The following is a 72089-nucleotide window of genomic DNA, read 5'->3' on the forward strand; positions in this document are numbered from 1 at the left end:
GCAGCATGACACGTTTTGCTAGCGAGCTTTGTACGAAGCCACTAGGCCCGTGCGGATGCCGGTGCTCCCTCCCGTGACTTTCGTAAAGGCATGCTGAAAGCGTTCTGGCAGTTATGCAGTTTCGCCGGAGCCAGCCCGGCTTACTGGCCTCTGCACATCGTCTCGCTGCTGCCTGCTGCGACGGAGCTGCCTGTATCCTGTTCAGCGCATCCACCCGGAGTAGTAGTGACGATACCAGTCAACAGTCACATCTGGCTGCTGCTATCCTGGCCTGCAGCTTTCAGCCGCCCTCGCGGGCCTTGTGGACACGTAGTCCACTCCCCAAGATCCCTGGTGCTGCGCCGTTCTAGCACCTGGCTCGGTACCCTCTCTGGCATTGTCTGCATCTGCCTACCAGACAGCGGCGCCCCCTTTGTGGACAGCGGCGCCCCCTCTGTGCCTTAAGTGCAAGTTCATGAACACGCCTCAATAGCATGTACTTACAGGCGCGTGGGTCGATTTAAGGTTGAGGGGATGTGGGGAACGATCTCCCATTGTCCCCTGTAAATTCGACTTTCCCCCGCGGTAGTCACTCTGGCTATCGCGAAATGGCGTCAGCATTGGTGGCTACTATTAACTACCGAGAGGTGGCGCCAGCAGGAGGCGCTGCAGGTGCTGGGGAGGCCTGGGAGTCTGGTCGTCTGCTCCGTCCCGGAGATTGCGAACCGAGGAGGTGAAGTGAGGGCAGCGGCGATACTTCTCAACGCCAAGCTGAAGAAATGGTGCAGGAAAAATGGGAGCCGCTTCCTCGGTCTGTACAGAATGGACGGAGCACAGCGGTTCCGCGAAGACGGAGCTACTTACGGGGCCGAAAACGCCCAACAAGTCAGCCGGTTAATCTGCGGAATAGTGTCACGAAATAGGCGCACATTTTTATTAAGCCGGCACGGCGCGAGGCCCGCGCGGCGTCCCATGGAAAGCTCGAGAAAAACCTCCTTCCCCGCGCGAGAGAGCGCGTAGCTTTGTACGCGTCGCCGCCGTCCTCTTTCCCATCACCCGGCGATCACGCAGACTCATCAAGCTGGAATATGCCAGAAACCTCCAGAATTTTCTATGGGACCTAGCCAATGACGACGCGCGGCTCGACGGGAGGAGAAGGGAGCGCTCTAACCAGCGAAACTAAGTGTGTGTGCGCGCTAGCTTTGGCGCGTGTTAACAGACAGACGCGGCGCGCCCTATTTAAAGAGACCGCGCCGCTTGTGTAGTCAGTCAGTCAGTCAGTCAGTCAGTGGTTGCGGTGTGTTCGCAAGTGTGACAACTGGACTCCCGGGGATCACCCGCTGCTGGCAAGCCCACGGACCTGCAAGGGAGCGGCGCTCGTCTTGTATGGCGGCCACATCGTGACTCTTGAGGCGTCGGACTGCAACAGTGCCCGGTGAACAATTTGGTGTTCGTTTATGTACTCTCTCGTGTTTAATCTGTGTGGTAAAGCCTCTATGTTATTGCATACCTCTGTAATTGCATGCTTAGCGTTTTTTATTCTGTGAACCTCTCGTCTTGCATTTCAAGTGATCTTGTGTATTCCTTTGTATCGTCTCTTGCTGTGCATAAATTGTGTTTTGTTTGTTACTTCTGACTCCGATCCTTACTCTGGTTTGAACCTGCGACAGCTGGGCACCAAACGGCCACCCCCTTCTGTCACTACAAGGTAGTAGAATTCCGGCTGAGCTTGCCACGCAGGTCGAGGGCATCTCCTTTGCGACCGGAGCAGCTACCCCCACTCACTCTAAGGGTGTCTGGGAGTGTGCGCACCGTTAAGGGCGCATCGTTAATAATACCCCCTAATTATTAACGGGTCACAATTATTCTGGCGTCCGCGACAGGACGTTTGGTGCACTCAAGCTCAGACGGAGAATGAGTTGGAAGAGTTTACGAAGAGGTCATAAACAGTGTAGTAGCAGAGCGCTAGCGAGAGGTGCCGCGCTGAAGCGGCTGTGTAAGATCAATTGAGAGTGCTATGTATTAGCAGTAGGCAGTTCAGATTGAAGAGGAATCTCAAGGAGATTATTGCGTTGGGCCTAGAGAAAGGTCTTAAAGGAGCTGAACTGCGAAATAAGGTGGACCGAAAAGAAAGGGAGGTTCTAGAACAGGCTAAGAAGGAAAGAGAGAGGAGCAGAAAGAGAGAGAGAATGGCAGAGGAAACGAGCAGAAAGAGAGAAAGAACGGCTCAGGAAGCAGGCAGAAAAAGAAAAAGAATTCTTAAAAGATAGAAATATTCTTCTGAAGAAGCTGGCTGAGGTTCGGCGTTTGAAAGGCATCACCGAACCTCTGGAGGTTACCTTTCCTTGCACTAGGAGGTATACCGAAATGAGTGATTCATTGACAGTCACAGGTGCTGTAGAAACTAGCTCCAGCAGCCAGTGTGAGGTTGTGGAACAGCATGTTCCTGCAACAAAAATTTCAGAAGAAGACTTTACTGGAACTAAAATTTCTCAGGAAAATGATATTGTGCCCTCCGAGACGACAGGTTGCACAGAAACTGCAAAGGCAGTTGTCAAACCAGAAGGCTCATGCATGGGCTCTTCGCCTCAAGAGGAAAGGCAAGATTCTAGCTCCACGTTAGATGGCACCATGCCGGAGTGCATGACTAACCGGGAGGAAGAGCTGTCGAATAACAGCCAGCACGAAAACATAGATGGAGCTGATGCAGAGGACAGCATTCTTGCCGATACTCAAGAACCAGTTTCGAGGGACGGTTCGACTGACGAGGGGGCTCTACTCATTGAGGAGGACGAAATATTTCTCTCCGTTGGGAATGACAGCGCAGATAAAAAACGGAAACCGCCAGAAAGAGATGACTGCACTGCGAGAAAAGAGTTTACCAAAACTTTTAAGGAACAGGATGTAACCAGAAGTGAGGAGAATGAGTCTCTAGTTGAAAATGAGTCCTGCTTTAAGAAAGTACGAATGAAGGTCGTAAAGAAAAGAAAGAAAATTAAAAGGATTGAGGAAGAACAATGTTCTAAAAAAATGCTCCTTCCACACAACAATGTTCTGATTATTCCAACGCGCCTCTGTCAGCTGTGCGGGCGAAAGTAAGAAAGAAAAGAAAACTCAATACTGCTGATGTAAGCAAAGTCGAGCTGGAAGGATCCCAAAGAAACAAAGAAAAACAAGGAAAAAGTTCCTGAAGGATTGGAAACGTAAGCGCAAAACGACCTGCGCTGACCGAGATCGACAACCCCAAGGCGTTATGAGAGATCAATGTCAGACCTCCAGTCGGAAATCACACCTAGGTGTGAGCAGCAGAAGAATTGGGTACCGCGCCCGTAAGAGAAACTCAGAAGAGAGTAGAAAAGGGAGCAGGACGCGCGAACGAAATAAAAGCCAGCGCTTTGTGAGTAAGAAAACTGGCATGTCTGAAAGATGGAGAGGAACTGATACGTTCCAAGGAGGAAGTGCAACACGAGTTTGGAAATATAGGCGAAAGCATGCCTTGGGTTTGTGCGCTTCATATTTGAATAACTGTGTTTCTGTGTGTTGTTGATTCCTATGTGTATCTGACAACAGTGTGTTATTAAGTTTGTGAACGTGGCATTGATGTGTGAACTGTAATTTGTGACAGCAGTTCGTGAAATTTGTGCAATTTGGGTGCGTGACGTGGAGATTTGCCCAATGTAGTTTGTGAGCGCATGCTGTGCGCGCGATGTTTGTAGTTGATGTGAATATTGTAGGACAATATTCTTTAAGGTAGCGGCAGCGTCGCGAAATCGGCGCACATTTTTATTAAGCCGGCACGGTGCGAGGCCCGCGCGGCGTCCCATGGAAAGCTCGAGAAAAACCTCCTTCCCCGCGCGAGAGAGCGCGTAGCTTTGTACGCGTCGCCGCTGCCCTCTTACCCATCACCCGGCGATCACGCAGACTCATCAAGCTGGAATATGCCAGAAAACTCCAGAATTTTCTATGGGACCTAACCAATGACCACGCGCGGCTCGACGGGAGGAGAAGGGAGCGCTCTAACCAGCGAAACTAAGTGTGTGCGCGCGCTAGCTTTGGCGCGTGTTAACAGACAGACGCGGCGCGCCCTATTTAAAGAGACCGCGCCGCCTGTGTAGTCAGTTAGTCAGTGGTTGCGGTGTGTTCGCAAGTGTCACAACTGGACTCCCGGAGATCACCCGCTGCTGGCAAGCCCACGGACCTGCAAGGGAGCGGCGCTCGTCTCGTATGGCGGCCACATATCGTGACTCTTGAGGCGTCGGACTACAACAGTGCCTGGTGAACAATTTGGTGTTTGTTTATGCAACTCTCTCGTGTTTAATCTGTGTTGTAAAGCCTCTGTGTTATTGAATCCCTCTGTAGTTGTATGCTTAGCGTTTGTTATTCTGTGAGCCTCTCGTCTGTGCAATTTTAGTGTTTGTGTATTCCTCTGTATCGTCTCTCGCTGTGTATAAAGTTTGTTTCGTTTGTTACTTCTGACTCCGAACCTTACTCTGGCTTGAACCGGCGACCGCTTGGCACCAGACGGCCACCCCCTTCTGTCACTACAAGGTGGTTGAATTCCGGCTGAGCTTGCCACGCAGGTCGAGGGCATCTCCTTTGCGACCGGAACAGATACCCCCACTCACTCTAACGGTGTTTGGGAGTGTGCGCACCGTTAAGGGCGCATCGTTAATAATACCCCCAAATTATTAACGGGTGACAAATAGCCACCCGTTTTTTAGGAATAGCCCCACCACCCAGGGAGGAACTAATGTGGCCAGCGCAGAGGCGACACCCAGATGCTCGCCCGTGCACGAAGATCACAAATCGGGCAGCACGCAGGAGGAAAGAAGAAAGTGTGCCCGACAGCAATACGAGCCAAGGCTGGTGGAAACGCTCAAGGCAACAGAAGGACCATTGGTCGCACCTACGACAGGACGACCTAGCATACATAATCGAGGTCTCTGTGCAGAAGGCGTTGGCCAAGGCCCGGCCAACGTACTGATTGGTCATGACTGCTCAACCCGAGTGGTGGTGGAGGGGGCCGACATTCAGCATAGCCCCCGCAGCACCGTCGGTCTGCGAGGACGGGGAGTGGACGGTGATAAAAATGGAGGTAAAGCACCCGCTCCCCGTGATAAGGCACCTGCCGGTTGTGAAGAGGACCCCGGGACACGCCGGACACACCGACGGCACCGGCCGAAGTGGCCCAGTTTCAGGTTGGGATATCTGAATCTCAATGGAGCCCGGAGTGCTCAGAAATGGGCTGAAGGGTACAGGGCGCTCGCGACTGATGACCTGTCGATTTTCGCATGTGTCGAGGCCCACCTTCGCGACATAGATGAGCCTCCCACCATCACGACTGGATGTGGGCGAGAAAGAATAGAACGGACAATATGCGCAAAGGTGGGGGAGTTGGTGTCCTCTGGAAGCAGTGTTTGAGCTGGCAGGCATGGGACTGTATAGGGTGCCTCGATGCGCGCCCGCTCTCCGCTTAGGGTGAGGACAACCGCGTCGTCTGCTAGCGCGACCACCATTTTCTTGCATCCGCTGGTCACGAGGCGCGCGTTTGCTGCATGACGCGCCTAGATAGAGGAAGCCCCTCCACCAGTGGTAGCTTGAATTGAACTTTGTCTTTAATGATCATTCCTTTTATATTCTAGATGAAACGTTAGAGTAAAAATTCGGTGATGTATTCGCTATTTCGAGACGATTAGTGAAAGTGTAGCGGTTATCTTTGTTTTGCGATACGTGATCACGGCTGCCAACTGTTCGCCGTCGTTGTCATACCAGCGCCGACAACTTTCTATCATAGCGCTTATGTGTGGATATAGCGGAAAGTGAATTCCGCGAATTGAACAGCTGCATATTCAAGCGAGAACGCATGGCATGCTTATATTCACTTACACTATTTTGCAATGGTGGCAAATTGTGTCATGCATACACTATGAAGTCAAAATAGAGACTCAAGCGCACGCAAGAACAATTATTTATTACCTTGATGCACAAATATGCTGCGTTCTGTCTCTAAGTGGCTTTCGCTTCTTTGGAGCAACTGGAAGCAGAAAGATGTACAAACCATGGATCAAATTGAGCACAAAGCAAAGGGAAAACAGGAATCATGTAATATGCAAAATCAAGGCAAAGAACAGAGCGAAAAGAAGGCATCACCAGTATCTAGGGAATATTTTTTTCCCGCAAATTAATCTAAGCTTAGAGGCCAAAAGGTGCACATAAATACTGGGCTTGTTCCTCGCTCTCTTTATTAACTACAATGTCGCCTTGGTTAATTTCATTTGTATTAATTAAAGAAAGTGACCGATTCTGCCTTTCGTGGTAATGGGTTAAGTGGGTGTTAGAGATGAAGGTTGTTGTGTTAGCCGATCGGCAGTAGAATTGAATAAGGGGAATGCTTCTGATAAGAGTGTGAGAAGCAGAATATAGGCTTTACAAAAGTTAGCGCCATCTAGTGAAAGAAACAGAAACTGTGCGCGGCGGCCATGTTTTGTTCAGTCCGCCCGCGCCTCCCATCGAGTACGCTGTCAACGTGCGCCTTCGTAGAACCCGTGCATGCACCGAAACGTGCATTGGAATGCTCACAAGCGATTTTTTCATTTTTTAACATCAGAGCAGTCGCTGCTAGCTCCAAGCTGTACTCGGAATGATGCCAGCATGTTGCGTGCCCTTGCGCAGCCAGCGCACCGTCGTAGACGCGCACGGAATCAAGGTATACGCGTGTATGCGACCGTTCGTTTGCAGTCCTAATCGGCTTTACAAGGGTCACTTGCATCATGTAAAGCATTACTGCACGTCCCTCTGACTGGGAGCTAGCTCACAGAATGTGCTATCACCTAAGACAGAAAGGTTGTTTTGCGCGCTATGGAGCCTTGTGAACTTGAAGGATAAGCTTATGCTGCGATGGAGGACACGGGAGAAGGAGCAATGCATGTACAACGAACGCTATTGTGCAAATATGTTGTTTGAAACATTTTGTACGTAGGTTGCATTTACCATTGTGTATTAGATTTAAGACATGGGCATGATTACCGAAACTACGTTTTACAGTCGTACGAAATGGTAGTGCTTGGTGCAGAGAGCAATACGGTTGTCTAGTGCGCCCGAGGTGCGTGTTTCACGCTACAAAAGCAAGCGGCTGCCAAACCCGCGGCGTCTAGTAAAGTAGGAAAAGATTGCATCCCACTAGTGTGTTGTAACATGCTCACGTGCAGCCCGTTTCGACCGGTCCATGTCCAGAGCGCGCAGCTCAGCTCAGCATTTATACCTGCCAGCGCGGCTGATAAAATAACGAAGCGTGCGCTTCACTTTTGTGTGCTTTTTCGAGTCCCCCGATGGTTCTCTAATTCACAGCTACCTGAACTAGACTGGAATTTTTAAGTAGGTCAATTTCTTGTTTATTCCCTCTGTCAGAAAGTAAACATTTCGAGCAGTAATCTCATATGAAAGCGCTGACATTGGAAGCTTCGAAGAACTCGGAGGAGGAGGAACTCGGCTGAAACAAACAGAAATTTGAAAAGTCAACTCACATTACTGCGAAGTGTGTGCAACTGGCTGTGTTCATAAAATCAGATTTATATTATATCATATCGTTATAGAAAAATTAGGGGGTCACTTAAGCTCCGCCGTTAAAGGTATAACGCGATAGTGTCTCTCTCTCATACACGCACACGCATGATGCTTTCTTCACGTGTTATATTTTAGCTGTTTTATTTATTTATTTTATTTACCAAATATTGCAGGCCCTAAATGGGCCCTAGCAGGAGGGGCGAAAAAATACAATGCAGTGAAATATGAATTCATCAAAAGTAACACACTACACGCAAGTGTAGTATGTTATATGTTGGTATGTATGTTATATTTCTGTTATGTATGTTGTTTTATTTCTATCATTTCTTTATTTATTTTTATTTTATTTGACGTTGTATATTTTTATACACCAATACGCATGCGTCAGCAACAGTCGGCTTTCCATTCTGAGCAATTTAATTTTTGAACACATCTTCAATTATTTCAATTAATCAATTACACATTCTAAATTTTCTTCGTTAGCATCACAAAGCACTAGTTTTTCATTCTGACACATTTAAACCCTTACTTTCCACTTTCTTCCTTTTTTTTCGTTTCTTTATTTCATCAATTGATCAATTACAAAGATTTTATTAACTCGTCATCGCCTATCGCACACCAATCATTATTCACTCACTGGAAGCACAAATTACTATGGCACTTTTTTTTTTTACGCAGCCCCCGATTATTTCCGAGACTAATGGCAACTACTGCGTCGACGGCATGGGAAGGAAAGTGCTAAGCGCCAGTCCACCTTACGTCAAATTACGCACGATCCTTTTATCATAAAATAAAATGCATCCTCGCTCATTTCACCAACCAAGTATCTTCCAGTGGGATGAGCGACGGTGATTGTGCAAACCAAGCAAACAAACTCGCGATGATCTCTCATAGGCGTTTAAGTAAACAGCAAAGACGCAGACACAAAAAAAAGTCCGCATTACAGAACTCTGGATACTGTACCTGGATAGGGGTGACGCGGCGGATTGCCGAGCAGCCCTTGCACGACTCGTAGAGCAATTTGTAACTGCGCTCGGCAGCGCGTCCGGTAGGCCCCGCCACGCCTCGGCTGTCAAACTACGCTCCTAGGCGTCGCTAACAGAAACCGTCAGGGACCGAAGAGAGGTCCAAGCACAGCACACTAGGTTAAAACGTGAAAAGCGCGAACAGAACGGCGAGCGCTGACGGACGGACATGAAGCGAACGGATGGAGCGAACAAAATATGGTGGCCAGCGCGGGGTCAGCGTGCCGTCACATAACCTGTTAAAGGCGAAATAAGTGACCCATGCCGGGCCTGTGGCTCAAATGCCATTGAAATGTTTCCGGGCGACCCCCACATTTTTGGTAACGAATGTATGTAATTAAGCAGTGAATCAAATGGGAAATACCTTCCCCTGAATGGGAAATTCGTTGGTACAGCATTTTGCTTCAGTTTCTTTCATCAGTCTGCCTTATTTTGTCCAAAACAGGATTCATCAAAGTGAGCCTGTACGAAAAATGTTTGTTGCTATTATAAATGCATTATTCCCTGAAAAATAAGATTAAATTACGATAAATAAAAAAAATTACTAAAACGCACACTGACATGCATATAGGTGGACCTCCGCACACAAGCACAAAATAAAGATGTACTTCACATTAATTTTTTTTTTTTTCATTTCAATGCGCTACTTCCGTGACATAGGATAGGCGATAATAAATGTCTTGAATAGCATAGTTTTCGCGAAGAACAAAAGTACAAAATAACTCAACGCGACGCAACGTAGAGAAACAAAGCCTAATGCATCGCATATGCTATATTCTGCGCTTCGAGGGTCGCATAATTTTCACGCTGCCAGATGCGCCTTTCAAAATTAAGCAGGCTGCGAGGCTTTTTGTGAAGTAGGCGCGATGAACTCCTGTTCAAGCTTCGTGGCTGAGAAAGATCGTTATATTTTTACCAGCCTGAGCCTTAATTTGTAATGCTTAGTGTATTAATGAATGTGTAAATGTGTTGGAGGATCCATACCGCTCTCCAGCTCTAAGAGATTACGTCTGTTTACACCGATCAAATATGAGAAGGCTACAAAAGCATGATATGGCGCCTCAGAAAGGTACACAAAATGGTATATCTGGTAATCAGAAACAGTCGCATAGACAAGCTTACATAAGCCCGAAAATGAATTTAGCACTGCAGAGAAGTCTGGTACTTACGCTGCATATACAAGGGTAGTTCGTCGGCTGCCAGTTGTCCCGCTTCATTTTCACAGTCCACAAAAGAGGACGTTTTTGGGCTCGGAAAAGACAACATTCTCCGGTCATTTTTAGCACTGTTAGAGCACTGGGGAACGCAGCACCCAGCAATTCTGCAGAGACTGTGAAGGATGGCGCTTTCCGTGTCTAGTGTGGGCGTCCGCGGGACGGCGGGAGCGAAATGCAAGAAAATGGCGGCGGTGCCCGATAACTGGTTTTGGCGGCGACGACCCCTTCTAAGAATGGCGCCAGCCTCAGCGGAGAGCGCGTGCGCATCGAGGCACCCTAGTACTGTAGTGCCTGTAACGACCACTTGTGGATGTCAGGAGACTTATTGGGTATGCCTACTGCAATATGTGTGGTTTACCTTTCAGTTTACCAGAACTGTGATGCAAATGTGAAGCTCGTGGAATGCATCTGGCAAGATGTGCGCACTTGGGCAGAAGGAAAGCAGCTGTTAGTAATAGGCGACTTCAATGGGCACCTAAATGACTTAGATGGGTATACGGACGGGAACGGCAAGCCCCTCATACAACTGGCTGAGGATCTGCAGCTTGAGCTCGCAAACCTACACCCACGATGCGAAGGTCAGTTCACATGGTGCGCTCGCGGCAGTGCCACGACCATTGACTATGCTTTACTTTCCCCGGGCCTCATCTCCGCGTTGAAAAAGGTCACAATCGACGAGGAAGGAGCCAGCAATGTGGGGAGCGACCACAACCGCCTGCTGCTTGACTTCAGTCGATCCTGCAGTTGGCGAAGCTCAGTCAGGCAGCGACAGGTCAAGGTCAGAACCTACCTTCCAAGTCGATATAGTGACACAGTGATGGAGGAGTTTGAACAGAGTTCACTCAGGCGCCAAGCTCAGACATATGACGACTTCATGGGGGCAGCTTTTCAGTCGTGGAGAAGTACATGGTGCGTGACAGACCGAGTGCACGTGCCCCAATAAACCCGTGGTGGGATGATGAGGTGGAGGTCGCTTGGAAAGAGTACCGGGAAGCCAATCGCGTACATCGGAAAGCACTGAAAGAAGCTGACAGTCAGGTCCCAGACGGCCATAGACGTCCGACGGTCGACCGACGGCCGTCCGTTTTCGGACCTTCGGACATCCGACGGAAGTCCGGTTATGTTCGATATACGTACAGCGGACGTCCGTCGGACTATCGTTCGTGGATCCGGATCGCGTCCCACGGACGTCCGACGGGCAGCCGGAGGCGGACATTCGGACGTTTCCCGGAACATGCTTGCAGGGCCCGCTATTCGTGTAAAAACTTGCCAATAACATTCGTGTAAAGCTCAGCAAGCATGTGCCATGGAAATTTCAGTCACATACTAGTGCTCAATGCCTTTGTCGTGAGAGTAAAGCAGACAATAGAATATTACTTTCACACACAAAGCACTGAACAGTAGTGTGCAATTAAAACTTCCATCAAAGAGGCACATATGCTAGCTGAGCTTTACACAAATGCACCATTCCTGAAAACATGCTAAGTGCATAGGCATACCAGCATGCGAGGTTGAAAAAAAGCATTTTTTTGCCTTTATTGCAAAAACTGCATGCATAAATAGTCTACACTAAAAAAATATCTATGTTAAGGAATCGCATGGTAAAATGCAGGCCAACTGGAGTATTAAGAATCTACTTGAATAATTTTTTTTAATTATCCTGGGCCGTGACAGCTCTTCCCTTGGGGAGGTGGTGGAGGAAAAGGTATTTATTGAAACCTAATATTTCGGAATTAGCGAGGAGATGATCGAGTTCTCTGTGGGCGGTGTCGTGACGCTGGGGCTACGTCGACCCGGCCTTCACTTGGTAGCGTGCAGAGACTCGGGGTTGAAGTAGGATTGAATCTTCGAAGTTGGTGAAATATGTGCAAGCAGGATTAATGGCACTTTGAGAAACTTATTTACAAGATTATTTACACGAAAAAGAAGGGTACATCAGCAAAATGGCAAGCGTTAAGAGTTCATAGCGAGAAGCGACTGGATGAGCCGTTTACCCAGGGCCCAGAGCGACATTTCGTGCTCTGCAGCGTCCTTAAAACCCCCTATGTCCAGCCCCTCTCTGAAGATGCTGACCAACCAAATCCAGGGCACGCCCCTCAGATATCGGCATCCAATCGAACACATCACTGCACTGATGGTCTGAAGCACTGACTGGCCCGGCATTGTTTCGTTGAGCCTGGTCACTTGTTGGCGAGAAAAGCTTGGGAACGGCGAGGAGGTACATTTCTATTCTTCAGCCAAGAATCGATAGGCAGCTGGTTCCGGCAAGTGGATTTACTTCTCAAAAACCCAAGTACACGTGCGCGCCGCATAGGGCTCCCAGCATTGTCCCTTCTCGACAATTGCAAATCTTTCCTGCATTCCCGGGAAATCACTTAATGGCCGTATGAGTCATGCTCCTTTCTTGTCCTGCACGTCAACGGACATGTCACTCTGTCGTCTCCTTTGGATAGGAGGCATTCATCACTGGAGGATAGCACTTCTCGACTGGAAGGGTGAACAAAAGAAAGAAAGCACTTCCTGCTATTTCCCACAGGGGGACGTTTCTTTGTGTTTTTCCAGACGTTCTCTTGACAGGGTCAATTTGGCATTTGCAGGTTGTCCACAAAGCAAAACAGGCTTACAAAACAGGATTCCTGGAAACAGGCTCACTTAGAGCCAATGGACCATCACCACATATCCTCAGCACTTATTCATGCCCACAGGCGAACAATAGAGCGCGCAAATGCGGATGCACGGTCGTAACAGCCTCCTCCCCCGCCAGAAGAGTCACGGAGGGCAGCAGTCGCCGCTGCTGCATGAAGAGACGACTTAATGGCCTGCACGTGAACGCTTGAAGCTCGCTGTTGCTTGTCGCGTTGTCTTGATTGTTGTAGGCCAAATTGCTCGAGCTGTCTGAAACTCAACCACATGTCTAAACAAGCACTCGGCTCCCGTCTGAAGAGACCAGGTCAAAAGAAAACTGCCATTGTTGTTCGAGAAAAGCCCACTCTCAAGACGTTCAGGACCCACGTATTCCTAGAAAACCAAACGTGCTGCTTTACATAGTCACACATATACAAGCGCACGAAAAAAAAAACCTGATTATCAATTTGGATACATGGTGAGGAACATCTCGGACCGCTTAGAAAGAGCGGCTAAGCGCGTCCGCATTCCCATTTAACTTCCCCTTTTTGTATCTTATTTCAAAATTGTACTGCTGTAAAATCAAGCTCCACCTAAGAAGGCGACTGTTCTTCGATGTCGCAGTTTGCAGCCAAGCCAGGGGACAATGGTCCGTCTCTACGGTGAATTTGGCCCCTCCAAGATAGCACTGCAATTTTTGAATGGCCCATACAATGCAAGCGCACTCTTTCTCTGACGCGCAATAAGCCCTCTCTCTAGAACTCAGTTTTCTGCTCAGGTAGAGCACCGGGTGCTCATTACCGTCGTCATCTCTCTGGCAGAGAACAGCACCTAGCCCTCGATCACTGGCATCACACTGGACCGTGAATTCTCGGTCATAGTCTGGAGCTCGCAATACCGGACGGCTAATCAGCACAGCCTTCAGGTTTACGAAGGAGGCTTCCTTTTGTTCGTCCCAGACTACATTTGTCGGTTCTGTCTTGCGGAGAGCGTCGGTCAGAGGGCTAGCCAAAGCTGAATAGTTAGGGATGTAGTGATTGTAGTACCCAGTCAGACCTAGGAATGCTCGAATTTCCGTCTTCGTGCTCGGCCGCGGGTAGTCTGCTACCGCAGAAATCTTAATCTCGCTGGGTTTCCTGAAACCCTGACCTACATTGTGACCCAAGTAGTCCACGGTCGCCCTTGCCAGGCAACATTTCTCGGCCTTTACGGTTAGTCCAGCTTGACGCAAAAGGCTCAGTACAGCTCTTAGATGTACCATATGGTCCGCCCATGAGTCGGAAAAAACCGCAATGTCATCTAAATAAGGCGCCGCGAATGTTTCACACCCCTTTAAAACCCTATCCATGAGTCGGGAAAAACAAAATGGAGCATTTTTGAGCCCGAAACTCATCATTGTTGGCTGGTAGCTGCCCGTCGGAGTGACGAAAGCCGCGTATCTGCTGGCGCGTTCAGTGAGCGGTACTTGCCAGTATCCTCGAGTAAGGTCCAGCGTAGTCACATATGCCGCTCTACTGACCTGTTCTACTCTCTCCTCAATATTCGGAATAGGATACACTTGATCCCTGGTGAGAGAATTTAGCTTTCGGTAGTCTACCACAGGCCTAGGGTCTTTACCTGGAGCTTCTACTAAGATCATAGGCGAAGCATAATCGCTTTCCGAGGGTTTTATTACTCCCAATTCCAGCATGCGAGTTACTTCCCTATCCAGAATTTCTCTTTGCCTTGGAGAGAATCGGTAGCACCTTGATCGCACTGGCACGTCTGAAGTCAGCTCAATATCGTGCTCAGTCAAATCAGTCCTGCCTGGCCTGTCCACGAAACAGGCCTCAAACTCTGTTATTATTTCGCCCAGATCGGACAGCTGGGATTTCTTTAGTTCTCCTCTCTGCTCCGTCTTTTTGAGAAGCTCCTGAGCGTTGCTTCCTTTTCCGCTGAGGCAAATCAAGTTGTCCCCCATCTCCTCGGGAAGGTTTAAAGTTAGATTTACCACGGCTTCCCTCTGCACATAAGGCTTCATAAGATTTCAATGATAAATGCGCACTTCTTTACGCCTACCGGGAATTTTCACTGCGTAGTTAGTGTTAGAAAGCTTTGCAACGACTTCAGCCGGTCCTTCCCACTGTACTTCGAGCTTATTCTGCCTTGAACTTCTCAGCAACATCACCTGGTCCCCGATACAAAACGTCCTTTGACGGGCTGACTTATCATAGTACACCTTGGAACGAGCCTGGGCTGACTTCATGCTGGCCTCAACGAGTTCCTTAGTGTTATGTAAGCGATGCAAGAGGTTCAGAATGAATTCTACTACTGTTGGGTCTTCTCCGCGCCCCTCCCAGGCTTCGCGCACCATTCGCAAAGGTGAGCGCAGTGACCTTCCGTACACCAACTCGGCTGGGCTAAATCCAGTGGATTCGTGCGGCACTGACCGCAAAGCGAAAAGCGCTGCAGGCAGGCAGGTATCCCATTCGCGCTTGTTTTCATAGCACAGTCCCCTCAGGACTCGTTTGAGAACAGAGTGCCATCTTTCTACGCTGTTGCTCTGCGGATGATGGATCGAGCTATGCACTACCTTAATGCCGCATTGCTCGAGAAATGAGGTGGTGAGGACACTCGTGAAAACGCTACCCTGATCACTTTGGACCTCGGAAGGGAATCCAACTCGTGCAAACACTGACAGCAGCGAATCCACTACACTCTCGGACGTCACCTCGCGCAGCGGAACAGCCTCTGGAAACTTTGTGGCTGGGCATAACATAGTGAGGATATAACGGTACCCTGACTCTGTCACAGGAAGTGGCCCAACTACATCTATTACTAACCGGTGAAACGGCTCGGTAATGATTGGTACTAACACCATCGGAGCTTTCCACTTATCTTGCGCCTTTCCAACCCGCTGGCACGTGTCGCATGACCGTACAAAATTTTCCGTGTCCTTAAAACATCCAGGCCAATAGTATTCTTGCAACAGCCTCTGCTTTGTTTTCCTTATTCCAAGGTGACATGACCACGAGCTGCCATGGGAAAGTCGCAGTAAGTCTCCGCGGTACTTTTGGGGAACGACTAATTAGTCCCGCTCTACTCCGCGCTTATCCTTGAATAAGCGATACAGCACTCCCTTTCTCATCTCAAAAGAAATGTTCTTTGCTGTCTTAGTGGCGCGGTGGCGCTCTCTTATCTCCTGTATCTTGGGATCATTGGCTTGCTCCATAGCTAAGTCCTCTCGAGTTCCACTTAAAAGTCTCGTGAGATTACTAGACACTGGCAGCAAGAGGTTACTCTCAAGAACGTCCTCATTCCGCGTCTCATCAAGCTCACTTTCAAGTAGACTTATCTGAGATGCCTCGCTCTCAAAGTTTTCTGACCTGCTATCTTCCGCATCTACCACTGTTTTAACTGCCGTTTCCTCCGCTGTGGATTTTTCTGGAATGAGCAGTGTAGCTAGTTCTCGCGCCTTTGAACGTGTTAAGGCTTGCACAACTCTGTCTCCGAAAAGGATGCCCCTCTTTCGCAGTAGCATGTCCGATTTGTTGGAGAACAAATACGGATAGCACTTAGGAAGCTTTCCTGAAACGGCAGCCTCGGTTGTCAATTTGCCGAAAGGGCCCTCGATGACCACGTTCGCGATTGGCAAGCACACACTCTGTTCCTCCACTACCTGGCGGATCCACGCACACTGTCCTGTATAGTCGGAAGGCGACACATACGCCGGATGGACAACATCCATCGTTGCGGCCGAATCGCGCAGTACCTTGCAAGGCTTCCCGTTGACTACTAGGTCATGCAGGTAGGGTTCTAAAGCTGCATATTTTCATCGCAGTCCCTGACATACGAGAAAGCAATCTTTTCTTTCCGGCAGTTGACGGCAATGTGACCCTGCTCATTACACCTAAAGCATGTGAGCGGCTTCCTAGCCTCAAGCTTATTCTTTGTGTTCTGCACGTTGGTCACTTCCCCACTTTTCTCACTGCCGTCCTTTCTAGGGAATTTGCTTGAAGAAACCTTCATTTCTTCGTTTCCAACTCTAGCAAAGTGCCTTTCCTGACGGTTTTTCACACTGAACTTGGGATTGCGGGGCCTATCCACTGCTGGGTTGCTGAATTGTCGGCGCGAAGCATACTCCTCAATAAGTTCGGCAGCTTCAGTTGCCGACTTAATTTCGCCTCGGTCCTGTAACCAATTTCTTTCTTTTTCTGGGAGGCAGTTATAAAACTGCTCCAAAAGAATTCGCTCGACTACAGCGTCCCTATCACTGTAGGAATCTGTGCTCTTTAGCCACTCGCCCAAATTTACTCTTAAATTGTACAGGAATTCAGGGTAACTCTCGTCCCTGGACTTAGTAGCGTTCCGAAAACGTTGTCTGAACGCCTCGGCGCTAAGCCTATACTTTCTCAGAAGGCAAGCTTTGACCTTCTCGTAGTTGTCCGCGTCCTCCTTGCTTAGCCGCGCGACAACCTCCGCTGCCTCGCAGGGCAGAACCGTCAATAATCTCTGAGACCACGTGTCTCACTGGAAGGACAGTTTTTCGCAGGTTCGCTCAAAGTTAGCCAAATACAGACCGATATCCCCTGATATCACATATGGCTGCATGTACTTTGACATCTTGAAATCTGCCTCCTTGTTGAGACGAGGTACCGCTAGCTGGGGACAATCGCCCGACCTCTTGCTCAACTCTAGTTCTAATTTCCGGAGCTCAATGTCTAGCTTCTTTTCCTCTCTTTCCCTCTCACGTTCGCGCTCCTTTTCCTCTTTTTCCCGCTCCCTTTCCTCTTTTTCCCGCTCTTTCTGCTGTCTGAGCTGCTCCTTTTTTTGACCGATGAGGTTCCATGCTTCACTGAGCTCCTCATCATCGGTTCCCAAATCTGTGATTGCCTTTATAATCAAAGGTTTTCGTGCCAAACCACTTGTATCAATTCCCAATTCCTCACACAATTGCAACAGTTCCGGTTTCTGCAGCTTTTGTAGGTCCATGATCGCTCCGAGTGTCGGCTACTTCCAAAACAACAGTGCAAACTACCAAACCTAAAGGCGTTTCAACACTTTTTACCAGTTCTAAAATCTAACCCTGTTCTAGAACCTGGTCCACATCAGAAGAAAAGCCAAGCACTCACCCACACATGCGATCGATGTTCCGAGCTGCTTTCTTGTTGGCCGATTGTTGCTCCTGCTTGTTGCTTGAGATGCCACCTCCGATCACAAGATGTTGTGGCTTGTAGATTCTGATCCACCTCGAATCACCAGATGTTGTGGCTTGTAGATTCAGATCCCAACGCTGGTCACCAGTTGTCGTGACGCTGGGGCTACGTCGACCCGGCCTTCACTTGGTAGCGTGCAGAGACTCGGGGTTGAAGTAGGATTGAATCTTCGAAGTTGGTGAAATATGTACAAGCAGGTTTAATGGCACTTTGAGAAACTTATTTACAAGATTATTTACACGAAAAAGAAGGGTACATCAGCAAAATGGCAAGCGTTAAGAGTTCATAGCGAGAAGCGACTGGATGAGCCGTTTACCCAGGGCCCAGAGCGACATTTCGTGCTCTGCAGCGTCCTTAAAACCCCCTATGTCCAGCCCCTCTCTGAAGATGCTGACCAACCAAATCCAGGGCACGCCCCTCAGATATCGGCATCCAATCGAACACATCACTGCACTGATGGTCTGAAGCACTGACTGGCCCGGCATTGTTTCGTTGAGCCTGGTCACTTGTTGGCGGGAAAAGCTTGGGAACGGCGAGGAGGTACATTTCTATTCTTCAGCCAAGAATCGATAGGCAGCTGGTTCCGGCAAGTGGATTTACTTCTCAGAAACCCAAGTACACGTGCGCGCCGCATAGGGCTCCCAGCATTGTCCCTTTTCGACAATTGCAAATCTTTCCTGCATTCCCGGGAAATCACTTAATGGCCGTATGAGTCATGCTCCTTTCTTGTCCTGCACGTCAGCGGACATGTCACTCTGTCGTCTCCTTTGGATAGGAGGCATTCATCACTGGAGGATAGCACTTCTCGACTGGAAGGGTGAACAAAAGAAAGAAAGCACTTCCTGCTATTTCCCACAGGGGGACGTTTCTTTGTGTTTTTCCAGACGTTCTCTTGACAGGGTCAATTTGGCATTTGCAGGTTGTCCACAAAGCAAAACAGGCTTACAAAACAGGATTCCTGGAAACAGGCTCACTTAGAGCCAATGGACCATCACCACATATCCTCAGCACTTATTCATGCCCACAGGCGAACAATAGAGCGCGCAAATGCGGATGCACGGTCGTAACAGCGGCCTCCGCAGGCCGGGATTCCAGGAGCAGTTACTATCCTGTGCATTTGCTCGATCAGCTGTTGCTGGTCTTTCAGGCCTAAGATGGAAAGAGCAGGTTGGGCTCCTCCTGCAATAGAAGGGAAAATGAAATTCACGTTATCTGTGCTGAACTTTGATTACACATCTCCAAGGGCAACTGCCAGTTTCTCTCAATTGCTTTTTCCAGATGGCACTGAACACATGCATCTCCATTCAGAACTGTCACATACTATATAGAAAGGTCATATAACTGCAGCAAAACCCATGCAGAATAACAAAAGACACAAACGTAGTTTGACCAGAACCTGGCATTCAGTATTTTAATGTTTTTATGTTGACTCTTTGAACATGCCACTCTGACCAAACATGGCATGTTATGCTTGCTGCTATGCGCCCTCAGCAATGCCCAAGTCATGGAGTGCACATGCAGAGAAACTAAGCATAAAGGATGCTGTATATGAACATAAAGCACAGCCAGAGCATTGCAGTATTACACAGGTACGCATTGGCGGCAGAAACCTGCATTTTGAGCGGTTTAACAGGCAGATTTCTAAAGTCATTGTTCCTGCTCTAAAAAGAAGTGATCAATAATAACATCATTTAAAATTGTTACCTTTTTGTTCTGTAAACTGCACATTTCGCTGGTTTCCATGTACCCTCTACTGAAGACATTCCCTGGGCGTGTCGGGGGTATATCGACATCAACATCTAGGCTACAAGCGTCTAGAAAGCGTCTCCTTAGAGCAGCTGCGACGAAGTAACTTATCTGATAACATGCAAGCTGCTGCAGCAGAATAAAGATAGACATTTGACATGTGGCTAAAGCCCAATGTGGAAGCATAGCCCGCCGCAGTGATTGCGCAGTGTTCATGCTTCTACAAGAGTTAAAAGTAAAGTTATTTATTTACCCACAGCGCTATATGTGACATTACAATAATAAGGCTTATAGTTACACAAAACACAAAAAGCTGACAACCACAAGCTCCTGATGTATTACCGGCAGCATGCAGCATGGATGTTAGTTACTGAAATATGGTTGCATAATTCTGGCAACCAGCTGTGCATGTATGTCATGGATTTCTCAACTACGCACAACAAATTACAAAAAAAATAATGGTATTTATAAATGCAGCCAGCTGTTCACAAGAAACAGTGTAGCGTTTTTATGGGGAAGGTAGTGGGCGCCAAATAAACTGCCCCTGTATAGGCACCTAATTTGCCCCTATGTAATATCGGGGACAAGTGTGTGGACTACACAAACTGCAATCAAAGCACATAACTTTCACATCGACCAGGAAACTCGGACCATACTTGTAGATGTGAAAGTTGAACGTTAGTTCTTTCATGTGTGCAAGAGAAATAAGGTCACAATTCGTTTACATCGCGATTCTAGTCCAAAATCTACAGACATACTGTCCAGACTTTCGCCCCCGCAGTATAAGCCACCACTTGGGTAAGAGATTAGTAAAAGAAGTGTATAAAAGACATTAGTGCTGTTGGACAGCCATAGCTATAAAAATGGTATTGACATTGGAGTACTACCTTAAGGCGGGGCCTAGGGCATTACAAAAGCAAGAGTTAGTGTCCGCTGGTCCTCATTTGAATGAACAAAAAGAGAGGGGGGGGGGGGGAGAAATCTACCCCAATTACATGTTTTGAGTGACACCAAGCCGCAGTTAGTATTAAAGATATCACACAGTTTTGTGGAAGATTTGGGAGCGCTTTGCAGCTTTCTTACAGGATTGGACAAAAGAGCTCACCATCTTCAGAAAGGCACGTTATATAGAAATGAAAATAGTGAATTTACTGCATCTGGCCACAACAACTTGCACACGGAGAGGAAGATGAACTGAAAATTTTATACATGAATGTACGTATTTAAAACCATGATCTATGCCGAAGAGTAAAGAGATCAAAATCTAGCTCAGAACGAGTTCTCCAGGCCGCGGGGCCGTTTCATTAACTTCGGGACTCCGCCCACATTTCTTCTCCCCGATGACAACGAACTCACACATGACTGGCTAACAAACATTTTGGCATGTCTTTCCACTTTCATAAGTTCTTCACCCTCTCCCTAATACAAGCAATGCAAAAGGGACAACAAATTCGTTTCACAACAAACGGAATTTAGAGAATGGACCTCGAAATGATTGGCTCACTAGGTCACATGCCAGACTCTCTCCCCTAGGAAAAAAAAAGAAAAAAAAATTAGAACCCATCAAAACGGTGTCCCACGTGCGCAACCATTGCCCAAAGCTTGCATCCTTGGCGGCTCCTTTTACAGGGCAATTATTGGCGTCCGAGTCAGCACCATTGCGGACCACATCAGAACAGTCAACCCACATCCTCCCACTCCGCATCATACCGTCACTGTTACACACTTGCCCTTTTTCAACACCGCGATCTCCCACCATTGTTGACATCCAGGGTTAGAATTCTCAACGAGACCCCACTCAGCGCGCCTGCACTGAGTAATTGTCACTTTTATGGGCTCCCCAACAAGGAAGAGGGCCTTACACCCTTCAACCTGACAGTGTTTTTTCTTTGAACGATAAGCAGTTCTTCCAAAAGAGGTGCTCGTTTCAAAGCTGTGCTGCCTCCGGGTGATGGGTCCAGTCAGCGTACTAAGGACCCCTTAGTTGTATACTGTTCGTAAAGCTCCTTAAATAAAAATGAGCCCCCTACATGACACAGCAACGAGAACAAACTGCCTGTCCCCACGTCTTCGAGTGCGACAGCAAAGTCCTCGGAAGAGGGGACTTCTTTCCCTCTCTGCCTACGTTTCCGTTAAGCACTGTAGCTGCTGTAGCTGCCTCTCTGTGCGCGTCTCTCCGCCTCCTGTCCGAGGGCAAGTGGGAGACGGCCACAGCTGGGCATTGAACAGGTGACCCAAAAAGAGCAGACTAATAATGGTGCCTCGCATACCCACCGATCCCTTACAGAAATCATTAAAGAAATGAAAGCAACACATAAGATAACGCTACAATGTTTCTAAGTGCAAATTCGACAACTCCAAGTCATATAAATATATGTACATCTCTGCACATTAACTACACAGAAACAGTGCAGAGTAAACTAATAATTCAGTGTCTAGCAACACTATTAAAAGGGGATAAAGGCCACGGGGGGCTACGATTATTAGCACCGTTTTGCCTTTAAACTACAATAACATACTTGTTGCAAGCTTAAAATCAAAGATTCACACCTGTCCCACCCACAGCAATGGAACACACATCTGACTCAAGTCTGCAGAGAAAGAGCAAGCTAGACTATTGCAGACGCACCCTTGGTTATTTTTCTGGCATTTCTGAGGGTGAAGAATCTGACTTGTCAGTAGCATGTATATGAATAAGAATCCTATGACAGTAAATGCATCAGATTTTCTGGAGTGGCTTTTCTTTGCTGACCGCATATGAGGTGAGCTATAATTTATCCAACTTGTCCTAGGTTTATTCTATGAATAACAAAGCTATAGCAGGTACACAGTCGTCCACTCAGGCGGAACATGCGAGTGCGTGGCATGCACTTTTTGAGATGCCACTGCATCCATCGCAGCTGCACACTGTAGCGAAGAGGCAGACAGCGTGAAGTACCAGCCTCTAGTCCCTCTACCACTACTGGGGTCCCAAATTAGGGACCCCTTGTTTTTGTCAGGACAGGCCCCCTCAGGGTCAGCTAGTGAGTAACCTCCTGTATTTGTATCTGATGGCAATGTTTTCCACCACCACCCACAATACGCAGCTGCGCATCATAGCAGATGTGAAGCAACAGCTCCTGGTCCTTCTATGCATAAGCCACTTTGCCTTGATGCATGCCTGCGCACCATAGTAAAGAGGCAGACGACATGACGCAGCAGCTCATGGTGCCTTTACACATGAGCCCCCCATTGTACTTCGATACGCACCATAGCAAATATACACACTACGCCACACAGCTGCTCCTGGTCCCTCTATGCATAAGCCATTTTGCCTCAATACGCACCTGCGTACCTGAGCGAAGAGGCAGACGTGAAGCTGCAGCTCCTGGGCCCTCCATGCACAAGCCACTTAGCATCAATGCACGGCTGTGCACTGTAGTAAAGAGGCGAAGGACGTTAAGCAGCAGCTCCTGATCCCTCTACACATCAGCCATTTTGCCTCAATGCGCATCTGCACACCGTAACAAACAGCCAGATGTGACAAAGAAGCTCCTGGTTTCTCTACACATAAACCACTTTGCTTCAATGCACGTCTGCACACCGGAGCAAAGAGGCAGATGACGTGAAGCTGGAGCGGCTGGTCCCTCTACGCACAAGCCACTTAGCCTTGATGCATGGCTGTGACGGATGCATTGCTATTTTGCAAACTGCATGCCACACATTCCCATTCAAGCTAAGAGTGGACGACTGTGTCCAATGACAAAAAGTAACATGGTGGACAATGTAAAAAGAATTTGCTGCATAAAGTTTGTTGAAACCAGTTCTACATCCTACATGTAAACAAGCTATAACCTTAATGTCGAAGGGATGTCCTGTGTGTTTAAAATCATCACGCTCAAACAACTTCAACACTGACAATCATGATTCAATATTAATAATATAGATAATGATACAATACTCACTTTTAGCCATACCAAAGAAATGAGAATGCAAAGGGATGTTGCTGTTTTTCCCCCGTGGATGACAGTTTTCCATGTTCAAAGTGCTGCTTCCTGTTGGCCAACGAAATCGGCTACAGCAAATGGCATCTGAAAAATTTTCGGAAGCCTCATGCTAGTCTTCAACGAGAAAAGCATTGCCATACAGAAGCAGAACACAAATACTTTTACAACACACTAAAAGCACCAACTGCGGTGCTGTTTTTAGGATGACTAGGTAGAGGTTTTGCTGTAGCAAGCCAAATGTTAGCCTTCAATAAGGAAAGCATTCCCATACAGAAACAGAACACAAAAACTTTTACAACACATTAAAAGCATCAATTGCACAAATGCTTGTAAGATGACCAGGTACAGGTTTCTGCTATAGCCCACATCATGTGACCAGCGGTTATCAGAAGCCTTGTATGTGAGCATGATGCCCTAGATTCAATTTATGGCTATCGCTGTATTAACAAGCATGGGTTTAAAGCTACTTTAATATGATAATCTAAGAACATGGTAAGAACTTTCAGTGCGAGACATAAGCTCAGTATCGTGCACTATAAGGTGCTGCATGGCTCTAGTGTAGCTTTGGCATTATCTCGCTGTCAATAATGCAGCGAAGTTCTGAGGAGCCTTTGAATATCTGTCAGGACAAAGCAACAACAATTTTGTTTTCATCTCACTTTTGCTGAACTCCTGTTTCTTTTTTGAGCCCGCGACTTGCATGGCCTCCCAGTATGCCTGTTTTGCATAAAAGAAGGCGTTGCGAGCTCACAGCCCAACTGTATCGCGGCGGCGGTATGTTAAATTCGTGCCAGAACAGCGCAGAACGGGTCAAGAAAAAGACAAGTGCTGACTTTTTTTTCTCTCATCTCCTTGTCCGGTTGTTCTGCGCGGTTCGGTCCCACATGCATAACCAACATGCGCAAGGTGCTGTCCTGAGTACTAACCTTTAGTTATTTAGTAGCTACAGCCGTTCCTTCTAGAAACTGTAGTTGCCGTAAAGCTCGAGAGAGAAAGATCAGCGGCTGTCCATTAAAAAAAAAAAAAAAAAAAAAAAACGCGACGTTTTCACAAGTGTAGGCATGTCGCACGATAGGCTCAGCACGTTGCGCATGGTTAACAAATTAACTCCTTTAAAGCTCGGGCAGGCACTCCTTCATCAGAGACAGAGAAGTTGCGCGGCTTACTGGCGCAGCGTCCAGTAATGCCGAGAAAGATGGCCCTCAGACTTGACTGCACTTTAGTTAGTCGGCGCGGAGTCATCCTGTCAGTCTCGCCTAAAACACTCGACCGTTCGGCTGCTGTACAGAGCTGTTTCCTTACCCAAAAGCTCACCATTATCGGTGCATCGAAAAGTTCCACTAAAGAAACAAAAGTTCGGTGAAATACTTACTTTGGAATCGGCGGGTGAACAAAGTGTGCCAGCCGCACCAAGCCACAGCAAAAACAATGCTAGCAGTGCATTACAGCCGTAGGTATTTGTAACTGCGCAGAAAGCAGAACACGTAAACGTGAAGCCATCTTCCATGACTAAACTTCAACTTGTCAGGTGAATTGGATTGGCTCATTTCAGATTTTTTTGAGGATAGGTTCGGTTTCGTTCTTTTTGAGCTTGCTGCTTGCTGCGTCTATTCAGCCACTGATTAAAATTTCACCGAAGCATCATGATAGAAACATGTTTAATGGTCATTTAACTTTTAATCAAAAATTTTTGATGGAAGAATTCAACGATGAAACATGCGGAAAATAAAAAGAACTGTTTAATGGAAACGCTTTCTATCGCATCGATTCGCTCTGGCATCATATAATGCAGACTTGACGGCATTACTGATTTATACGCAGTTCAGACGAGCACGACGACTACAAACTATATCATAGCTGTGTAAAAGCAAATCCAGTGGCGGACGTACGGCGGCTGTCCGCTGGGCGAACGGATTCGACCGTCCGCTTTCGTACGTACACCGGAATTCCGGCGGACGTCCGAAATCGGCCGCCGAGTTGCGGCCGAGTTCGGTTGTCCGTCGGACGTCAGTGGCCGTCTGGGGTGGGTGCTGCCGCTTGGGACCTATATATAGTGCTGAAGCGGAAGGTTCAGGCCTTAGTGCAAGCAAACATAGCTGACCACAACCTGCGCGCTATCCACTTGCTGTCAAAAGAGGGAAAGAGTACGGCAGAAAACCCACACACTGAAAGGACTTGTAGGAATTTCCCCTTGCGGAATATTGACATGTTTCCGAACTTTATAGAGAAAACTATTTCAAAAGGTAATGTTGGTACAGAACGGATTTTTGAACCTGCCATTTGATCCAAATGACTCGGTAATGGACGATAAAGGGTTCAAAATAGTAGATCTGCCAGAAAGCAAGATCAAGCTCAACATCCCACCCTTTCTCTCACGTGGGCAGTTTACTCCTACAGAAGTGGAAGAAACTCAAGAAATTGCTGCCATCAGGATTCATGTGAAATGCAAAATAAGAAAAGTCACGGGCTACCATATATTCAACCATTCCATTCCAATCACCTAGGTGCGCTTAGTAAATCAAATGTGGATAGTGTGTGCAATTCTCAAACTTTCAGCCACCACTCCTAAAAAATGCAGAGTGATAAGAGATTTCAAGTGTATTGTGCAAACTTAGTGATCTGTGCAAGTAACTGCAGTGTGGCAGTAACGCACTCGCTGGCGCTATGTTTGGGCTGCTTCAAATACCTCAAGACTTTGCCGCGTAGCTGCGCGCCAACCGCCTTTAGAGCAAAGAACCTGGTTCCAAAGGCCTACAAGTGCCTGTGTAACGGATATTAGTTATATAGAATAAGTTGATGCATGTCTGTATGTAATAGTTTGGCTTAAGTAGACGCAATTAAAGGACGATATGCTGAAAATGACCAGCACACATATATAATCTGCCATTTGTAAACTGAGATTTTTATCTACTTCAGCCTACACCAAGACCGCGGCCGCGAAGAAGGGCTGGGAATTTTCAGAGAAAATAATATTGCAGTCTCTGGGAACAAAATTAAGCGAAATGCGAAGCGAAAAGGCAAAGCATTTATCATCTGCGCAAGAAACAGCTGCTATTTGAGCTTTGTACTACACATTTCTCTTACACCTTCAGTTAAGGTAGTTTATTTTGCAACTATTTTTTTTTCATTTTTTAATGTATTCATACAGTCAATAAAGGTTGCTGATTTGCATTCATATGCATATATGCATAGAAAAGATCAACACTTGGGCAGAAATGGTGCCGAAATATATTGTCAAGGGACGACGAGGACGAAGTGCTGCGCTCGCGTGTGGAATGTGGGGAACGCGAGGACGATGAAGCGTGTGGGGTGGTTCATGCTGGGCACTGCCGCCTGAAGTTGTCCTTCTCTGGTCAGCTACCCATTTGTAAATGTTTAATACATCCATTCTGTGTGTGTACTGCAAATCAGGAATTGGGGTGATATGCCTTATCTGGTCCAGATATGTCCTGATATATCATATCTGCCCAATTCCTGATATGCGTGTTTTTATAAGTCCAAATATGGCATTTCCGTAAAGGACGCTACCCACCTGTACAGGTAAAGCAGAAACGACCGTTTCCAAAGCACAAAATCGTAAAACGCCGGGTATCGTCACACGTCCAGGTGCTCAAATTGAGTTCCACAAACAGCGAACAAGCTTTTCTATTCTGCCCGCATCAAAATGCGGATGCTGAACTGTGGTCGGAACTGTAACCTTGGGATCTGCGCCGTGCGCCCCCCAGCCAATACTCCATAGTGGCAGGTGACCCACTAATCTCAAAATGACAGAAATCGCAACCTTGCAACAATAAACGCCCAACCGAACAATAAAAAAATCAATGTATTCCTTTTAAATAGAAAATAAACTTACCTCTCATATCTCTTAGTTAATAGTAATAGATCCCAAGGAGTTGGACGGTATGACGAAAGGAATATGGTTGGCAAATAGGCGGGGTGATGCATCACGTTGATTTTCTTATTCCCAAGGAAATGTCAGCAGCAAGTTCTTGTTTGCTGTTGGCTGCCATCGCTTAAAAGCTGAATTGTCAAATAAATGCATTCACAAATTCGTTGCGCCGTTACTTAAGAGATAAATACATACAAAGAAGCGCACATATCCAGCCTTCCTAACTGCCTGGATCAACGCTGCCGTCAATCTTGCTTATATGTTTTTGAAAGAAAACAGTCAAATAAAAGAGCTGTCAAAACCTTCTTGGTTGTGACATCTATAAGCACAGAGTTACCGCCGGCCTCTCATTTTCGCTTGTTTGCGTGTCTAAAAATGCCCGCCAGATCTACCAGGACCGCGCTGCATGTCAGCGAATACCCCAGTTCTGGTCTACCATGGTCACTGATGTGACAGGTTTTGAGCTAGTAATATTTTTGTTTTCCTGTGGTCTTAAAACATTTTAAGGCATGCTGCTCACTGCAGCGAAATAACTGAAAATGCAAATCCTGGCATTTATGTTATTTGTGCCCTTGAACCATTAAATATGCTATTTCTGTATTATGCACAGGCAGACTAGTGATCTCCCACCTGCTAGTCATGCAGCATGACTAAGATTCAATTGTCAATGGTATGACATTTCCCTTTTTGCAAATTGTAATCAGAAAAAAGGTGTTTTCTTTAAGTGCCTCTGCATTTTACTGCTAGTACTACATATCTGTAGCTAAGCTTATATTGAGCAGATAGTATGGGTGTTATTGAATTTAGTTGTCTCTCGAAAGTACTTATTGATAACTCATTAACTAATGAGGGCTGAGAAGAGGCACATTATAATAAAATTAATTGAAGTCATGCCATCAGTGCTTATATGCTTTTGGTTTGTCTCATTCTCAGGTAAAAGAAATTGTTTTTACTTTCAGAGCTGCTTTTGGACAGTTTTGCTGTGCAATGCAGGAACCTTTATGGTGTTGCATCCATGACATTTAATGTTCACACCCTTCACTTGGAAAACAGTGCTCGCCTTCTAGGACCTCTCTCGACACATTCTGCCTGTCTTCAGATGAGGAAATGGATTGTTCGACTGGTTTCAGCTGCTAATGGGATTCCACAGCAAATTTTGGAAAGAGTAATAATGCATCAAGAACTGCAAAAAGTTGACAGCAATCAGTTACACGTGCACAAAAAACAATGCAGTGAAATGATTGGCTATACAAGCCTGCAGAAAGCCCACAGTCTCCTAGGCAAAGGAAAAACATTGCTTTGAGTGTCAAGGAGCAAAAATTCAGTGTATCAGTGCTATAGGGTTAGTCCACCAGTAGCACTTGAATATGAGCGTTTCATCGAATAAAAACAGGTGTTTCACAGCACAGCCTACAAGAAGCCAGCAGTCAGACGCCACCTTTGTGAAGAGATGCCGTGGGTCTTGTAAGCGTATAGAAAAGATAATCTTGTTGAAGGTATCCAATGTGTATGTCCTGATGTGCAGGCCAGTATACATTGCTGATGCCACTGGTATGCCCCCATACACAAAGGAGTGCTTTCTGTCTACTGACAGAGACCTTGAAGTTGTACTGCCAGGTGATGCTGCTAATTGCTGCCTCTTGATGAATTTCAAAGAAAAAAAATGTTTCATCTGTGATCTGCCCAACTAAATTGAGCGAGTCTGCAGCTGGCTGCAGTGTTGGGCATGCTACCTACCACTGCAGCGAGCTATGGAAAGAAGTATGTAATTTGAAGATAGCCACAGGAGGATGCTGAACACGATGTTCGTGATACAGTGGAGGACCTGGTTTCCCAAGCATCTCTGAATGCCGATTTAGCATCAGTAAAAGAAGTGCTGAACTGGGATTACTTGCCTCTGTGTGCTGCAGCATCAAGCGCAGCATTGACAGTCCCTGAGCAGCAGTTCTTTTCATCAAGAGTGAGGTGCTCCCAATCACAAGCCGAAATTTTGGCTGCCCAAACAATAATGCAGTGGCAGTGTACACAGTTTGTGACTACACACTTTGGTTTTTGTTCCCACTTTCCAACTGAGCATGTGATTAACTACATGAGGCTAACTCTTTTCTGAGTAGTCAAGGTCGGTAACTATTGAACCTACAGAACCAGCAGAAGCTGACATGCCTGCAGAGCCCTTAGACGAACACACCCAGCCAGACACCGGAGAGGAGGCGGGAGTCTGACACCATGACAACAGATGAGGAAATTTGCCCTCATCGTGTTGATGTATGTAGAATTTTGGGGGGTGAAGGAAGGATTTAAGTATGAATGTTGAAGTGAGCTGTGTGTACTTTTGCATTTCAGGTGGCAACAATGATAGAAGAAACAAGCATGTGAAACTTCACTTTATTTCAGAAGTGACCAACGGAAATGAGTCTTCATACATCAGTCATAAGGAAGTGTGCACCACAGACTTTGGAAGTTCTTGTCATCCAGACTTATGTGAAAAGAGCACTGGGCCAGTATGCAGCCTTATTTTGCCTGGTACAGTGCACGTTGTAATGATGAGGATGCATTTTATGACTTGACAGCTGTTACATTTCAAATCTTTGCCGTGTTGCTGAGCGTACTGCCAGTTGTACCTAGATAGGTGACATAATTGTCAATTGAAGATAAGCATCTGTTATATTTAATGAAGCTGAAGCATGCACTACCATTTTCAGTGCTTGTGTCTTGTTCGGTGTGCACAGAAAAACTGCATTTCGCATCTTTGACTACTATTGGATATTTTTGTAGCTAGCAGAGACTGACTTTACTTGCCGTCACAAAAAGCTGTCTTCATCACGTTGTCACTAAGCTTCAGGCAGCACTATCGTAACTGCAGGGTTGTTATAGACAGCACAGAATTGGAAACTGGAGTGCCATCAGGAGTTGAAAAGCAGAACTTGTGGTATTCCCACTACAAAGAGAAGCACATGGTAAAATACCTTATTGGCTTATTGGCCTTTAGGAGCAATGCCTTATTGCTCCTAATGCCCTTGTGACTTTCTTCTCAAAGGGTTTTGGAGGCCGAACAGATGCCACAATAAACATTGAATCTGGGTTCCTAAATTTGTTTGAAGCAGGAGACTTAATCAGGGCAAGTAACGGCTTTCCTGGAATTAGACAGGTGTTGGCATTCAGAATGCTCCCCTGGTCATGCCTCCATTTGCTGAATCAGAAGTGAATGCAACCTATTAAACTGCTTTTGTGAGGATTCATGTGGAAAGGGTGATTCAGCGGCTTAAAATATTTACCATTATTTCACATAAGATCCCACATGAGTTGACATCATATGCAGGTGAAATCCTTCATGTGCTAGCAGTCACCACCAATATGAAAAGAAGGATGATTAGTGACATAGATGGCAAAGCAGAACGGCTGGCCTAAACATCAATATGCAGAAGACTAAAGTAATGTTCAACAGCCTCAAAAAAAAAAAAAAACTTGCAATGAGTTACGCACTGGAACTAGAAAATGTGTCCACCTGGGACAGGTGGTGGCTACAGATTCAGATCACAAAATGGAAATAACTAGAATTGGCTTACAGGTTGAAGTGCATGCAGTAGCACTTTCAGATCATGAATGGTAGGTTACCATCATCCCTCAAGAAGAAAGTATACAACAGCTTTATCTCACTGGTACATTGGGAATAAATATTGAGCCCAAGAAAAAGAGTTCAACTTAAATTGAGGACCATGCAGGCAGCAATGGAAAGCAAAATCACAAGTGTAACATAAGGGAAGTGCACTGAATGGGCCAGAGAACAAATGCAAGTTAATGGCATTCTATCTTCTATTTTGACACCAGTTGTTTTTTGGTGAGAAATGATACGCAACTACTTTTCATTTGAGTGCTACAAATAAAAAAAGAATGTGCGCTCGTGTTGTTCCATCTCTCGTCTCTTGTGTCTTCCTCTTTTGCTGTTCTGAAGTGTATTGGAACTATTTCAATTGCTTTTCTTTGACAATTGGGTTCCTTTACATGTGTCTTAACAAGCCCCACACTTCCTAGTCATTAAAGCTAAAAGTGCTATGAGTATTTGTTCACCTAGCTCTCTAAGGCAGCTTAGCTTTTCCCTTTGGTAAGTGGATGCATATAGAGTAGTAGTGATTGTTTACAAATACTTTCTTTGCAAATACAATGGAATCTTTGCGTCGGAAGGTAAAGGTGATAAAAAGGTAAGACTCCGGGAAAAACTGTGGGCAGTCCAAGATTTAAATCAACGCGTAAGCAGCCTTCCTGACAAAATAGGTAAGGTGTTTACACCTGTTTTGGAGCTTTGAGATATTTTGCAGAAAGTGCGCATTAATTGTCAGCCTTTCCATACTCATTTTAGAAACTATTTTAGAAACTAAAAGCCTATTCCCTCAATCATCTCTTGACAAACTCTCTCTCCACTCAAGGGAATGCCTATCATGTAGAGGGACAACATTAAGGCAAAGATTTAGCCTAGAAACTGCATGCCACACTTATTTTGTCAAGTTATCTGAGCCTCTATCACAAGCAACCTTGATATTCGCAGACTTGTAGAACACATTTTGTGGGCTGCATGAACAAGGTGGCTGTAAAAAACTGCCGGGAATGCTTCCATGCCTGGCCACAACTGCTTCAACTGATGTACTGTTCACAGATGACATCACTTATCATCCTTTCTGTTCAAGTTTAGGCCGACAGCAAGGTAATCACCCATTACTGTACTTTCAAAAGGCAATTCAAAGAAACTGGTGCCTGTGGATGCGGCGGTTGGTCCAGAGTGGACTGTAGGCTTTTATTAGATGCAGACATCAATCTAGGGAAAAGTAGTGGGCCGACCTGTACAAGCCTTTTAAGGAGCACTTATCCACCATAAGGTTGGCAGGAAGATGTGGTTCTATTTTGCTTGGCTAGTGTTTGGCTGAAAGCTTAGACATCAAGGTAATTACCCACTGCTTTACTTTCAGAAGACAAGTCAAAGGAACTAGTGCCTGTGGCGGTTGGCCCAGGTATGCTGTTTGGTGTATCATCATTGCACTGCGGGTATTTATGAGATGCCATCAATTTTGAAGTTTAAAATCTATAAAAAACTGTAAATTACTATACTATAAAAAAAAGCAGCCCCAGATGTGGAAGTTTTTTAAGGAGCACTTATCATCAAAAGGATGCCAGGATGATCCAGTTTTATTTGACTTATCGCTGCTGTTCACTTCTACAGTAATTCAGCGCCAGTCAAAGTTCGGTGTGAGGCCAATGCAAAACATTCACAGCAGTTCTTCAAGACTCGACTTGAGGAGAGTTTTATTGTTACAGCTGAACACATTTTGATGCCTGATAATAAATAGTCAAGCCAGATGCAAACGTCATCTCAGCATTTCTGCACCTCTCCGAGGTTAATGAAGTGCAGTGCTGCCAACTTTCCTTTTATGTAACAGTGAGAAACGAACTGGTGGTTTAGACCCATAATTTTAATCAAATTGTGTACTTATTGGCACAATCTACCATATGTAAGCCAGGATGTGTCTATCCAATCCAGTACCGTGGCACGCGTTTGGCCGCAGCACAGCTATGATGGCTAGAAGGTGTTATGGTGGCTAGCCACCATAGCACAGCTCACCGATCGCTTTCGAACTGGCCGCGCAATTATTCCTGGCTTTTGCCGCATGCTACTCGCACACAGCGCTTCCGCATATTTTATTGAGTATCCACCTCACGCCAAAATAATATATCGCGCCCCGTCTTGCGGCGGCGGCCGCTCACTGAAGACAGCTAAAATAAAATCTGCATGAATAACACGATTGCTGCGCACCAGCTTGAAATAAAAATGCACTGCAGAATATATCATGCCATTTTCCCTGACTTGCCAAAACTTTTGCTGGGTTCCCTAACATTTCAATGATTTTTCCCGGTGCATAAAATTTCCCTGACAATTCCATTTTCTTGGTTGCTAGACATCCAGGACCTTCTACTTCTCAAACAATCCGTACAATTTTCTAATTGAAAAGCTTCTAACCTCTGCTGGTGGTCAGGTACCATCTCTGGAATGTCAAGCCACAAAAGAAAGGCCACTGAGTTACTATGGAAATTAGAAATGCAAGGACTGAATGAAACCTTTTGCACATTAAAAATACCCGCAAACAGATGAGCTCAGTTACAACACTTACGTGACTAATTTGCCATGGCACTCCGCATTTTGACCAATCTGAGCCACCACTGATAAAGGTTTGAAAGTGGCCAGAAACCAAAACTGTATGTGGGGACAGTATGCAGCTAGGCAATGCTCACAGTGTAACTACACGGAGTAGTTCCTTGAGGTTTTTGAAGCAGCAAAGCATTGACAACTAATTTCTTTTTTGAAAACCTGCTCTTTTTGTTTCTTTGTGAAATCTCGTCAAACCTCTTCCTTTCCTCTGCCTCCTGCTCGACTGTGCTTACGCACTGCTCTTTTTAACGCGATAGCGTTAAGGAGCTCGTGTCGCAGAAAAGCCGGTGTCGTCGGTGGCGTTGGCGGTGAGCGATAAATCCTGGCATGCACTTCATAAATAAAAAGCAACTTCCAAGATGGGCTGGGTGGGAATCGAACCAGGGTCTCCGGAGTGTGAGACGGAGACGCTACCACTCAGCCACGAGTTTTTTTTTTTTTTTTTTTATTGACACTCAGCCACAAGTTCGATGCTTGAAAGCGGTACAAAAGCGCTTCTAGTGAATGCAGTATTGCCTTAGAAACGTGCCGTAGAACGTTATACTGCGGTGTATATCGGTAATTACGAGCTTGTTACTTACAGAAGTCGCAGTTACACGAGTAGAGAAGTACGTTTCCGCTACATTTCTTCTGCGCTCTGCGCACATGCAGAGCCATCTTGCGGCAAACACAGAAGAACCCCTCCTCGCAATGTGCGGCGCTGCCCCGACACGTGGCGCGCCACTCGCCCCTGACGTTTCGCCGTGCACCCTCACGGGTTGTAGAATCAAGCGTCTTTCCTTTCTTTAGATCACTATCTTTGCTCACCCGCTTCTCCCCTTCGGGCCGCGCGGGTACCGGTGCGAGGATGCCCCAATACCCTTGCGTTCAATAAGTTTTCTCGCTCTCTCCCCTTCCAACATCCAGCGTGCGTCACTCGAACAGTGGCGTTTAGGCGACGCGGCTCCTCTTTCCGCTCACAGCGCGATTGCTAGGTGCAGCGTCTGATGCTGGACGCCTCTGACGTGATCGCTGCGCCGTAGCGCTTCTGCTGGGAAAGCGTCCCCTGCGATGTGTGCCGAGCTGCTTCCGAGGAATCATGCTTCTGCGTGGTGCTCCCAAGCGAGATAGAGGACGATCCCATCAAGGCGTCAGCCCCATGATCGCGTCCGCCTTCATGGCGCGTCGCTGCCCGGCTTTCTCCCTCCGAGACACCGAGTTCTTTGGTTCGTTCCGCTTGCTCAGGCGCACGTTTCGTTGCCGCGCCAAACGCTGCGTTGCTCGGCGCTCACCGCGTGATTAGTGAGTGCAAAGTCCGACGCGGGGCGCCTCATCAGTGATTGCTGTGCTGTAGCGCATTGTCTTACACTCCTTCGCAGGTTGACGGGTGTTGTATTGCAGGGCCTTGCGCGCTCGCTCTTGAGACGCGTGTGATGGAAGCGGCGCCGTCTACCAGTGCCGGTAGCGCTACAGTGTCTTGCTCATCAGTGTCTTCCTCGCCGGCGAGCACTGATGGACCATCTCCGTCAACTGGTGTTCGACCACGAGGAAGGCCACGCAAGACGGAGGCACAGAAGGCGGAGACCAAAGCTCGCCATGCTGAGGCCATGCGACGAAAGCGGCGTGGGAACGCCGAGCTGCAGCAACGAGAGGTTCAGGCAAAACGGCAACGGCGGACCGTGAGCCCGGAATTCAGGGCAAGGGAGGCCGAGGCAATGCGTCTTAAACGTGCCGAAGATGCATGCCGAACGGCAAGGGAAGCCGCAGCCAAACGGCAGCAACGACAATCAAACGCCGCGCTGAGAGCCAGGGAGGCTGAGATCAAACGCCAGCGCTGTGACATGAATCCCCAAATACGAGCGCGGGAAGCTGAGGTCAGGCGACAACAGCGGCAAGAAAATCCTGAGTTGAGGGCGCGTGAAGCTGAAGTCAAGCGTCAGCAGCGGCAGGAAGACCCAGAGTTCAGCGCACGTGAGGCCGAGGCCCGGCGCCAACAGCGGCAGGAAAACTCGGAGTTGCGGACGAATGAGGCCCAAGCCAGACGACAACAGCGGCAAGACTGTCCAGAAATTCGAGCCAGGGAAGCCGAGGCCAAGCGACTAAGGCGACGAGCCGAGGCAGAACAACGAGCGCGGGAAAGATTTAGCAAGCCAGCACGCGAGTGCAACAAACATGTTTTACAAACGCTTCACACAGAATCCATTTGGCTACTCTTGCTCTGTGTGCGATCGGCTTTGGCACAAGAACGACCTAAAGCCTCTTCCAGAAGCGCATGCCACAGTGGTTGCCGACGCATTTCGGACGGATGTTTCTGGGTTCGAGGTGTGTCGCACTTGCATGCAGACCATCCGGCGAAATCGCATTCCTAACTACTCCACTACGAATGGCTATGCGTACCCACCTAAGCCGGCGCATTTACCAAACATTGATCTCGTGAGTGAGCGACTTGTGTCACCGCGAATCCCCTTTATGCAGATTCGGAGGTTGCTGCACAGCAACAGCGGCCAATTCGCTATCAGAGGTTCGATTGTGAACGTGCCTATCAACGTCGACACAACGGTCCAAATGCTGCCTCGAGATGTCGAAGAAGATCAAGCGTTGTGCGTTCACATTAAGCGCCGGATGATATGTGTACATTCGTGGCATGGTCAAGAAGACTGACTTGCTTCCCTGGTTTGTGTTCCTGGAGAAGTCTACGTTGTATCGCTACTATGGCATCCGAATCAGTCGAGAGAAAGCAGACAAATTGTGCGAAGAGCTGGTAGAGCCAAGCGACGAGAATGCCGAACGTATAGACGATCCTGTAGACCACCATAATCCGATGGAGACAGCATTGGCCATGTCGCTCGGTCAACAGACACTCATCATCGACGACAGCAACGTTCTGGTTGTGGCGCCAGGGGAAGGAATAACACCCGTTAGCGTTGTCTATGATCAACACGCGGAGGAGCTGTCATTTCCACAAATCTACCTCGCTGAGCCTCGAAATATCAGCCCAGACAGCAAGCCTAGTGTCTACACCATGGCATCGAGCGAATGTCGGAGAACTGACCGCAGGATTGCGACAGCTTACCACGTGCTCTATATGGCAGCCAAAGTTATGCGTACGCGAGTTGCATCGTCGGTAAACGTCTTCTTCAGGAACACATCTGGCATGGCCGTTGTAACCAAGGCACAGCTGAACGACCGAGAATTTGTCGAGAACGCGGTGGATCATGACATAGCGTTCATGAACGGTGTGCCAAACACGCTCCAGTACTGGCACCGACGCAAGCAGGACGTGTTTGCCATGATCCGCCAGCTCAGTAAGCCAACTGCGTTCCTTACTCTGTCTGCCTCTGAAATACACTGGGACTGATTGATGAGGCTCCTACAACGTCTTCACATAGATGCAAACCATCCGCAAGTGCCATTCAAACAGCTCCGCCTCTGTGAAAAGCCCATGCTCGTGAGCGATGACCCGGTGGTGTGCTCAGTGTACTTCGATCACATAGTGCGGGTGATAATGCAGATTCTGCAACACAAGACACTTTCTCCGTTCGCCCCCTATGTGGTCAAGGAGTACTTCAAACGCATTGAATTCCAACATCGGGGCAGTGCTCACGCTCATCGGTTGCTCTGGCTCGAGAATGCGCCCCACGAGGAGCTTGGCCCACAAATGCCCGAAACAGTTCGTATGGCCGAACATTTAAAATCTCTCTGGACGCCGAAAGCCTTCATAGACCTCGCTGTCAGACGCACCAGCACACACAGACGTGTTACAAGAACGGCAGAACAAAATGTCGGTTTAACGCGCCTTTCTGGCCGATGGAAGAAACTCGAGTGATCATCCCACTTCCGCCTGCCCATACTGAAGAAAAGAAGTCTCGCACAAAGTTGAAGGAAGATACAGCATTCACACCGCTCTTGAAACAAGTCTACGAATCGATCGAGGATATGCGCCGCCACAATAACGTCGCAGATGCCGAAAAGTACATTACAATTCTACGTGCCGGCATTTCCCGCCCGACTCTGATGTTGAAAAGGGATTGTGATCAAGTTCACTTCAATTTCTTCAACCCGTGGATAGCGTCTGTACTGAACTCTAATATGGACCTACAGATCATCCTAGATGCGTACGCGTGTGCGGCATACGTGGTCGAATATGTGAACAAGGCAAACCGAGGCATGTCGAACCTGCACAAGGACATCCATGCAGTCGTGGACTAATCTCCACACTCGAGTGTAACCTACACCCAAGCCCTCCGACAACTCAGCGTTAAGATGCTGAAAGCAGTCGAGATGTCCGCGCAGGAGGCGGCCTGGTATCTGCTCGGCCTCGGCATGTCGTACGAGAGTCGCGTCGTGGTCACAGCCAACAGCTCGTGGCCGGAGAAACTAGTTCGCATCCGCAAGAGTCGGGAGCTGATGGATCGCGATGGCTTGGATGAGAGCAGCACGGACGTGTGGTGCAAGACGACCATACAGAAGTATGAGGACCGCCCGGAAGATCAAGCTGCGCTCACGTACGCCGAACAGCTGACGTCGTTCAACGACAACGGCCGACCGAGAGCACACCCTGCGGTTCTTCGCTACCACGTCTATTCAGTGTCCGACGTGCTCAACTTTAAGCGCGAGCACGTGCTTCTCTTCCACCCGTTTCGGCGCGAGGTGGATATCCTAGACAATAACAAGTTCGTCGAAATTTACGACAACTGCGTGTCGGAAATCCTGGCTGTCAAAGCTCGCTTCAGCTGTCCTCACATTGATCTTGTAGAAATGGAAGAGCTTTGTAAGAACATAATCAACGAAGAAGTTGCTCAGCGAGAGGCTTTCGACAAACACACAGAGGTGGGGCACAGGATGACCAATCTACTCGTGGACGTAAATGACGACTCCGACATCCTCGGCGAGGTTGGCCAAGAAACGGCCGTGCAACAGGCTCAGCGCGAGAGTGCTCAAGCGGCTGCCGCGAGATGTCCAGCCGTCCAGATGCGCACGGACATCATGCCCACCGACGTCTACTTACATCGAATGAGGATGATGAATGCGGGCCAATTTGAGATCGTGCGCGAAGTCATTCATCGCCTGACCACGCCCGACTCGGAGCCCTTGCAAGTCTTCTTTACCGGAGCAGCCGGTTGTGGCAAGACGTTCGTGCTACGCACCATAATGGACGTTTACAACCGCTATTTCAGAAGTGGAAACCGGGATGTGAGCATCAACTCTTTCGTTGCTTGTGCGACCACCGGCAAAGCAGCCGTGGCAATCGGTGGGGTTACAGTGCATGCCGCCTTCAAACTCGTCGTATCTGGCAAGAATCCGGACAGGGGTCTCAGGTCGAGTGACGCTAATTCCTTCAGTTGCATCTTCAAAGACGTCAAGTGTGTCATAATCGACGAAATCAGTATGTCGGCGGACACGCTTGTGCTGATTGATCGGAGACTTCGCACAATCTCCCTTAAGTACATGGAACCCTTTGGCGGATTCGATGTCATTCTATGCGGCGACTTGAGGCAGCTTCCGCCGGTCAGAGCAGCTGAGGTGTATAGGAGGTCTAAATTGCACCAGAGTGTCTTTAATACGGAAAGTATGCCGTGGCATAACCTCTCCTACTTCCAACTCAAAAATGTCGTGCGCCAGAGCGACGAGAGGTTTGCAACCATACTGACCAAGATCGGGGACGGGATAGGGCTAACTGTGGACGACGTGTCTCTCTTGGAAAGCCGCTTTGTGACCACCGAAGAAGCCGCCAACAAGTGCCTATCCGGAGTGCGCCACTTCTACACAAACAAAGATGCTGACGCCTTTAACATCGCGACCGCCGAGGCCTGTACCGAATACGCGATACACTGCCCGGCTACAGACACCATTTGTGGGCACAGGTCCGACGAGGAGTACACGCACGCCAAGGTCAGAGTCACCACCATGTCCAAAGTGCAGATGGCCAACTTGGCCCCTAGCATCCTGCTATGCCTTGGAAGCCCTACATGGTCATATGGAACATCTACGTATCGGACAGGCTTGTCAATGGTAGTGTGGGGATCCTCAGGCTTGTGCAAAGGGATACAGACAACCCCCTGAGCTTGTGGATACAGTTTCCCACTGGTGTGGGTGCAGCGGCCCTGCTGAAGGGACGACGCTACCAAGCCAACGATCCTGACATTTGCAGTAATTGGGTTCCCATCGAACTCATCACCATCGGGTGCCACTTGAAAGGACATAATCTGGGCCACATAACCGTCAGGCGCAAGCGATTTCCCGTGGTCCAGGCGAGCGCAATAACCATTCACAAATCTCAGGGTGGCACCTACGATGAGGTCGTGGTCGATTATTCAAATTCGCACAATCAGAAGCTCGTGTACGTCGCTCTCAGCAGGGTTACCAACATCGACGGGTTGTACCTGACGAACAAGGACAACGACCATCGCTTCCACCATTTCAAGGAAAACCCGGATCGCGCTCTTGCCGACGAGTTCAAGAGACTCGGCAACCATCGTCTCCAGACCATCACTGCCGAGTGCAACAAGATGCTGGCAGAGTACTTTGTCACCGTGGGCTGTGTCAACGTGCGCTACCTGGGTGCACACTCTCTGTACGTCGCCAAGGATTTTGTTCTCGCAAACGCTACCGTACTGTGTTTCACCAAGACCTGGATGGACCGGAAGCCTCCCTACGACATCGATGGGTATCGCTGCATCAGTGCGGCGAAGCGCTCCGACAACCGCGCTGCCGGTGTGGCCATTTATGTCAAACGAAAGGTGCAGGCGGAGGACGTTTTCCTGGTCCAACGGGTCTACGAGTACGGTGAAGTTTGTGCTGTGCGACTTGGCAGTGTGGTAATTGCGTGTATATACATCGCGCCCGGAACCGGTGAGACGGCAGCGGCAGACCTTATCGTGAGAGAGCTGCAGGCCTGGATTGGGAAGGAGACGTTGGTTGCCGGAGATTTCAGTCAGAACGTTCGGATATCTAGAACATTTCCGGACATGCTACACGTACGGGCTGGTTTGCAGATGGCTACTCCTATGAACTCAATTTCGACAAACCGCAATTCGTGTATAGATCTCGCGTTCCATAACCAGGCACGGTTAAAGAGGTCAAGTACTGCAGTTGCCATTTCACAGACCATAAGGCGATGCTTCTTGCGGTCGGGCAGAAGAAGCCAACAGAAGAGCGACAAGTCGAAGGGGAGCAAGAAAAAGGAATAAAACGCTGACCACAGGAGGCACCAATTGATGAATTCAGAGGGGATGCCAATGAGGATGATGCTGATACGGGTGCTGTTCACACTACCGCAATCATAGCGTGATGACAGTGCTCTTGAAGACAACGAACGACATTCATCCAGGTGTGTCATGCCAGAAGAGCAATTTGAAGGAGTCCAAAATGACTTACACTACGATGAGTGAAAATGCCAGTTTGGTGTGTGTGTGTGTATGTGTGTGCTGACAGACCGACATACTCAGTGCGTGTGAACGCTAAAGGAACACGGGAGCAAGAAACGTCGTAGTGTGCACAACACAGTGCGATAATGTAGATTTGTGAGAAGCACTTGTTTGAACAAATAATTAGAAAAAAGTTGTACAGTGCACTTAGAAGTGTTGAGTATGAAAACTATGTCTTTGTGTGACTCAAGAGCATACTCAAGAGCATACCGAGCGAATGAGTGGGCGGTGCGAACGAGGTGTAATAACGCTATCGCGTTCCACTCTTGAACGCGAAGCTTAAGCGTCCTCCAAATTTTTTTATGTATCGTCCATGCTCCAAGGATCTCTCGTGTTAGCTTGTCTCCATTCCTTTCCAGGACTTGAACTTAAATGCAGATTGGGCCTACACATGCATTTCCTTTTAACTTTTTGGAAAGCTTTGCTATCGTTGCAATGCTTGGTAAGATTTCTGGCCAGGGTCCTGATAGAGCGATGCTGCATGCTCTCTGGTCCTATCGTTCGGGCACCTTCCCGTTTTCCCTAAATGCAATGTTTTCCACAGGGCATGGGGATCATATAAACGGCTCCTTTGACATAATCAGTGTGTCATCTGACACTGCTGTTTTTACATATGCTTATCAGTGCTCAGCATACAACTCGGACCCCTAATGGTGTAAATATGGGGGATGAGAAAATAGCATTGCACTTTAAACATTGAAAACAGGCATGCTCGTATATTTCTGCATAATAGGATGCAAAATAATAAAGTGCTATACAAATAGAGAAACCCACAGTGTGCACAAAACGGCAAAAACAGAAACTGGAGAATTGCCCCGTGGTGGTGCAGTGGTTTGGTTCTACACGACTCAAGAACGCTGGTGATGACCACGTAGAGTGACTGTCAGTTGACACGTACCGTCCTGTGACCCATTTTTGGGCATTTTTGTGATCATCGGCTACGCGGGCGAGCTAGGCAGCCGCGTTCCGACTGAGTTCCACATCAAGTTCCACCGCGATCCGACACCATGGTGTACACGGTGGAGGGGGACGAGATCACCGAGGAGGAATATAACAATCCTGCATTGTGGACATTGGCCATCAAAGCCCACGACAGGGCCCATCCGAAGCCTGGCAACACACCGCCGATTCCGGTCACGGACGCCAACGCAGCTCCTAAGCCCCCGGCCAAGAGGCAGCTACCGAGAAGGAAGCCGCTACCTCGACTACCGATAGAACACTATAAAGTGGTAGTTAGGCCTCAAGGTGGTTTTAACCTCCGTGCAACCACTGCAGAGACGCTCCTGCGCGCCGTGTGTAAAGGAGCCGAGCAAAACTTCGAGGAAGCCCAGTACCTCGATCAGGTGAGGATCAATCCCACCAATAACTCCTTCACCGTAAGCTCGCCTTGCACTAAAAGGACCGAAGCGTACGTAGCCCTGCAATACGTGCAAATCGAAGACCAGACGCTACGCGTTAATGCGTACATCGCGGCACCAGACAACTCCATTAAAGGCGTCCTACGTGGAGCGCTCGATGGACAGACGCACCTGCAGATTGTTGAGAGCATCCAGAAATTGAACCCCCAATACGAGATCGCCGACGCCAGACGTATAGGAAAGTCAAGGTCTGTCGTGGTGACCTTCACAGGCATCACGCAAGTACCCACAAGAATGCGGTTCGCTTCGGGACTTTACCGGTGCGAACCCTTTAGGAACAAGGTGGAAACGTGCTTCAATTACTGGAAGCCTGGACACCGCGCAGACGTCTGCATAAAGGAGAGGAAAAGCCTCTGCAGGAGGTGCGGAATGCAGCATCCAACTAAAGAGCAACCTGACTGCACGCCAAGGTGCATCGTATGCAAAGGCCAACACCTCACGGGCTCTAGGAAGTGTGAACTCCGCTTCGAGCGACAGCCGAGCAGTGGCATGACTGTGAAACCTGGTCACCGAGCCGGGAAACCAGACACCACGATCTCGGCCGGACCGACCAGCCTAAAGCCTGCAGCGTGGACAAAGGAAGGAATGGACCAAGCATTCCCCCCGCTTCTAAGCCAAGGCACCTACGCATAGGTGAGCAGTGCAGCCATTATGGCGCTTTCCACTCCTCTAGAAAAGCAGCTTGCAGCAGAAAACTTCTGAGAGAGCAGGTGGCTTACATGATGAAAAGAATAGAAACCCTCGAAAGAATCACGAGAGCGTCAGTTCCTACATCAAAACAAACAGCAAGTCCTAAACCTCCCCTACCTACTGGCGTTCTTAACACGTGTGTCGTAAACGCGACTGTGCCACAAGATATGGAGGTTGAATCATCCAATAGCTTAAAACGTCCGGCACCCTCGGACATTGAGCCGGAAGTCATACCTAAAAAACCTGCGGAAATCTCCCCTCAGGGAACCCCTCAGGAACCAACCAGGGACGAGCAGGGCGTCAAAGCCAAAAAACCTTTGGAAAGCTCTCCTGAGGGAACCCCTCTAGAACCAACCAGGGACGAGGACATCAGGAAACTCGAAGCCAAAATTAATGCCAACACAACTGACCATCACGCCAGACTCAATGCCTTAAACAAAAGTCTCACTGATAGGGATGCAATTAGCAACGCCCGTATGGACACACAGGATAAAATTTTAGGCTACCTACAAACTAGAGTGGCAGCCATGGAAACCAAAGTAGCAGCCATAGAAACAGCAATTGCCAGTCAATCCGCCAGACTAGATATAATTATCGACAGGTTGTCGGCAACTCCGACAACCTTGCCAAGTCTTCAGCACAAAGATGGCCCCTTGCCAAGAAATTGAGGTATGGCAGTGGAACTGCAGGACGTTCCGCGGCAAGCGGGGCAACCTGCTGCTCCACATTCAAAACTCAGTTAGCAAACCAGATGTAATAGCGCTCCAAGAAAATAGGGGACCAAATAATTTACCAGGCTACAAAGCTTTTGTACAAACAGGCGTGTCGAACAAGCGGGGCCAGCTCACCGCGACTTTCATTCAGCGAAACATCACCGCCATACAGCACACATTCGATGACACCGACGTCAAATACACTTTGCTAGAAATTGTCCCAAGGAAAAAAGGAGATACAACGCTCTTCATCCTAAACTTGTACAGCTCACCCAAAGACGCGTGCTCAGGAATACCGCGTCTACTAGAGAAGGTACTAAAGCTCGCAGCCAGGGCGCAAGTACTGGCGGTAGGCGATTTTAACGCACGTCACACGGCATGGGGTTACAATAAAACCACGCCCAAAGGCATCAAAATCTGGGAAGCAGCCCAAGATTATGGTTTCTCCATTCTTAACTATCCACAGGAAGTCACTAGAATAGGCAACAGCGTAAATGCAGACACCTCTCCTGATCTAACACTAAGCAAAAACATTCGGGACGCTCGCTGGAACAACACGCAACACTCGCTGGGCAGTGACCACTACATTATCTCCGTCAAGTTCAACACAACGCCACATAAACGCCTAACCGCAAAAGCCACAATTATGGACTGGGACAAATTTAGAAAACTGAGGGAACAAACCGCCCCCTCCAACATAACCGACCTTAAAGACTGGACCAGCGCACTTATTAATGACGTTCACAGCACCGCAGCCGAAATACAATCCGCAGGTCAGGACAACACAACCGTGGACGTGCGGCTACTGCACATGTGGGAGGCTCACGCTAGTTTACTTTGCCGTTGGAAAAAGCAGCGTTTCAACAGAACGCTGCGACGGCGCATTGCACAACTAGGGAGGCAGATCGAGGCACATGCCAGCGACCTGGAGAAACAACAGCGGGGGCAAATCTGCGATGGAATTAACGGACAGCTCGGCAGTAAGAAAACCTGGCTCTTGCTCCGACACTTGCTCGACCCAATGCAAACAAAACCTGCTGCGCGGGATAACCTCGCACAAATTATACAAAAGTATGAAGGTACGGACGCGGAGCTACTAAATGCACTATGTCAAATGTACCTGAACACGACACCTAGCACTAGCCCACTCCCTATGTATGGAGGACTCCTCAGTGAACAGTTGGACGAGGACTTTACGGAAGCGGAGATGTTGTACGCGATAGGACAACTCAGGACGACCTCGGCGGCGGGACCAGACGGCGTCTCAAACAAAATCCTCAGGAACCTAGATATTGGCTCACTTTCGGCCCTAACTGACCTCATGAACACCTACTGGAGGAAAGGAGAGGTACCGCAAGAATGGAAACATGCCAAAGTGACATTCATACCGAAACCAGGGAAGAAGCTTAACATACAAAACCTAAGACCCATTTCGTTAACGTCGTGCCTAGGCAAATTAATGGAACACGTCGTTCTCAACAGGCTGCAGGGTTATGTTGAGGACAACGACCTCATCCCCTCAACCATGATAGGATTCAGACCCAACCTCTCCACGCAGGATGTCATGATCCAGCTGTCGAGGGATGTTATGGATCGCAGGTACTCTCATGGAACGAGGGCAATACTTGGGCTTAATCTCTGTAAAGCCTTCGATAACGTCTCGCACGAGGCGATATTAGAAATCCCCTCGCTTTTGAATCCTGGAGAGAGAGTCTTCGGGTACGTCCGGTCCTTCCTTATGAACAGGACGGCCGAGCTCACTCTCGGCGCGATCAAATCAGACTCCATATCTCTGGGCGGAAAGGAAACACCACAAAGCTCTGTGATGTCGCCGTTCCTCTTCAACATTGCACTGATAACACTGCCCCCAGACTCGCCGCCATCGAGGGGCTACAGCATACGTTTTAGGCGGACGACATTACCCTGTGGGTGAACAGGGGAAGTGATGCCCAAATAGAAAGTGTGCTTCAGGAAGCAGTCGACACCATCAGACTTACGCTCTAAGGGCGGGTGTTGAATGTTCACACTCTAAGTCCGAACTCCTTGTAGTTCGAGAAGGCCCCAATCGAAAGAACAGACCTCCGCCTCCTGCAATCAGGGTAGAGCTCAAAGGACTGCCAATCAAACAAGTAGACACCATCAGAATCCTAGGCATGTTCATTCAGAGTAACCACAGAAATTTAGGAACATTAGATAAACTGACCACAACAGTCACCCAAACTGCCAGACTAAGCGAATAGCCAACAAGAGGAGGGGCATGAAAGAACGCGACACCTGTCGACTCATTCAGGCTTTCGTCATCACCAGGCTAGTCTACACCCTGCCCTATCTGCACCTTTACCAAGACGAAAAGCAAAAGGTTGAATGTCTTATCCGGCAAGCTTACAAGACAGCACTAGGACTATCGAGAAACACCTCAAACGATAGGCTCTTAGCTCTTGGAATGCACAACACACTTGATGAACTCAAGGAAGCGCATTTAATAGCGCAGTACTCCAGACTGGCGCGCACCAAAGCCGGGAGGCTTTTCTTGCTGAGGCTAGGCATCAATGCCGAACCCATGGCGGATGATCCCAGGCAAATACCCACATCAATCAGGAAGGAGCTTGTTATCAAGCCCCTGCCTAAGAATATGCACCCCATTCACCACGAAGGCAGGCAACTAGCACGCGCACGTGCACTACACACCAAATATAAAGGAAACCATTCGGTTGCTTACGTAGATGCGGCCGAATATGTAGAGACGGACCGCGGTTTCGCGATTTGTGCGGTGACTGGGGCCCATGAGTCCACGCCTACCAAATTTTAGCTTCAGCTACTGTACGCACCAGAACCTCTGAGGCTGCAGAGGAAACAGCCATCGCGCTGGCTATCGCTTCTACCGAAGCAGATGTTATAGTCAGTGATTCCAAAACAGCCGTACGGAATATCGGGAGGGGCCGTCTGTCGGCTGCCGCCAGGAATATCCTTAAAAGCTACCGTCCAGTCCCTGGTAGGATGATAGAACTGGTGTGGGTTCCGGCTCACTCGGGCAATCCCGAGAACGAGAAGGCTCACGAATATGCCCGAGGTTTCGCCGGCCGGGCGGAGAGCACCTCGTTTCCCGCGGGCGCGAGGGAGGGCTTGCTCTCGTTCCAAGATGTAACTCGCCATTTTAGCCTGGGAAGGCGCATCTTCCCTCCATGCGCCTTCTCTCTGGCACGGACGCTAGCGGTCGCATTCTACGTGCGTTCCGCGTTCTTCGAGCATTTTCGCCCGTTTTTCGCCACCGACTACCCCCGAATTTGCGCCAGACCCTTCGCTACCTATCCGGCGTGGACTGTGCAAATTTCAACGATTTTAGGCGAGATTTGTTGTCTCTACGATCAATTTCCTGTGGCCAAACCTGACCGAGGGAGGTAGGCCTAATGGCTGCGCACGCTTAGGGCGTGCCCGCTCCCAGCTGTGGCGGCTGCGGCTGCCTCACTTCGACTCGCCTCCACACCCTCAAGCTCAGAGATGCCGTATTCTGTCACCGGCACGGACATTTCGCCTGCGGACCTAGCCGACGGCACATGGACCGCGCTTGAAATGCAACGCCGATACCGCCGACCGACACCAGCGGATACGCCGCCGGCCAACGCTCCAGCGTCTGATGCCACTACAGCTCACTCAAGCCAGCGTCTCCGCAGCCGCCCACCGCCACCTGCGAAAAAACGACCACTCCCTCGCCTGCCGGCGGATGACTACAAAATCGTCCTTCGCCCTCAAGGTACAGTCGACCTGAACGCCGTTGGCCCCGCCAAACTGGCCATATCTATTTATGACGCTGCTCAGATCGACGGCCGCGTGGCCATCACCGCCGACCAAGTTAGAATCCACCCGAACGACAACACCGTCACGGTCAGTACTCCGGACAAGGATCGCGCTCTCCTCTACGCCAAGGTCCAAACAATCACCCTAGACAATGTCGCCATCCCGGTTGCCACGTACGCCCCAGCCCCCGACAACTCGGTGAAGGGAATAATCTACAGAGCCCACAGCCACGAGACCGACGCAGAGATTCAGGCTGAGCTCAAAGCCAGGAACCCGGACCTCACAGTGGTAGCCGCGCGCCGCATGGGCCGCACACGCCACTTCGTGATCACAATCGCCGGTGCCAAGTTACCCCGATACATGCGGTACCTTGGCTTTACCTTCGAAGTTTTTTCGTACAAAAGCCGCCCGGAGGCGTGCTTTAACTGCCGAGAGCTGGGCCACAGAGCGGATGTATGCCCCCATCCAAGAAAGCCAACCTGCCGCCGCTGCGGCACAGCGCACGATCCTCCCCCGGACGGCCAACCACCGACATGCCAGGCGTCGTGTATTGTCTGTAAGGGAGGCCACCCTACAGGCAGCAGAAGCTGTAAATACCGCTTCATACAATCCACTCCAGCCAAGTCCTCTTCACCAACCACCGACATTGACAGCGACGCGGACGAGACAAACCCTGGACGCCAGTCTCGGCCCCGCGACTGTACCCAGAGTCGCCACCAGCCTCCTCGGGATCAATCCTTCCCCCCACTCGGCAGTGACAGCCGTTCCAGCCGGAGCCGTTCCGTCTCCGCCTCACGAAGCCCCCGGGCCAGACCCCAGACTGAACAGGCCAAGACAGTGAAGCAGGTCGCCTGGAAACACCCCACAGAACTCACCGCCACGTCTCCCGACTCGCAGGTAAGGGAGCTGGCAGACATGGTAAAGAAACTACAACTTCAACTAGCTCAAGCGAATGCGAAAATTCAAACATTAGAATCTGCGCAAATGAACGCTAGGTTGCAACCGCAGCAGGTGGCTCGCGCTCCTACCTCTGACGCAGTCAGTGATCCAAGCATGGATACCAACGACCCTAAGCGCCCAAAACGTGAAGCATCTCCCCCCTTTTCATTAGCAGACATCGACGCCAATTTTGAGGCCTCCGCTGCGCGTATGTACAAATTTGAGGACACCCTACTGCAACTCACTCCCATGATCGACCGGCTCGCAGAGAGCTACGCTACAATGGCAGCAAACATTCAAGCCCTTACGGCCCGCCTCGATGCCATCACCAGCCCACTACAGCCCACCACTCCTCCGAAATCTGCAAACCCTCCAAATCCCGCTACCTATCCACCATCAGTTATTGTCGCCACGTCGGAAAGTGCAGCCTCGTGCCCCCGTGCAGGAGGTATTTAAAATCACCTATGGCGCTCTCGCAGCGCCCCGAACCATACGCCAAACGTGATGGCTAATTCCCCCATCATAGTCTGGCAATGGAACTGCAGGGGTTTCAAGGCAAAGCGGCGGGCCTTGGAGCACTCCCTGCAGGCCCAGCCGCGTACCCCTCACATAATAGCACTCCAAGAAACATACACAGACACTAAACTTGTCAGTTACGCCGCATACAACCAGCAAAAAACCCACAGCCAAAGACCCAACACCGCGATACTGGTCCATAGAAATCTAACCGCTAATCAACTGGATTTGAACTACGCTGAAGTCCCGCACACCTTCATGCAGGTCCTCCCGAATACCCGATCACAAGCCCCTATTCATATCCTAAATGTCTACAGCCCCCCCAGCGACAAGACCACATGAGTAGCCACCCTTATCCGCAAGGCCTGCATGGTCGCAAGCACAGGAATGCTCCTCATACTTGGTGACTTTAACGCGCCGCACGAGCAGTGGGGCTATCCCCACAGAACATGCGGCCGTAAAGGAGCTAAAGTATGGGAAACCGCCCAGACTATGGGACTTACGCTACTCACCGACCTCGACAGACCCACCCGCATAGGTAACAGCATCACACGGGACAGCTGTCCTGACCTCACTTTTGCTCGAAACATCACAGATGCGCGATGGGAAAATCTCGGCATGAACATAGGCAGCGACCATTACGTTCTCAGCACGACATTCACAGTCACACACAGCAAATCCCCTCGCCGCACATTCAAGCACACCAACTGGGACGCGTTCAGATACGTACGTACTAAACGTGCACCGATCCCCATCGAGGACCTGGACACCTGGACAGCCTCACTACTCCAGGATGCCGAAAATGCCACCTCCACGACTACACAAGAGGAGGATGGCCCCAACCCTGATGCCAAACTCATCCACATGTGGGAAGCACAGCATAGCCTTCACGCTCGCTGGCTCCGACGCAACCATAACCGCCCTCTCAAACTTCGCCTCGCACGCCTTGAGCGAGAAATCGAAACTTACGCCACCAAGCTTAGCCGGGAACATTTACATTAAAGTTTAGTCCATCCATCCATGGCATCAAACATGCGACCGCCTAAACGGACAGCTAGGCTGTAAAAACTCATGGTATCTGCTTAAACATCTCCTCGATCCGACCCACACTAAGGCCACATCCCACAAGAACCTCGCCCGAGTAATACACGCTTTTCAGGGCACAAATGAGGAACTGCTCGACACTCTGACAGACAAGTACATTAACACCTCGACCGAAATCCCCATCCCCGCGGCATACACGGGACTTCCAAACACCGACATGGACAGGGACATCACAACAGCCGAAGTTCATGCAGCCCTCAATCACATCAAGACCACCGCCACCGCAGGTAACGATCATATAACTAACAAAATGCTCCGTAACCTCGATGACCAGTCCATCGAAGCACTCACGGAACGTTTCAACACCCATTGGCATGATGGTCGCATTCCGGATACCTGGAAGCATGCCAAAGTGATCTTTATACCTAAACCGGGCAAAAAACATGAGCTGGGCAATCTCCGACCTATTTCCCTTACATCTTGTCTCGGTAAGGTGATGGAACACGTTATCCTTAACAGACTTAAAAACCACGCAGACAAAGAAGATCTCCTTCCGCCCACTATGATTGGGTTCAGAGCTGGACCCTCCACTCAAGACATCATGTGGCAAATACAACATGACATACTCGATCCAGGCCCCATCCGGGCCACACGGACGATTCTCGGCCTCGATATTAGCAAGGCGTTTGACAACGTATCACACGCCTCCATTCTGACAAATCTCGCTGAGATGAATGTAGGCACCCGTACCTACAATTGCATCGCGAACTTCCTACACAACCGCACCGCAGAACTCCACATTGGTGAACTCATCAGTGACAAGATTACCCTGGGCACCAGAGGAACCCCACAAGGTTCAGTCCTCTCCCCTTTCCTCTTTAATGTCACCATGAGGGGCCTTCCCCCAATTTTAAACGCCATACCTCACGTAAAACACTCCCTATACGCCGACGATATCACCCTCTGGACCAACTCTGGTTCAGACGGGGACATCCAGAGTTCCCTCCAGACAGCCATTGACACTGTCCACACCTATGTACAGGCGAACGGCCTCACATGCTCCCCAACAAAATCGGAGCTGCTTGTCATCCGCGACAGGAGAGTGCGCAGACCGGCTCCCGCAGCGCTTGAGCTCATCACGCTCCACATCGACACACACCCTATACCTTCCGTCCAGACCATTCGTGTCCTGGGTATGCTAATACAAAACAATACACAGAAGCAATACAACGCCTCCGCACCACAGCTCACCAAATAATCGGCCTTATTCGCCGCATCTCCACACGTCGTAGAGGCATGATGAACGATGACCTCTGCCGCCTAACACAGGCATTCCTCGTTAGCAGGATAGTATACTCCTATCCCTACTATCACCTTCGCCGAAAAGATGAGGAGGCAGTTAACAGCATCATCCGCTCGGTGTACAAAGCTGCCCTAGGGTTGCCACAATATGCTAGCACACGACACCTCCTCCAAGTGGGGATTTACAACACTCTTTCCGAACTTATAGAGGCACACAAGACAGCCCAAATTCATCGTCTCTCCAGGACAAATCACGGCCGTCTCATCCTTGACTGGTTAAACGTCAACCCAATAGGCGATCCCCATCCCACAGCCCCCCTCCCGACATGTGTACACAGCCGCCTCGTTGTCAAACCACTACCAAAAAACATGCTCCCTGGCCGACACGACGCGCGCCGTCAACACAAAGCCAGGGCACTCGATGAAACCTACCATACCGATGAACAAGCAACATACGTGGACGCGCAAGGCAGGATGCAACAACATATGTGGCCTGCGCTACCACGCCGCAATCTACACTGATCTCCGCCGCCACGGTACGTGCCTCCTCCCCCACCGCAGCGGAAGAAACAGCTATAGCGCTGGCCATCGCTGACCCGCGTACGCGTACAGTCCTTAGTGACTCAAAAAGAGCAATTCTAAATTTCTCGGCAGGCTACATCTGCCTTCCTGCTGCACGCATCCTGCGCGGCTGCACTCCCGACCACAAAATTAACCTAGTCTGGGTACCCGCCCACGCGGGCAACTCTGGAAACGATGGGGCCGACCAACTTGCCCGAGGATTAACAATCCGGGCGGTCGGTCTCACGCATCTAGACGCACTCGCTGAAGCCCCCCAGACTTTCGCCGAAATTACCAATTTACACAAAGAGACGCGATGCCTTTTCCCGCCTCCCCACCCCGACCTCGACCGAGCACAAGCCACCCTGCTGCGCAGATTACAGACACACTCATTTCTTAGTCACTAAAGGCTATCACTAATTACTAGCGGGGAATACGACCCCGCATGTCCAAATTGTAACAACGGAGAACCCGCCACTCAGGCGCACATCCTCTGGGGATGCGTAAATAACCCGCCCCCAAGGGCCCTCCTGCCAGCTCCATCTGCGGAAAGCTGGCACCAACTCCTTACCAAGCCAGACAGGAACACACAACTTTCACTCATTTCGTGGGCCCAGGATGTCGCCCCCACCTGGGGGTCACACAGGACCCATCTGCCCTAATTCACAACATCTGGGGCAAATAAAGTTGTCTCTCTCTCTCTCTCCCTCCACCATACAATTCATTAAGCAAGGCCCAGGATATACTCTGGCGCCAGCTACAAACCCGCTCCTTTCCCTGCCCCAAAGTTTATTCATATATATTCAAAGAGCAGGTTGACCCTGAATGCAAAGAGTGTGGCGTCGACGCTACTTTAGACCACATTACATGGGGGTGCGCGGCTTATCCGCCACCCGCCGATTTGCTGCCAGCTCCATCTCTGGAGGAGTGGGAGGCCGTGCTGCGCTGCTCGGACCCGGCCATCCAGGCTCGGGTCACTGAGTGGGCCGAAGAGATCGCCGACAGGACGCAACTGGCGGCCATCTGGCGCGGCCAGCAATCAAACTGAACCTCTCAAAGCCGATGAAATAAATGTTTTCCCATCCATCCATCCATGCCCAACTACTGTGCTGGAGTACGTGGGTTTGAACCCAACCGCGGCGGATGCGTTTCGATGGAGGCGAAACGAAGAGGCGGAGGCGTCCATGTGCTGTGCCATGACAGTGCACGTTGAAGACCCCAAGGTGGTTGAAATTACTCCGGAGCCCTCCACTACGGCACTCTTTTTCTCCTTTCACTTCCACCTCCCCCTTCCCTTACAGCGCAATTCAGGTGTCCACAGAAACAAGTGTGAGAGATACTGTGCCTTTCCTTTCCTGTGAACCAATCGTTATTAGAGTTTTAGTTAACGGGAGCGGCGACCCCACTCCGCTAAGGCAGCGAGCGGGAGCGCAACTGCGCATGCTTAGCCCGGTTAGCCATTAGCGGGCGACCGGAGTGCACCACCCACTCCGCTCGCAGACGATCTTAGCAGAACGGGCTTAGCGAGACGATCCCCACAGGCGGAGAAAGATGGCTGCCCTCAGCTCATTGCAACAGAGGCAGAGGAAACGCTTCCGAATCCACGAAGATTTGCTGCTTCTCTAGGAGGTAGTGGCACAAAATCCGTTTCGAACACCCGGAAAATTGGATGGCGGTGCTACACCATGTCTCGTTTGCCGTAGGCCAGCAGTTAACGCTTCATTATATCAAAGAGCGCACGGAGCTCTTGATGGGCTACTTCTGTCGGGAAGACCAAGAAAACCTTCCAAAGTAAGTGGCATGTTCTGTATATATGCTGAGCATAGACTGTAATCCCACGCTAATTGTCACAGCCTCTGCTGGATGTTTTTGGTTTCTCATGGGAGCATTCTTTTCACCTCAGATCCGGCACGGAGGAGCCATACACGGAGAGGGAGAAGCTTCTCCAGGAGATTTTCGACATGGCCCGGGATGTGGAGGTATGTGCTGAAGAATTTGCCGCGGAAGGCCAATTCCGCTTCAACAAAGAAACAACACACTTCCTCTGCTAGAGAAATACACCAAGCGCAACAAAAACGTCTGGCAGCATGTGAAACTGTTTTTGTTGACGACAGGCCAGAAGATAACAACAGCCAGTTTACACAATGTAAGTGTTTCCGAGTCTTTTTCTCGGCCGTTATGGTTGGCTTTTTTGCCCCATAGGGACTGACTAGCGTGCATTGCAATGAAAGTCTGTATAGATGCATGCTTAGTTTTTTAATGGTACTTGTTGCCACTGGGCTTAGTTAATGCTTAGTTGTTATGCGGACATTAGTTAATTAAAGCTAGGGTAGATTTTAAAACCTTAGCATTGTCCTAAAGAAAATGATTTGACCTAAATATAGTGCTAGTGTGGCGAGAGCGCGAAAAGGAATGAGGGAAGAGGATATTGTGTGGCTGGTCCAAGCACTGGTCATCACCAGAGTTGCATATGGCCTCCCTACTGTTGTGATCGGGACGACTCTCCTGGCTTTCATCAAGGCGCTCGACGACGCCACGACGGGAAGGAGGGACCGCGCAGCAGCCCGCGATGCGCACGGATAAGACATCGTGGCGAGAAAAAAAGGGAGCATGAAGAATTATGTTTCCGGTGGCCGAGCAGGGATGACCGCCCGCTGGGCTGCGCGTTCTCCGCTGTCCCTTTGAAGCCTTCGGCGGGACCGCTCTGTTTCCTGTGAACTGCTGTGTACCTGTGTCGGCGTTACGGTGACAGTTTGCGAGAGACAAACGGCAACTACGTCGGACCTTTGGAAGCAGCCGTGCCTATGTGTTTTGTACTTTTTTGTTACTCTTTTTCACATTCTCTCTCTAAACGGGCTACGTGCCCTCATTACTGTACAGTTGGTTAGAGCAGTCGTTCTCCAGAAATAAACGGAGATGGTCGAGCATTCAGTCTCTTCCTCGAGGCCCCGGGCAGCGACTGGTGCCGCTGGTTACCCACCGGTTTCCAATGGCTACAAGATTTCCCCCTGCCTGGTGCTTGGCCCATCTAGAATGAAATGCTTGGGAAAGCATTTCAAGTCACGGACGAAGTGGTGGCCTTGTGATAGAGCATGCGCCTCAAATTCGGGAGGTACCAGGTTCGATCCCTGGTGCCGCCAGGAACCCTCCGGTTTTTCGATAAGCACAAGATTTGCCCGACCTGCTGCTCGGTAGCGTAGGCTGCAACACTAATACTATTGGCTACACCTCGCTGCGTGGCTGCCACCCTACCACTGCCAACTGAACAGAAAAGAGCTTGTTTGAAGCGATGTGAAGGGTTTTTCGGTGAGTATTAAGATGTGCTTGCCAAAGCATCAGGCAAGTGACTATCGAGAAAAGGAGTTATGTGCGGCATATTATCGATCAGAAAGATGAGAGAAATGGACGACATCATCGATAATGCTGGTGACCAAGGACCAGCTACTATAGTCCAACAAAGAGGACCAAACAACTAGCAGTGCCCAACCAAAGCCAAACTAGCCTTTCCTGTGTGGGAATAAAACGAGCCTATCCAATGTTTTCTCGTCTCACAACCTGCATCTAAATAGCCACAGTTAAAACACCTGCAGGCATTCATTTGTAAAATTTTGGAGTGAGTAAAATGCACGCCTGCACGCAACATGACCAAGTCTCCTTTTCTCCTAGAAAGGAACACTGCAATCCTTTAAATAGTTATGAACAGAATGCCTACTAATAACACAAATCTAAAGGCTCTAGAAGTTTTTCAGCTGTTTGGCTGTGGTGTTTCCTTGGACTCCAGAGTTGATGCAGTAACCCATGAGATGAAAACAGGGCCTGGGGACACGCCCATCCTAGACTGGAAATATGTGGCCACATTTCCATACCCATGGCAGCGTTATGGCATCTGCTGTATATAGATAATCCAGCCCTATCTGAGGCCCAGGATTACAAGAAATACCTGAGGCATATTTTAGAAATTCAAGGGAATGAATGATCAGGTGCTTCTGAGCCTCATGAATGCAATATCTGCAATGAAGAACATAAATGGCTATCAGTACACAAGATGAAAAGTGCTGGAAGTGGAGGAAGACGAGAGGCGCTCTCAAGAGAGCAAGTGCATGCGACCAGGGAGGTGTCGTTTGGTTGCTGACGTGCTGTGCTAGACTGTGCTGGACTCCTCGGATTCATGACCAGTGCCCTAAGTGCATGCTGGACCATGCTAGCTGTCGACAGCATGCTGCTAGCTGTTTTTAAAAGACATAGTAAAGCTTTTTGACGGCATCTCAATCGGAAGTGCAAAAAAAAAACATTTGGAAGCCAATTCAGACAGGGGTTCCTGCCAACAGCAGCTATATTGGATTTTCAGGTACTCTTTCTTGAACACTATCAATTCAAGTTCCTGCTTTTAAGCCATTTTTGCCAGGACGTTCTGAAAAATATTTTACACATTGAGGAGCAAAAACCCAGTCCCCCAGGTTCTTGAGTTCAGATGTGTTCTTCGTGCTGCTACAATGGCACAGTTCTTGCGCCCAAGCAGGAAGGGCAGCTATGCACAAGATCACTGCTTCCTTTTGACGGGAATGACACAAGCAGCAAGCAGACAAAACATTGCAGCTTGCCCCAATGAGGACACAGAGCAAGAGTCTCTTAAGTACTTGGCAGGCTATGTTGTGGCACAAATAAAAAAGACCAACCCGTGCGAAGCATGTCGAGTGGCCATAAGAGGCAGCTCCAAGGGAAGCAAGCCGACTTTGCTGAAAGCTTACAAGGAAAACCCAGCCTTAGCATTTGCATCTCCTGCCGTAATTCAGATGGTAGAAACTGCTGAGAGTGATGTACGCAAAAATGAGGATAACCTGCTTGAAAATAGGGTTTCTAGAAAAGAACTGCAGATTAAAATACAGGATCGGCTATTTTTGGAAAACTGCTTTCCTACATGTCACAGTCTATAATGATATTTTGGCAATTTTCTTGAGAACTAGAGTCCGCATTCTTTTAAGAAAAAAGAACTCCTAGCTTGTACTAGCAAGCTCAAGGCTCCCAAAAGTGTTGGCATGAGCATAGCAGCAAAAAGCATTAGGTAACATGCAAAGTTCTTATACTGATTGTGCAAGGTCTGACTTTGGATATACTGCTTCTTCCTTGTTCCCTGAATTCTGATTATTGTGATTCTCTATGCATGAAGTGCAATGCAATGTTTTTGATATTTAAAGTTGAGACAACAAAAGTTTATTGCATATTTTGTACTAGGTATATTTATTGCCTTTGAAGTGTTAGTGCTGTGCTTTATTAATGACTGTTGTTTTCTGCAGGTATCATTGCTATATTCCATTCCGTAGATGCCCTGAGGCAGCCGTTTCTGTGGTTTTTACTGTCTTGCATTTGTTAGGATAGCATGCTAAACTTTGTTGATTGAGCAGCCTTATTTATGACCGCACTATGTTACAGATGAGAACTTTTTACACGCTTGTCCTGGTTAAGTTATGCCGAGAAAACATTTCAGACCTGTTAAAAGCAACCACATAACAGAACAAGTCTCAAGCTCTATATTTCCTGGAATTCCGCAGTGTGGAGCCAAAGAGGATTTGTTTGTGCAATGGTCAACCAATGTGTCATGGTGCAGTTCAGGAAAGCATTCATATGTTCAGATATAATAAAAGAGGCTCAATTATTGTATGTCTGTATAGTACTGCTTTAAAACTGTTGCAATGGTAGATGTATATTCTGCATGCTATAGAAACTTGTGCAAATGTTTGCTTTTGATGATGTTTGTACTGAATATGTACTTTTCTTTGTTATAGCTGTTCTGATTTCATGCCTCCTCTCCATAGTCGGGTACAACTTACATCTGCAGTGATGGCTGTGAATATTTGAATAATTCCTTCGTGACAAAAAGAATTCTCCATTAAAGTTTTTCCAGTTACCTAAAAAAAGCTGACCAGTTGGCCTGGATCGACTTATGGGCTTTTTTATTGATCAGGCTTGTTTGTATAGTATGTCAAAGAACTAGCCAGCAGAGCAATACAGGACACAGTGAACCATAGTCTGTTTTTATCAACTTCTGTTGTTCTTATGAGTTGTATCCTACTATAGGACACGATTCAAAGCAGTGCATACAGCAGGCAATAAAAGTCAATTGTGAAAAAAGTGTTGCTTAATTTTTTTCTAAACCTCTATAAAAAAGCACCGAACTTAGCTTTTCTGCTTTCTTAAAGGTTTTATTGCCAAACTGAGGGTGTAAAATATTTCGAATGAAATCATTCGGTAACATTGCAAGCACACTTTTATAGTTTGCGAAGCTTGCAAAGGTAGACGGAGGTGGGGACTAGAAGGTGATGGTCTGCAACAAATGCTGTACTATTGCTTTAGAAGAATATAAGAAATTTTTTAATGCAGGCACATCACGGATGCTTGTAGTCACCCTTTATTAAGTGATCGCTTATACAGCTCATTCAGCCGAAAAGTGCTCGGCGTTTTAGTAGTAGTAGTTTTGTCGGCACCGTGTCTCGAAAATAATTGGCTGCGTAAAAAATTACAATTTGTAGCTCTAGCAATGTTTGAGTGGTGTGAAATAGGCAATGTCGTGTTAATGAAGTCAATGTAATTTTTGAAATAAAGAAATTAAAAATGGTGAAAAGGGGGCTCGAAAAGATGTTAGAATGAAATGCTAGTGCTTGATGTTGGCAATTAAAATTTCGAGTGTCCATTTGATAAATTCATTGAAAATAAAAAAAAATAGATTCAAAAGTGTCAGAATGCTCAGAATAAAAATCCAATGCTTGCTATGCTAATCAAGAAAATTTTAAGTGCTGACTTATCGAAGAAAATGATAAAAAACAATAAAAAAAGGTGGAATCAAAGGTATCAAAATTCTTAGAATGAAAAGGCAACGTTTGATGGTGGTTACTATGAAAATTAAGTGCGTGCGATTGGTCAGTTACTTGATAAAACTGAAAAATGAATCTCTAAAAAAAAGGAGAGTACAAATGTCTCCTATTGCTTAGGATGGAAAGCCAATGTTTGCTATGCTAAGTATCGGTGTATAAAAAAAAAATTTCGACCATAAATAAGTGAAAAAAATAAACGTCTATGTGCGTGAATCACTGTTGCGTCATTCTTTTGATGGAGAAGTCCGCCAGTGTTGCATCGAATACAATCAACGCGTTCAGTTTAACGCGCAAAAGGACGCATCAAGTTTCAAGAAGCGGCATCCGAGCTTACAAGTGACATCATCGGCATACAGGCTATAAGAACAAAAAATAGAAAAGTGAGAAAACATTCTAGCTTTGCTATTGCGTCAGACCATTTTTTTTTTTTTGTAGTTCTTGGAAAGTATACATAGGTTGGCAATTCACAATTGTAGGGAAACTGTTTTTCCTCAAAATAAACCTATTGTAATACTGTGTAAACGAAATAAACTTGAACCAAAGAAGTGTGTAAAATGGAGTACTGACGAACGGTTAAAACGCAGCAATGACGCTCATTGCATTAGAGCTTGTGTGCAACGACGTTTCCAAAAGTTGTAGTACACTCAAAATCTACTTATTCTTTACTTAGGGAACGACAGCAATAAGTTTACAAGTTCGCTATTCATTTCAAAGCACAAATAACAAACAATTCCCTAGCCGCTGTGCTGAGGCGAATGGTTCAGAAGAATGAGCTGGCTGGCTTGACGCACATGCTTTATTTTTACGTTTATGCGGTGCAGGCAAATGTAAGTTACTATCCCTGTCTTTTGAAGTTGCCTGAGCAGCATAGGACACAAGTCTGTTGAATTAACCGCTTTATGTATGCACTAAGCGCGGCTTCATGAGTATGCGGTAAGCACGAAAGAGAGCGGCATGTCGTCTGCTACCGCTGCCCTTGGACCCCTCGAGAAGGCGCTCGGGTAGTTGTCGCTACCTTTAAAAAAATGGAGGAGCCTTAGGGCTACCGGGAAGAGTAGGGTAAACACCTCCCCTTCCATCAGCTTGCCGTGGTCTATTGGAGTGAGCGTCGCAGCACTGGTTGCTACAAAAAGCCCTCATTGCTCCGATGGATTGCGGCAGAGTTCGAGCAGCTTAGCAGGTCCGGCACTGCGGACCTTGGCATAGCGGCCCTGGTTTAAAACCAGACGAGCTCTCGCTATACCCTCGCTTCCCTCAGTTAGCGCTCTGAGCGCAGTGGCACTGGTTTCATACCAGACGAGCCCTCGCTTCCCTCAGCTAGCGATCCAGCCCCCTAGCGCCATGCAGTTGTCGCCCAAGCAAAGACCACGCACCCTGTCGGACTCACACTGCGCGCTCCCTCGAAAACAGTCAATCTGCGTGTTCAAGCCTTATTCGCACCACGGCAAAAGACGCTGTGAAAACCAACACGCGACAAGTGGTGGAGATGCGGGGTAGCGACCATTTCCCGACCATGGATAGCAGCAGCGAAAGGAAGTTGCGTACGTGGCAACGCCGCGACCGAAGAAAACAAGCAAAGGCGGCCCGAAACTCATCGCCGATTGACTCACAGGAGAAGTGGCAAGACGTTGAGCTTGAAGACAAAGCAAGATTGTGGAACAATCGATTTACGAGAATTTCCGAGATAGCGACTGCCGAGGGACTTAGAAATAAAAGAAAAAAAAATAATGATCGGGAATAGTGACGAGCAGGTCTTGCGGAGTCGTAGCATCAAAAACACGATGACAGGCGCCGTAAACGAGCAAGCATCAAGGCTTTATGGTCCCCATCCGCGTTTTTCTGCAAAATCCGATGAGGACATAAAAGACTGGGTGCGCCTATACGAGCGCTGCGCAGCAGCAGTGGGATGGAGCGACGCCCAAAAAGCCAATAATTTGATTTTTGCCTTGCGAGGCCAGTCGGTGGTACAGCGCCATCTTGAGGGATTCACCTACATAGAAGATGGAGACTTGGGACCAGTGGAAAGGGGGTCTTCACGAAAGTTTTGCCGGGGAGGACGCAAGGAATTGGGCCTTTATCCAACTACACGAGAGGCAGCAGCAGCCTGGTGAAACTCCTCGAGAGTATGTGTCGAGCATGCTTCATCTTTGCGCTCGGGCTAACGCCATCATGACAGACCCGGAGAGGGTGCGTTGATTTCTGCGTGGGCTGCAACCAGAAATGATGAAGAGGGTGGCCATCTCAAACCCCAAAACCCCGTCGGAATTTCTGTAACACCCGCAGCGATTAGCGCACGTAGGTGCCATGGCGCAGCATGTGGCGGCCATGCCAACACACCACCCCCTTCCAGGATTTGCAGTGGTCTCTCCATTTCTAGCAGCAGACCCCTACAAAACTACGGGAGGCCCGCCCGAGCATAACTGGGGGTCGACTTCGAGGCATAACGCCTCAGCAGCACAGGTCTTAAGGACCGAAATGTTTGACGCCTTACAGAGAGCGTGAAGGCTCTGACAAATGCCGTTGCACAGCTTGCTCGACCAGGTCCACGCATGTTCCCGGGCAAGCAGTCCCGGAATCAGGCCGGGCAAGCTGGATGCTACCGTTGCGGCCGATCCGGACATATAATGAGTCAGCGCAACGTGCAGCTCGGGGCACAAGACGCCCAACAGGGGCACAAGACGCCCAGCCATCGGGAAACTAAGATGGCGGGGTCCGTGAATTCCCCCCAAAATGAAAAAAGGTAATTCACCAGGAAAGGCGGGCTACGCATACAGTTCTCACCTTGTCACCCTCCCGGTTTCGGTGAAAGGCTGGGAAACGACAATGATAGTAGACACCGGCGCGTCAGTGAACATTGCCCCCCAGAGCTTCGTGGCCAGAATAGGAGCCGAAATAGGCAAAACCACAGCCATTGTCAGGAACATCAATGGAAAACTTGTCAGTGCAGCAGGCGAAGTGATGCTCAATGTACATATCGGATCAGCAGACCTGCAAGAATCATTCCTGGTAATGAATACACTGCCTTATGATCTACCTCCTGGGTGGAATACCGCTGTGTGCAAACTCAGAAATGGCAATCAGTTTCCCAAAGGGAACAGTCAGGCAATCGGGACATAGCCTGAAGCTCCGTCTAGATGATTTCGACACGGACACGGTAAACCCAGAAGTCTTTACTACCAGCAACACGTACAGGTTCCACCCTCCATGGAGGTTATGGTTCCAGTTATGGTTGGCAGAAACGCACCATGCCTGGTAGAACCCTTAAGCCCTGCGACAGACAGGCCCCATCCAAGTGTAGCCCGAGCTCTGACTAGCATCCAGGACAACACGACGTATATCTGCATCGCCAATCCGGGACCTACACCCTTCCCCATTACCAAGGGAACACACTCAGGAAAACCACGCCCCTCCTGAACGTTGGAATCTGTGTAAGGCCTCCGACTCAATCTGGGTCTGGAATAGACAAAGTCCAGTACGGCACCCAGTTAGACCAAGGTCAGTGTCAAGGGTTCCTATCCTTACTGGAAGAATATGAGCACCTATTTGTCAACGCAAACGAAGGCCTCAGCCGTACAAACATAGTTGAGCACGAGATCAACATTGGTGATGCGAGACCAGTCCGGCAGAATCCATATCGCAATTCGGCAACAGAAAGAGAAATAATCCAAGACCAGGTTTTGGAGATGTTGGAGAAGGGAGTCCAGAGTCCAGCAGCCCATGGTCATCCCCCATGGTTCTCGTTCGGAAGCGAGATGGGACTTGGCACTTCTGCGTAGACTTCAATATAGTCACTAAAAAAGATGCACATCCGCTTACTTGGGTAGCCAACATTGTGGACAGATTGCAAGGCTCCCACTTCTTCACAACACTGGACATGGCGTCAGACAGAGAAAAAACTGCCTTTTCTACAGGGTACGGACTATAAGAGTTCAATGTTGTCCTTTTTGGCCTCTGCAATGCCCCTGCCACTTTCCAGCACATGATAAAGTGCTAGCAAGCCAGCTCTGGAGGGTGTGCCTCGCATATCTTGACGACATCATTGTTTTCTCCAAGACCACTGGCGACCACCTAAGGGACCTCTGAAATGTTTTCAACGCACTGGACTTAGCGGGCCTTCGCCTGCAGCCCAAGAAGTGCCACCTCGTGACCAACAGAATTAAGTACCTGGGCCACATAATTGATGGACTGTCGGCAAGACCTGACCCTAGCAATATTCAAGCGATCGAGCAAGCGATGGCACCCAAGAACGTGAAGCAGGCCCGCAGCTTCCTGGGGCTCTGCAACTACTACAGACGCTTTGTAAGAGATTGATCCATGCACTGTCGCTTAACCTTTCATACAGCATGCGTAGGCACACACACCGTGTGAGTGGGCTTAGTTTCATTCTGACATGACAGTTTTTACCAACATTCGTTAAATAATCAGCATGGTGCATTGTATGGAAACAAATCAATAAACTAAACAATTTTTAAGTGCGAATGACCTGCACATCAAACCTCTTCTGCTCTCCAGCCATCAGAAAAGGATCAGTAAGTTAGAGCTCTAATAATTTATTATTCAAATAGGGCCAACAAGGCACACTACATGAGGGGCATTAACTAGAACATAGTTATTTGACAAACAAAACAGTAATGCTGATATTTTAACAGGTATGACAATTGCAAAAATAAACAAAAAATTTTATTATTGGAAGTGCAAGAAATCCAGATACATTAGTAGAGCTGGCTGAACTAATGAAGACTTTGTTATCGAAGTGATCTTGGAAAGCAACTCATTTTATTATTTTATCGATAAGGTTACAAGCAAATTTCTGCACTTTTGCTGGGACAAGAACAGGGTTAATCTCATAGGTGTGATCTATGCGATAGGAGGTACGCAGTGCTAAAATATGCAATCAGTCAAATGATGTGCTACTGTGACACAGTGAGTGAGAAGAAAACTGAGCAAATTTTCTGCCCACTAATAACATGTTCAGCATTTCCATCAGAAATGAAACAATATGATATTGCTAGTCGAACAAATAGACGATTCAAACTGCTTTATTCTGTCTTATTTGAGATACCCTGAGTACTTTGTGCTTTACGGGTGCACAATATTTAAACTACAGCATGCGAGGCTTGGATTTGCACTACTTTAATAATGTGCTACATTTTTCGTTTCTCTTAATAGAAAGACACACCCAAAAAATCTTATCTGAGAGCAAGTGCTGCATGGTTTTCTGAAGTGCCTGCTCAATCAAGAAAGAACATCAAAAGGCTTCAGCTAACAAAGCAGAGACTGCAAAAGAACAATGCTGAAATTAAATCAGTTGTGTAAGCATTAATTAAGGTAAATATCTCCTTCAGAGATCAAGTGTCTGTCATGGATGGCCCCACGATCCTCTCAGTATGTCAGAAAGTGTTCGATATGTGCCTCCCGCATCCCAGAAAGCTGAAAAAATAGTACAAGACTGTTGATGGGCAAGCAGGACTTTCAAGAGAAGCTTTCAATGCACTAAAAATGAAGTCTGCTGAAAGAGCCAGCAAAGGGTACTAAAAGATTTGCAGCCTGATGGTTGATGAAACGGCAATTCAGCAAAACATTCAGTGGAAGCATAACTTTGAGGGGTTCGTTGACTTCGGCAGTGGCATTTACAGACTCATTATCGCAAGCAAAGGCTTCATTTGTCATAATTATGCTGTGACTATTGATGGGTGATGGAAGTTGCCTCTTGCGTACTTCCTCCTGGATGGCCTGGTTGGAACACACAGAGCCAATCTTGTCCACTCCATAAGGGGCACGATGCTGGAGCTTTGATCAATTCCGCTTACTAGTGATTACATACCTGCCAATCTAGCAATGCTACAGAATCTTGGGCACAATTTTCAACTTGTGGGAAATATTGCCCACATTCAGAAAACCAGGACCCAGTAGCTGTATTTTTAGATGCGTTCCATGTGCCAAATCTTCTCAGAAATGCACTCGCAAGTAAGAGGCATTTTATTGATTACCGGGGAAGGACGGTGTCCTAGGAGCATATTCAGCAACTTTGTAATAAGCAGCAGAAAGAAGGCCCACACTTGGCTAACAAGTTGCACAGAGCCCACATTCAGTGACTGAGACAGCTCATGAAAGTTAGACTTGCTGCCCAAGTGGCGAGCACTTCAGCTGAGTGCAGGGAACTTTGCCTAGAAGGTGCTTACGGCCCACAGGCAACCGAAATTTTTTTGATGAAAATTAATGATGCATTCGATGCCCTGAATTCCAGAAGCCTGCATCAGAAAGGCTGGAAGAAACCTGTGAATGAAAAGGACATGAAACTCTTGAAGGCACATTCAGAACTACAATGCACAACCTCTCCTCCAAAAAAAAAAGTCTGCAAATATTAGAACAATGATTGAAAAAGAACAAAAGGCAGGATTCTTAGGATTCATAACCTGAATGGAAAGCTTGGTAAGCTTATTTTCATTTTCTTGAAACTTAAAAAGCTACTGCCAAAGTACATTACGGCCCACAAAGTTTGCCAGGATCACTTGGAACAGTTTCTTGGCCTGATTTGAGCACACAGCTGGTACAACAACCCCACTACACAACAGCTCCATGCTGCCTTCAAAAAAGAATTGTGCAAAATGAACTGGAAGATGTGTCAACAGGCAAATGCTTGCATCTAGACTGCAGTGAAATACAGCCGTGCAGCAGTGATTTGAAATCTACATGACGTTCTAATATATCAGCACAAAGGAGGCAACTTCCAGGTAGTGATACTGTTCAACAGCTTCGGATAACATTTTTTGACCACAATTATGTCACAACTCCTAGCTGCATCAGTGCATGTGGATGTAGATTCTTGATGTGCAGGGCAGGCTATGTAAATTGGCCAAAAAGTGGCTTTTGAGCAAGCACAAGTGAGAAACAAACAAGTGAACATTTAGTCACTAATAGACAGAAAAACAGAAGCAGGCCGAAATGCCCATCACTAAGTGTATTGAAGATTTGTCAGGAATCAAAGTCCGTGGTGAGGACTGCAGTGTGCCTGAATAAACTCGGCCAGGCAGCTGTGTCGGCCACTACAAAAATCCTCCAGAGTCCACTCGTGGCGCTGCCTGTTCGCCACGAGTGCTGCCCCCTGGGTTTCTGCACGGTGCCCATAGTCCGGCTAATGATGGCACGCATCTTGTGAGAAGTGTTGCAGAGAATTGCATCAACATGAATTTATTCCATTTTGCCAAGCAGGCAAATGACAGCCTGAACACTGTTCACAAGTGTGGTCTATGTGACCAAATTTCAGTTTGAAGACCAGTAATTGATGCAGCAATCAAGGGTTCAAGAATTATGAGCCCCTATTCGTCAATGTGTGTACTGTTAATTTACTGCATGCAAGTGTTACTTCAGGTAGCAAGTGTTGCCTGCTTTTTGTGTGTACAATGCATAATGCCACCTCATTATGCCAATTATTTTGCTTTTCCAATAAACATCCAAAGTTCGCACCTCATGTTTAATCAGCTGGGTGGAATCAAGCAATGGTGCAGATCTCCAAAATGGTTGCTAAAATGGCTCCATTTTTTTCCGCAGAAACAAGAATTAGCCTTTCTATGCCAGAAGATGCTGTGCTTCCGAACACTCCAATGCCTGTATATGTCCGCACAACTGTCATGGCATGGTCGTGGCACTAAGTCAAGCTACAGCAACATGGGTCGGTCACATTTCAACTAAAAAAAAAAAAGAAAAACTCGGATGCAGATCAAATTTTCACACACCAAACTTAAATGGATCCAAAACACTTCTAACTGCTTCACATATTCCCACACTGTGTAAGCACCATTTGACAAGGCGTGTCTTTCTTGACACTGAAAGCTTGATACCGGCAGATGCTTTCCAACTGCTAATCGTGACTGTCTTGCATGGTAATCTGTCACCGTTGTCTCTCAAATTTAAGAGATATTGACACTGTCGTTCTCTTCTTGGAACTAGGCTTCCAGTGTTAAGGAAGGCAACAGCACAGTGCTAGTGTTCTAAAATGGGCTTCTAGGACACCAACATTGACCAAAGAGAATAGTGGAGCTGCAGAGCCAAGCCTTTCCAGATAAGCTGTTGTGGGCTTGCAAAATAACCGCTTACCACGAGATGCTGAATGAACAGCACTCACTGTGGGCCTCCGAAACGTGTCATCCACGAAATACATGAGGGCATAAGAAATGCGAGTTCTTGACTCTACTCGGCTGACTATAAGTCGACATCAGTGGTGATACATATTATGCGTGACCTAGGAATCCTAGTAGCCCTTTGCGAAAGCATATGACTGCAGCCACACTTTTTTGTAATGCAGTTAGAGTACAAGGGTCTGTCCTAAACATTCCTCCTTCGGTTTGGCTTGTGGGGTTTAACGTCCCAAAGCGACTCAGGCTGTGAGAGACGCCATAGTGGAGGAGTCCGGAAATTTCGACCACCTGGAGTTCTTTAGCGTGCACTCCAGGTGGTCGAAATTTCCGGAGTCATTGCTTGCATGCGTGTGGTTACTTGCATTCCTCCTTCCATTGCGCACATGACAACATATGACTTCCGACCGAGTCAGGCACTCCAAACAGATCACGTCACTGTTTGATCTGCGACGATTGTTCCCCGTATCCTAACGGCTGCAAACATATCACGTGGGAAGTTGTAGAACCAACAAATTTCACGGCTGCATAAGGCCTACGTCAGCGTGACTTTTATTGCCCTCCCTGTCAGAGAACTTGCTTAGTTGCAAGTGCGCAGGTGATATCCTCGGTCGGATAATGTTGAACGCTTGCACTGTGATGCGATTGCTGCGTAATTGGGCCTCCTAAGTTGTCTTTCAGAATTTGGGCGAGAAACGGGTTAGCAAATCAAGGCCGAATACTTTTAACTAACGAAGTGTCTAAAGGTACGTCCGACGGATCCATTCGATTCTAGTAAAGATACGGCGGACGTCGATATACAGGCTCATGGCTATATGCACGTCGAACGCGGCCCCATTCCGCTTGCTACGCGTGAATGGATCTCATCCTCTATGATATCAGCTAGCCGCGACTCTCGATGAGGTGCTACGAAGAGTGCATCCGTTCTAACATAGATCACGGTCTTCACTTAGGGTTGTGTACGGCAAACATCGCTGTCAAGCACATAGCTGCAGGCGATATGCTACGTACTGCACCAGCTCCACCAGCTGGCATCGAGATACGCACATTCACGAGCAGCTTTCGCTTCGCACTAAACTATCACCTCGATCTGCCCGTAATGCGAGCGAGCTATTCCTAGCATTTACGCTGTCTTAGGTCCTGCATCGACTTCTGAAGATCTAGCGCCGGCACAACACACACACACCTCGTCGTGCAGCTGAACATTCGGCAGTCCAAAGTATGTATGTGAAATGGCATTATGCTCGTTCCTCACATGCAGACCTAGGAAACAGGATGTTTTTAGCTAAATTCTTCGTTTAAATTCTACCTCAGAGCCGTGGCAGAAGACATGCCGAATCTACTAGAGGCCTGCACATCGACTCGTCGAGGCGAAGACCTACTGCACCGCACCGCAAGAGTGCACAACCGGAAAGCCGGAAGCGTGAATGATCCGAATTCCCTGTGAACAGCAATGTTCTTTGGTATATAGGGGATTACTAGACTAAAGTGCTTAGGCTGCATCTTTTTCTTGTCGTTGAAGTTTGCGTACATGTAGCTTAAACCCCCGCATGCTCGAGGTTAGCGTGACCCAACTGAACGGCCACGCAGCTTTGAAACGATCGGGATCGACATGCATGCATGCATCGCCGGGCTTAGGTACGCGGTAGAAAATGTGCGCTGCACATTTCGTTGAAGAAGCTGACTCTTGGAATTTTGCAGAGTGTACCATGCAAGCGATCGTTGCTACAACCACGCATCCATGTTCCCACGGCTGGCTTACCCCGAGGCGCATAAATGTTCAACCGTGGACGTATCAATGATCGAAGAGAGGACAGATTTTCACAATATTGGGCGCGAAATCGATAGCTACCAGTGCTCAGTGTTAGAGAAATTCTGCCTTGATCATGCGCAATTCAGTGTTTCAGGTGTGGTCAGTAGCTATATAAGTTTGAACAGTTCGCCTTTCAAGTCAGCGGCGCCAGCGATGGATCGGCGGAGCGATTTTCCACGCTACACCGCTGTCTTGCTAGAAAGCCTATCTAGGCGGCGTTTGACATTCACCTGCTTTTTGTTGGCCCCGTAATTGAAAGCAACGCCTTCAGAAACGCGTTAAATGTTCAAAAATGTATTCTCTTCAACAGTTTCACTCCAGGCTGTCAAAGCTGGCGGACGTTGATAAAACAGTTGAGCACTCCAGTCTTTAGAAATCTGTACATTCACCTTCAGTTTGTAAAATTATTGGAATAGGTCACTTTCCGATCGCTGGGACATAGACCCTCATGACAGCGCTGTCACGTGAATAAGGACCACACCAGGCCGAAAGCTTGTCTCATATAACATAGCTAACCATGGTATACCTTACAGCATTGTGTTGATTTTTATGGTGCCTAAGCGACTAATGCTGCCATGCACCAAGAACAAGGTTTAATGTATTTATTTTGTGTGTAATGACTAAAATGTTCTTTAGGATGTAGCTTGTTTAGGAACATTCTAGGAAACCAAAAATGCAGGAAATTTGCACGTCTCTCCTAGGATCATGCTGGGATGGAAATGGATCTGTTGGAAATTGTACAAAATGTTTCCTCTTTTCTCGACTCTGGCGCATGTGTAAGATATGGTTTATTGTTAGTTCATCTCCACACTCCTTGCATATTGGTTTGTCCTCTTTCATAAGTATGAAGCTGTGTGTGAGGTTTGGGTATGTGTTTTGTGAAGATGACCTAAAATGTCCTCCATGTTGTGTTTTTGATTACTGCATGATTTCCATTCCTTAATGACAGGTTTGACAAGTATAGTTTGTAGTTTATTTCAATGTTTCAAAAATCCTGCCATTTCACTCTCACTTTTCTTTGTACAAGCTTCTTGGTATCTTCATGCAGCATATTCACCCTCTGTAATTTAGCATTGCGTCAAGGTAACCTGGTTATTTCTTTTCATCACCTTTCAAGACTACTGTCCCGATTTCATAAAGTTTCTGACGACAGGAACTCCTTGGAAGTCATAGAAATAAATGAGATCCACAATCATGAGCTATCTAGGGTATGCATATACATGTCCATCGCTCAGTGGAATGGCGTCAGTACGCTGTTAGAACAGGTCTTGAGATAACAACAACCATTGTCTGAGGTGGTCCTTTAATGGGCATTGAAATGCTATGTAACTACAGGTACTGATAGAACTCTTGATCATGTTATGTGATGATGCGATCCTTGCATGAATATAGGTATACATTTCAGAATCTGCAGTGCACCACTTACTTGACCATTTGCCACCAGTTTGTGTGAAAATGTATTTTTCATGCATGTTAACCAGTGTTTAACAGATGACCCCTGTGCACAAGCCAAAAGTGCCACGAGCCAAATGTCACGAGGCCACACGACATGGCAGGAGCTGTTAAGCCAAGCTTACAAAGTTATATTTGAAATATTTCAGCTTCAACGTTTCACCTCCAATTAAGAAAGGTTGAGGCTTACAGAGGTCTATGCCAGGTTGTCTATCACCTAACAGGGCAGCCTACGACCGTATGCTAATGAGTATATCTGAGATAACAGAGACATGAATTAAGGAATTAGTAGTAATGTTTGTAGCAAAGGGCATGTAAATTAACGAGAATCCACAGTGGGATCTGCAGACAAGAACCATTAACGCTGGCACACCATACCCTTACAGGTGGAGATTAGGAGTCTCCCTAATTTTTTGTCTGCTCAAAGCTTGTCATTTCCTTCGTTCTTCCAGATGAGGAAGATGTGAAAATGATAGCATCTAAAATGCCAGAGACCATCGTTAACAAGGATGCTGATCCCAACAGCGTAAAAAGGAATTTCAGAAAAGATGGGTGACTAGTAATGCTGGCAACAGTTGAAACTAAGTGGAAAGGCATGAAATTGAAATGCAACATATGCAGAGATATGTTGCGAGACGACCAGTCTGTGGTGTGCGACATCTGTCTCCGTTAGTTCCATCAAGTGATTAGCCAAAGCAGATGGGGCTTGTGGTTTTGTGATAAGCGCAGTGCAGTAGCATAGATGCAACCTTGCCCATTAATAATTCGAGTGGAGTAAGTGCACTGTTTTGTTTTGTTCATGGTTTCCATGAAAACATTATGAGAAATTTTTTCCTAGAGAATGTTTGCTGAAATGTGAATATAATGTGCAATAAAACTAGTGTTTTCTTGCTGTTTACTTTTCCTTGTATACATTAGTTCTGTGAAGAAAACCACAGGCTAGAAAGAAATGTAATGGCATGCATTTTGATACTTGGCCCTGTTGTGCTGGCTCAGAGTGCTTGGCTGCTGAACCCAAAGATGCAGATTTGGTTCCAGCCACAGCAGGGACATTTTAATAGAGGCGAAACAATAGGCCGTCATGCACCGTGCGGTGTCAGTGCATGTAAAAGAACCCCAGATGGTCGAAATTATACCGGAGCCCTCAACTATTGTGTTCCTCATAGCCGTAGTTATTTTGGGATGCTAAACCAGATATATATCACATCATACTCTGAGTAAGATGCTATTCATGGTCAGTTAATCATACACTAAATGATCAATTTTTTTTCTGCATGGTACAGCAGCTGTTGTACAATTTTACTTTAGCCTTCATGAAGAATATCACACTGGCTCCACATGGCCTTCTGTTGACCCTTGATATGCGTCACAATCACACACCCGAGTATGTATTTGTCTAAAGGCACCTATGCATGCAAGGAGGGGACCGTTACTTTCCACTTGTCAGAACTGAAATGCATGATCCACATCATTTCTGTAATTCAACTGCTTGCTATTTGAACTGTCCAGCATTGATGCAAGTTTCAAAGAACTGCAATTAGCAAATTAATCTAAGCAGCAAACCATGCCAAGAACTGCTTCGGTTTCATCTTTAGCAACTGTTTGGGAACTAAAATTAGCCAAATGTTGCAAAACATAGATGAGAGGTTACAAAATCTAAAAAACAATGCAGCCTACCTGTGGCATGTAGGGTTTCACATCCTAAAGTGACATATGTAGCTATGAAGAATACCGTAGTGGAGAGCTCCAGACTAATTTGACTGCCTGGGCTTTGTACTTTGAATTGACATCTTGCAGAAAACAGAAGCATTTGCATTTCACCTGCACCAAAGTGCGACTGCCATCACTGGTATTAAACATCACGACCTTGGGGCAAGTAGCCTAACGTGCCACTAAGATGTCGCAGCGTGTACGTACATGCTATACATGTCAACCTTTCTAGCATTAAAGCTGTCACATGCATGGCAGATATTCATGTTCAGCTTTGGACTGACAAGTTTAAAAGTGTACTATTT

General features: G+C 47.9%; 1 long non-coding RNA gene and 2 pseudogenes across 1 annotated transcript; 2 read left to right on the forward strand and 1 right to left on the reverse strand.

Annotated features, from left to right (window-relative positions):
* Positions 1-17852: 17852 nt before the first annotated feature.
* On the reverse strand, positions 17853-25218 carry LOC146192205 (uncharacterized). Its single transcript, XR_014706746.1, has 3 exons — positions 24709-25218; positions 23295-23420; positions 17853-18783 (listed from the first exon to the last, which is right to left on the reverse strand). It is a non-coding gene; the product is annotated as an uncharacterized LOC146192205 (long non-coding RNA).
* A 4310-nt stretch (positions 25219-29528) lies between these two features.
* On the forward strand, positions 29529-30633 carry LOC146192206 (uncharacterized; annotated as a pseudogene).
* Positions 30634-34793: 4160 nt separating this feature from the next.
* LOC146192207 (uncharacterized) lies at positions 34794-36061 on the forward strand (annotated as a pseudogene).
* Positions 36062-72089: the final 36028 nt, after the last annotated feature.

The sequence above is a fragment of the Amblyomma maculatum genome, chromosome 4 (assembly GCF_055883805.1).
Source record: "Amblyomma maculatum isolate TAMU_Amacu chromosome 4, ASM5588380v1, whole genome shotgun sequence".
Lineage (NCBI taxonomy): Eukaryota > Metazoa > Arthropoda > Arachnida > Ixodida > Ixodidae > Amblyomma > Amblyomma maculatum.